The 69,746-nt window shown below is 42.9% G+C and overlaps 3 protein-coding genes across 8 annotated transcripts; 2 read left to right on the forward strand and 1 right to left on the reverse strand.

The window, feature by feature from the left end:
- The first annotated feature begins 1,248 nt into the window (after positions 1–1,248).
- LOC119654877 lies at positions 1,249–9,704 on the forward strand. Of its 4 annotated transcripts, none has more exons than XM_038060481.1 (4): positions 1,249–1,355; positions 1,387–1,534; positions 1,658–1,699; positions 7,481–9,704. In XM_038060481.1, exon 4 carries the CDS (start codon positions 7,534–7,536, stop codon positions 9,616–9,618), a length of 2,085 nt encoding a protein of 694 aa, XP_037916409.1. In that variant the 5' UTR covers positions 1,249–1,355; positions 1,387–1,534; positions 1,658–1,699; positions 7,481–7,533; the 3' UTR covers positions 9,619–9,704. The 4 variants fall into 4 exon arrangements, with proteins under 4 accessions (XP_037916409.1, XP_037916410.1, XP_037916411.1 ...); XM_038060482.1 differs by lacking the exon at positions 1,658–1,699 and having other exon boundaries at positions 7,481–8,812; positions 8,843–9,704; XM_038060483.1 differs by lacking the exon at positions 1,658–1,699 and having other exon boundaries at positions 7,481–8,338; positions 8,411–9,704.
- A 15,089-nt stretch (positions 9,705–24,793) lies between these two features.
- Positions 24,794–29,895, forward strand: LOC119655004. Its single transcript, XM_038060672.1, has 2 exons — positions 24,794–24,895; positions 29,400–29,895. Exons 1-2 carry the CDS (start codon positions 24,836–24,838, stop codon positions 29,838–29,840), a joined length of 501 nt encoding a protein of 166 aa, XP_037916600.1. The 5' UTR covers positions 24,794–24,835; the 3' UTR covers positions 29,841–29,895.
- A 15,587-nt stretch (positions 29,896–45,482) lies between these two features.
- On the reverse strand, positions 45,483–59,003 carry LOC119654591 (procathepsin L-like). Of its 3 annotated transcripts, none has more exons than XM_038060053.1 (5): positions 58,829–59,003; positions 52,042–52,263; positions 51,755–51,963; positions 51,379–51,491; positions 45,483–46,169 (listed from the first exon to the last, which is right to left on the reverse strand). In XM_038060053.1, exons 2-5 carry the CDS (start codon positions 52,249–52,251, stop codon positions 45,571–45,573), a joined length of 1,131 nt encoding a protein of 376 aa, XP_037915981.1. In that variant the 5' UTR covers positions 52,252–52,263; positions 58,829–59,003; the 3' UTR covers positions 45,483–45,570. The 3 variants fall into 3 exon arrangements, with proteins under 3 accessions (XP_037915981.1, XP_037915982.1, XP_037915980.1); XM_038060054.1 differs by lacking the exon at positions 58,829–59,003 and adding an exon at positions 58,545–58,723; XM_038060052.1 differs by lacking the exon at positions 58,829–59,003 and adding an exon at positions 52,386–52,834.
- Between the last annotated feature and the right edge of the window lie 10,743 nt (positions 59,004–69,746).

The following is a 69,746-nucleotide window of genomic DNA, read 5'->3' on the forward strand; positions in this document are numbered from 1 at the left end:
TTTAGAGTTTACTAAATGAGACGATCGGGGGCGCGGAGGAATGTATTTTGCTAGGGAGTGACTTCAATACTAGCGCCCTGAATGGAGGAGACTACAGAAGGAAACGGATCCTGGAAATGGCGGGGAGAACCGGCATGGTAGTTTTAAACACAGAATCCACGCCAACATAGATCAGAATCTGTGGCGTTGTTGATTGAAGGGTGGCGACTTTTGGAAAAATTCTTGGAAAGTGACCGCAAATACATTGCATTCGAAGTGGTTAACGCTATTCGCTGACATGCGCTAACCCGCCGCTCCCCAGCGCGTAGAACGTCACAAGGGCCAACACCGAGAGGTTTGTCGAAGCTCTTGGAACAGGCAGAGTGACGCTGGAGCGAACTTCGAGGGCATTGCAAATGATACTGTCGTAAATATAGTGATGAATTTGATAACGACTGCTTGAGAAGCTTCGATGTATCTAAGAAGCCTGACTCGGGATAAGCAATTTCCGGCGGAAATGGAGGATTTACGAAAGATATGTCATAAGCTCCACCGTTTGGCGCAACTTTTACAGCCCCGGAATGCATGCGCCACAATGACAAAATACAGATCAGCTGCAAAGAGACTCTGTTGTGCGATAAACGAACGCATACGTCGTAATTGCCAGAATCTACTCAACGAGGTAAATCCGTGGGGAAACGGCTATAAGCTGGTCACTCAGAATCGGGGTAATGCGGCAACCCTACATACTTAGTACCGACTAAATGGATCGTATTGTACGAGCGAGATTCCCCCAGATATCTGGAACGGGTTGATGGCAACAGCACTGAAGGCGTTGATGGCCCATTTCTCACCATGAAAGGCGTTCGAAGAGGCAGTTCTCACTCTGAAAAATGAGAAGATGCCAGCTGGTATCCCGACAGAAGTACATAAGCAGGTCTTCCACCAGCGGCCAGACTTGCTGCTCAGCGTGTGCAATGCTTGCCTAAAGGAGGGCATTTGTCCAGGCCGTTCATGTGACCGGCGTGAGACCCGTGATTTTTTGTAGAATGTGCCTTCCGTAGGAGCTGCAAATAGATATCGGCTGACGTAAACCCCGATTGCCGTCAATTTGCTCAAGGAAAGGTACAGATCAGTCCTTGTCAATAGCCAACTAGGATAGCCGTTTCGCCACCCCGATATTATTTATTATTATTCCAGCGGAAGTTTTACTCAAAAAAAATATATTCTGTTTAGGTTTTATCAAATCACTTGTTGAGACCTGGGAACGTGCGGTTTAGTTTGCCATGGGTTTATACGACGGATAAGGGTGGACAGAATATTCCGTTGAATAGTTTCTAATTTTTCTCCATTTTAGACTTAGAAATTATTTTATGGTAAAACGATGCGGCTTATTTTTCATTGCAGGTTTTAATACCGGACAGTTTCAAAATTATTTGCCAAGCTTCACTCTTGCGGCTGCTCCTGTGTTTATGAAGAATGTTGATTTTTACTACTTCAAGGCAGGGTAGTAGCGGATAGAGTAAAAGCTGGGAATTCTTTCATTATTTTACAGGTAAGCAATCAGAACCAACGCGTGGATTTCCGAGTCATAATACTGCTCTCCGAGAGTGAAAGAATCTATGTACATATTTGCGTTTATTTTGGAAAAGCAAGAAGTTGAAATTGTTTCTTCCAGTCAAGATGCTGCCATTATCCAGCGGATGAAGTGAGCGGCAAGGTATTTCTGTTGTCCACTGGATTTCCTATCTGAAAATTTTTCGGCAATCTTTCTATATCGGTTAACTATTTGAATGTTGTGTCTAACATGCGTGGTCGTATCTAGCACAAAACTCTATTGTCTGTTGGACGGGGTCTCCTACTCTCTTTTCTGTAAAGGAATGGAAACTTTCAGTAGGAACTGCCAAAGCATGATCTTCGCCATGAAACCGCATTACATCATGGGGAGGATTTTATTTACTCTGGCTAGTTTTCTACCTTCATGGACTCCTTCGCTTCTTGCACCTGACGGCGCACCTGACTTTCAGTTCATCTAAGGTTACCTCGAAGATACCCCTTTCGTCGACGAACCTTTGTCAGGGGAAGAATATGTGAGTCCTCCGCGACTTGTGTCTTGAACAATCACCTGAACTGTTCAATTTAAGCTTGAAGTTTCCTGCACTATCGTCCATGCCTTGCGAAACAGCTTGGCTCCTCCTTGCGCTCTTCAGCAATCGCTTCACTGTCAAATTTCTTTGTGGTTGATATGGCGTACTCACTGGATTGGATTACAATTTGTTCTTCGCTCCTTCTGTGGAGAGCAAGTATATCTAGTAAATAAAACCCTGTGCGCATAGCATGTCAACCACATGAATGCGTGCGATTGTTGCCGACTCCTGGTAATTTAGTTTGGGTCCGAATGTTTTCTCCAGCCAAGGCTGCGTGAATAACGTCATTGATAATGCGAAAATAAATTCGTGACAAGACGCAGCCTTGGAGACGCCGCGTCAGTCCTCAAATGACCCTGAGGCAGAAAATCGCTAACGTGGCCGTTTTTGGAGGATGCAGAGCGGAAACCGGCCCCTTTCTGTCGATTAAGGGCTTCATACATCCCAGGATGATTCTAGCTAATATCTTGGTGACAGCAAGAAGCACGAAAATGCCTACCCAAGTGAACTTCATCGGAACTTAGCGAACATACCGCTCTTTCATTCGCTGAGAAATACATAAGATATTCTGGGTTTACGACTGAGGTAATTACGGAGATAGGGATTGCGCAGAAAAGCTCCACAGGGATCCCGCCAAGACTGATTGCATTGATATTTACGGTTGCCATTCTCTGTTAATGGGGCATACCGCGTTAATCACGCCTACGCTGAAATGCAACTCCAACGCGACTTGCCTAAAACTCAAAAATCTTCCTCAACCGTTCTCCACAAAGTGCTATTCGTCTGCCATCATTCCACTGCATGGGGTAGTCAGCGACGGAATTGTCGTGTGTGCTTCATGTGTGACCAATCCACTGCCACTTCCGTCTTCTCATCATATGCGCTTTCTCAACACATGCGCCGATGAAGTAGTATCAGGCCAGTTTACCATGGGACTCGTCTTCTTTTTCTACCATGGATATTGCCCTTATAGACTTTCTGGGCTGGATCATCCTCGTCCATACGGATTAAGTGACCCGCCCACCGTAACCTATTGAGCAGGATTTTATCCACAACTTGACGGTCATGGTGTCGCTCATCGATTTCGTCGTTATGTAGGCTACGGAATAGTCCATCCTCAAGTAGGGGTCCAAAAATTCTTCGGAAGGATCTTCACTCCAACGCGGCCAAGAGTTCGCAATTTTTCTGGCTAAGAACCCAAGTTTCCAAGGAATACATGAGGACTGGCAAGACCATTGTCTTGTACAGTAAGGGCTTTGACCCTATGGTGACACGTTTCGAGCGAATCAGTTTTTGTAAGCTGAAATAGGCTCTGTTGGCTGACAACAACCGTGCGCGGATTTCATCATCGTAGCTGTTATCGGTTGTGATTTTCGACCCTAGACAGGAGAAATTGTCAACGGTCTCAAAGTTGTATTCTCCTATCTTTATTCTTCCCGTTTGACCAATGCGGTTTGATGTTGTTGGTTGGTTGGGTTTTGGTGCTGACGTTGCCATCATTATTTTGCCTTGCCTTCATTGATATGCAGCCCAAGATCTCGCGCCACCTGCTCGATCTGCATAGATCTATCTCAGCATAGTTCCCTTTCAGCGCTTTGACATCAGCACGTAAGCCTTATGGAATCGAAAAAGATCCCAGCCGGGTCCACTGGCTCTTGTACCGGAAAAATATAACGGACGCCCTGCCGCTTTGTCACCCTCACTGCCAGCGGTTGGTTTTGGCATGTTTCTGGTAAATTTGACCAACTTTTATATTTTTCGATATTAGCTCAGTATAGTATGTAATAAAAGATATCTAGCAGCGAATGTCACACGTGTAACCACGTTTCTCATGCACCGTACCGCCAAAGACTCGATCCCTTCATGTTTGACAGGTAGGTAGGTATCAGTGGCGAGCCCACCAACCAATTTGTGGAGGGTCACAAACTCCTTAGACCATGACTGCTTATTCAGATCTTCAGAGTTAGCCCTTTGCATTCACGGATGATAGCAGCTTTCCTTCTCTGCAGCTAATGATTTGTCGGAGATGTCTCAAAGGTTGCTTTACTTAGTGTCCGTAGCTTGGCTCTAGCTAGATAGTCTCACACGACTGGGGGTACCTAGCCCCCAAGAAAGGCTCCGACTCGCAATCCTTTTCGCTAGGGGGAAGTGCACCTCAATTAACAACCCTAGTATTTCAACACAAGATTCCTGCCTGCTCCAGTTTGACCACTGCTAGGTCACTGAAACTCAGGTCCGGTCAAAGAAAAGCGTACAGGCTCATATGTAGTGAAATAAATTATAATTTTTCTTTTGGACCCCCCGATCCTGGGCTCGTGTATTAGTACAGCATCGATGTCTGTTTCTAGGAAGAAGACTAGCAGATAAGCTGAGATGCACTTTTAGTAATAATAATAATAATCGCTAGCGCGACAATCCAATTCTATTAAGGCCTTAAAGTGTGGTATCAAGAGCGTAATGGTACACTATAGGATTACGGTACCCGGTAGGAAGCAATGTGGTCAGCATTTCGCTGATTTGACTCAAGTACTCATTCATAGCTGAGTCGACTGATATCCGATGGCAAATCACCATATAAATCCCACAGCCGTAGTGAGATTTGAATCGCAACCTCCCATACGACAGCCTTGTGCTTTAACAACAGAGCTATCCGGAATGCCACTTTGGAGCAGCTTGAGTGGCGCGGTTTTACCTGCGCTACCCTCAGCATGATCTACTTGTGTAGGGGGTACTTCCAATAGTTCGTTAGCGGTATCGACTGGATCCAGGTCGTCGTCCGGTTTCGCGGAGTGAAACACTTTCACCTTTGTGTTCCATTAAATCCCACCTTGTAATCCGCTCCATTTACAAGAAGCAGGAAAAGTTGTCTTTCCGTCTAAGTTCCCTTCTCCTTCACGGGAAGTCTGGGGTTTAGATTTGTGCAGAGGAATTGGACAAGCTTGGCTTTATCCATGCGGATCTTCGGGAACAAGATACAAGCGACCGGTCTCCAGAGGATTTTGTCAGATAGGATTAACTTGAGTTTTACATTCTCCCAGATGTCTCTGATCTTAGCGACAATATTGGCCTATTTATCCTTTGCAATCTTGCTCAGAATGTGTATGTGGCATTCTTGTAAGCCGTTGATTTTAAGGGACCCCCGACGTCGAGCTTTTCTAGTTAGAAGTGCTATGACTGGTAATCGTTACACCCAGCTCGAAGACACCAGTTTCGCTCCTGGAAGTCTTTGTTGTTGGTTTCAGCGCAACGGGACTACGGCTGGCATGGTTGTACTGTCCTCGACAGCTACTGTCTCCTGGCTGGATGCCAGCAGTTCATCCGTGATGATGCGCCTGGCATCATGTTTTTTATTTTACTTCGTTGAGTCCATGTCTTGATCCCACGAGTAGTCCGGGGAAAATGTCCACCTCGCTAGCCCCGCTATAATGATAAGGGCCTTATTTGAATCTGAAGGTGTCCAAAGTATTCAGAGTCCGCATACTAACGAAGCTCTCCATTGACTACGCAGCTCCCGACGTATGCTGCACCAACTTGCCTTGGTGTCCTTTTAGGACCTTTCCCAGTGCAAGGAGGATGATCCCCGGGTTGTTGCTTCAGCCCATCCCCCCGCTAGATCCCCTTGCCTCTACCATAGAACCAGCAGATCCTCATCAGTTAGATGAGTCTACTCCCAACCTGGCTCGACACACTCTTGACCCGCCCGAAGACGGTTTACAGCGGCCACCGAGAGAACGTCGTGTGGGGACTTTCCCTTGTTTGATTTTTTTGAGAATTACCTGGTTTGGAGGCGCAGCGTTTCATATGTCCTCCCTCATAAAGGGTTTCATTTCTTCAGGCAGAGTGCTTTCCACTTAACATTTTTGCTGGTTTCCGGTGTCCGATCCCATAACCTTATATCAAGTCAGTTCCGTTCACGGTTTCGGCTTCCCTTTCTTCCGTTTGCTCTGTAGAGTGTGTAGGAGAAGTTACTAACCAGTAGGATTTACTCGGTAGTCTCTCCGCTCGCAGCTCCATTGTAGAGAAACGCACCGAAGATGCTGCAATTTAATCTATTTTGTATGAGTCGGAGACCGTCATTGCTTTTTCGTTCTCAAAGTGGAGATGCGGTTTCCTGATACGATTGAATTTGAATCTATCAAGGGAAAAGTGAAGCACTCTATGGCGGTTATCTCTGAGCACCTTCAGACTCTTTAGTTTCAGTTTTCATCAAGTTGAAACCCTTAACTTTTGCAGGTTTGGCCCATCATTCTAGTCTCCTAACACTTTCTTTTGTCCCTCTGATATTGCGATTCTTGGAGGAAATTCCAACGGCAGTGGTTAGAAATGAGGCTACAGTTTGCTTAGATGTCCATTGGAGGGACCAGCTCCTGTTCTCTTTCGCTGACTGTATCACTTCCCGGCGAACTGGAAGCGTTGATGTAGACCCTAGCACGGAGCACAGTAAAGCATTGCTCACCACAGATGTGTGCGTTCTATGCTTCTTTTGCGAATTTTTACGGACAGTAGAGTCTGGTGCGTCCAGTGTTGGTTACCAGTTAGTCTTCATCTTCCTCCAAAGATTTCGCTTCCTTGCGTCCAATTTCTATAGAAATTACCGCTTCCATGTTCTCATTCCTAAGGAGCTGTCGTCGACTGTGAGCCTATCCAGATTTATGGGTCCGGATCGCTCACCTTCATTTTCACATACCGACGTTTGACCAGTACCATCCACGTCACCTTCTTCTACTGTTCCTGGTAAGGGTGAAGCAGAAAGCAGGATTCAGTATGTAGTCCCATTTCCTTAGTGGGTGAAGTTTTCTTCTGCCGAGCCCTCCTATTCCGCTTAGGGGTAGATAAGGCAGTAGTACCGCCGACGGTTCGACTGTGGTCGGATTTGCAGTTTCCATCCAGGTGAAATTTTCCGTACTTGTTTAATGTACCGTAGGCACTAAATGCAAACTTTGGGTTTGAGGGGCTCTCCTTGTTCCGCGTCTCGGCCACGACCTGGTTCCTCATAATCGTGGTTGGTTTCGAAGTCTACGACTTCTTACCACTTCGGGAGCTCAAATCAGAAGATTACGTAATGTTGTGGACACCCAAACTATAATGCACGCTCCACCAGGTATGTTACACTTAAGGTTCGCGTCGCCCCAACAAAATTCTATGTTTTGATCATGCATTGCTTGAATATAGCAACTCATTGGCGGCGATTGGGGCTCAACTATAAGATACAAGTTGGCTACGGATCGGGCACATGACCGCTACCGCATTCAATATAGGCTTTAGCAGCGTTTGCCGTGCATGGTTGTCGGTACTTTTTTTATGGTTTTTAGTCCTTGCCAACCTGTATTCATGAATAATTGATTTGATTACAGTTTTTGCGGACGACTATTCTGCAGTTGGTACAGAATACAAGTTTCCCTTCGAAATGGACCAAGATAAAGTCATTGAAGAACTTACCGCAGAATTAAAAAAACTGACAGAGGAGTCAATTCGATTGGAAAAGCAATTACAGCACTGTGAAAGAGAGTTAGCCCAACAAGACCGAGACGAAGTTGACTTCTATGAAACGCTTCACAAAATGCAGTTGGAGGCAGCCAGGGCGCGTAATTATGCCATTCAACAAAGACTAGATCAAGCAACGGCAGAATATAATGAAATGAGGAAGCAGCTTAAAATCTTCTGCAATGAGGCAGGCTTCAACAAAGGTCCAAAACCTCCAAGGCAGGAAGAAGTTGATTATAACTTTTGTAAAGCTAACCGTGAAGATGAGAGGTGCAAAACACCTGAGCACGTAACCCCATCTTACTGCAAATTACGCCCAGATAAAAGATGCGAAAAAACTATTTCTTTCTGTAAAAGAGCATTTGATGATGACAGTAGATGTCAGCTGCTTGACTATGTATTCTGTAAAATAAAGCCAGAGCATGAGAAATGCATCGCAGGTGAAAATATAACTAAAAGTTTCTGCAAACTGCGCGAACATCCCCTATGCAAAGCGACCGATTCTTATTGCAAAAGATTCAAAGGATATGATCCCAGGTGTGCATCTGACGCACATCTGGTCAATCATCTATTTTGCAGAACCAATAAAACTCATCCACTATGCAAAACACCGGAGATAGTCACTTCCAGTTATTGTAAAAGGCGTGAAAACGCAAAGTGCAAGATAACAAAATCGTATTGTGAAAGATTCGTCGGGTATGATGAAAGGTGCAAACGAGAACCAGATGGTCCTCCTAAACCAGATGGTCCTCCTAAACCAGATGGTCCTCCTAAACCAGATGGTCCTCCTAAACCAGATGGTCCTCCTAAACCAGATGGCCCTCCCAAACCAGATGGTCCTCCTAAACCAGATGGTCCTCCTAAACCAGATGGTCCTCCTAAACCAGATGGTCCTCCTAAACCAGATGGCCCTCCCAAACCAGATGGCCCTCCCAAACCAGATGGCCCTCCCAAACCAGATGGCCCTCCCAAACCAGATGGTCCTCAAATATACGATGGATCTGGCGGACCTAGCAATCAATTTAACATTCACTATTTTCTGCAAACATCAGAAAATGGCTCTTCTTGCCAAGGGTGCAAGGAAAAGGAAAATGGAGTGACTGAATCTTATCAAATAAAATTACGAGCAAGGACAGGTCAAAAGGTTTCCCCTTTCTACGCAGAATCCAAACATCCTCCCTCCTCCTATGCAGAATCTGAACATCTTCTCTCCTCCTATGCAGAATCTGAACATTCTGACCTTTCGTACGAAGAATCTGGAAAACCAGGGTATCCTACAGATCGGAAAAGATATCAAAAGTTGAATTTTGAGTTGTGTCGAAAATATGCAGATCCCAGGTGTGCGTACAATCGTGATTGGTGGTCGCTTGACAGTTATTGTAAAATAGCATACCATCCCGACTGCAAGAAGACAGTTTCGTTTTGTGCTAAATTCGAAAAAAAGGACGAGAGGTGTCGCGTGATAGACCACATATATTGCAAAAATCATAGGAACGATCCTCGATGCGCCTCAGCGGAAGTAACCGATAGCTACTGCAAACGTCGTGCTGACAAAAAATGCAGAAGAACAACCTCCTATTGCCAAAGGTTTGCAGGAGACGACGAAAGATGTCCAAATATTGATCACGGATGGTGTGCGAAATATCCTGAACATGAAAAGTGCCAAGTTAGGTATCCTCCTACTCACAGTGGTTGCAGACTTTTTCCTAATCAAACTGCATGCAAGCCCACCCTCTCTTATTGCAGGAGATTCTTTGCAATTGACCAAAGGTGTCGTAAAGTTAATCACACTTACTGCCTACTCAAGCCTAGTGACGAGCGCTGTAGGACACGAACGGAGGTGACAAAAAGTTATTGTAGACTTCGACCCGATTGCAGATGCCCTTTGAACGAATCTTACTGCAAAAAGTTTTGGTTTTTCGATATCAACTGTTACGTTTACCCTAAACCTCCGAAAGAGTTCCTTAATGAACCCAGTGAGCGTAGTGAATATAGGAAGAAGATTTAAGCAAAATGATTTTTGTACTGAATTTTATTTGAAACGTTATGGGATAAAATCTAAATTTTTTGAAATAAAGTAGATAACATTCGAGATTCTGATTTGATGATTTCCAGTTTGGGCGACGTACCTTTGGAAAACGGAACTATATTACAAAAACCTACGGGGGCGAAACTAAAAACTACCAAAAATACTGGCTCAACCGTGGACGTGTAGTCACAAAACTCAAGATGCAAGTTGCCCGATCCAGAAGCCCCACGTTCCCTATCACCTGCCTTGGTTGGTGCTTATGAATATAGACGGTGGTGTCCCTGGAATACTCGACGAGTACGTTAGTTGCGGTATAATATATATATGGTTGTCATTCAGCCCTTGGTAGAGCGCGTCAACCACAGTCACCAGTCACCTTGGAAGAGCGGGTTACATTACATGGCTAGCCCACAATACAATAGTCACCCCTCTATAACTTGTGACCTACCTCCTGCCACGTCCGCTTTCCGATCACAACGTATACGGGTGCTGGGCATGTGCATCTGAGTTCCTCGTTTGTAGAAGCATCAGTCCAGCGTACCCCGATTGAATAACGCAAACAGGTGTTGACGAAGGTGTGGAGCTGTGGGTTTCACTTTCCATGTGCATATATACATGTGCATGTCCATACAGCAACGCAGAAAGAACATTAGCTTAGCAGTCTCAACTTGATTCTGGTGTTGATATAACTGTATTTCCAGATTTTAGACAGGTCAGCGGAAGCGGATCTCACGCTGTTAATGCCTTGGGCAACATCCAGTTCAGTGGCACCGTCAGAAGAAAACAACGCTTCCTGGACATATAAATTGATCGATGAAGATGCTCTCTCATTAATATAGATAGGGAGAGTACCATGAGCCATCAGACTGAAAAAATTGGTTTCCCAATCTAGGGCCATTAGGCCTAGGTTCATGACCCGGGAGGGAGCAAACAGCTAGCATCAGCGTGGTTGAGGCCTAGGTTCATGACCCACGAGGGAGCAAACAGATGTCATCAGCCTGGTTGAGGCGTTTGAGGACTGAACTGAAATCCCCCCTTCTCCCCCGAACAAAGCAGCATGAATAATGTTATCGATACCAGGAAGAAATAATATCGATGACAACATGCAACCCCGTCGGACCTCGGTGCAGCACGTGAGATTTACCGCCATCATACATCACTCTGATGATAGCTAGCTAGTTTCAACACCATGCCCCTCCTGTGTAGAGCACTCCAGATGTATTCCTTTTTTACACTATCGAATGCTTTTTCGAAATAGATTGGTGTGTGGTGTGGTCAACGCTGGAGAATCAGGAGCGGAGACCAGCCTGCTCTTTGTCGATTAGGCTGTCGATATGTTCTTTGATGCACTCCAGAATTATCTTAGGTATTATTTATGTGACGGGAGATAGCACGCAGATACCATACAATTATCATCCATTTGAATGCCTTGATGACCGAAATGATTTCTCTTCTATTTAGAGGAACAGTGCCCATCTGCGTGTTACAGTGACTGGCCATTTCATCCACAAGAGAAAAAGTGAGGTTCAGATGTTGGCCGTTAACTTTCTTTACATCATTATCATCAACGGCCCAACAACCGGTATTCGTCTAGGCTTGCCTTCTTTTTTTACCATAGATATTTCCCTTATCAACTTTTCGGGCTGAATCATCCTCATCCATACGGATTAGATAACCCACCCACCGCAACCCGTTGTGCTGGGGTTTATCCACAACCAGATGGTCATGGTATCGCTCATAGATTTCGTTGTTATGTAGGCTACGGAATCGTCCATCCTAATGTAGGGGGCAAAAAATTCTTCAAAGGACTCTTCTCTCGAACACGGCCGAGAGTTCGCAGTTTTTCTTTGCTAAGAACCCAGGTCTCCGGAGAATACATTAGGATTGACAAGATCATAGTCTTATGCAGTAAGAGCTTTGGCATTTTGATGAGACGTTTCGAGCGATACAGTGTTTCTAAGTTGAAAAAGGTCCTGTTGCAGCCAACAACCATGCCCCGATTTCATCTTCATAGCAGTTATCGGTTGTGATTTTCTACCCTACACACACGTTGCCTTGAAAACCGTTGTTGATGTTCAGTGGTCTCGAGGGTAATCCTGCGGCTTTTATCTGACCTCACCCACTGGTCAAGGTCAACCTAGTTGGCCTTATTAATTTCGTTGGGATACCGAATTCTCTCATGGCCGTGTTCAGATTTACCCTGACATTGTTATCATAGGCGGCTTTAAAGTCGATGAAAAAATGGTGCAACTGGCATGGTCATATTCCAACAGTTTTTCCATCACTTTCCGGATCATCGGCCCATCAATATGATCAGGTGCTGATTTCTTGGAGTGAAGCTGCTTTGGCAAGGGACTATTCGGTCAAGCAAGTGCGGTCTATAGAATATCTCATGGTTGGTACCTGTCTTTTTTATGAGTCATCAGGGATTAGTTCGCTGTAATACCTAGAGCATAAGATCATAAACCGTTAGTATTAGGTTGTTGCACATCAAATGGCCGATTTGGTACTAAAATTTGAAACGACGAAACGAAAATTTATTCAATTAATCAAAATCTCAGTCTATTCAAAACACTTCTCCCAGCGAGATACAAGAGCACGTTTGCTCGTCGAAAACAATTTTGATGACCTCTTCATTCCTCAATTGTTATTCCGCCCAAAAATGATCCAAATGCTTAAAAAAGTGGTAGTCGGTTGGTGAAAGGTCCGGTGAATATGGTGGATGAGGCAGAGTCTCATACTGCAATTCGTTCAACTTGTGAACCGTTGTTCTGGATTTATGAGGTCGTGCATTGTCGTGAAGGAGTATCACATCATCTCTGTTGACTAATCGCGGCCATTGGATACTCACTTTTTGGTGCATTTCCTTGAGTTTGGCACAGTATTTCTGTGGGTTTATCGTTTCTCCAGGTGCTAAGAAAGAATAGTGGATAACTCCAGCTGTAGACTACCAAACAGTCACCATTACCTTCTTCGGATGGCGACTCGGTTTCGGCATATGCTTCGGTGGCTCATCAGCATCTAGCCATTGTGCTGATCGCGTCACTATTCTGTACAAAAAGGGATCGCTTCTGTTGCGCGAGAGTAATGAATTGCAAATTTCCATTCGAAGCGCCATGTTTTGCTCCGTAAGGGCATTCGGAACCCATTTGTCGAGCTTTTTCATCTTTCAAGTTGTCGCAAGTGCCGGGAAACTGTAGAAGAGTGTACGTCCACTTTCTCTGCAATGTCTTTCACAGACTGACGTGTGTCGGATTCGACTAGCAAACGCAGCTCGTCGTTATCAACCGATGGTCCTGGATGTCCACGTGGCTCACTGCGAAGGTTTACGTCGTCTTAACGGAATTTTTCGAACCACCGCCGTGTGTTTCGTTCGGTTACCGTATCAGCTCCAAATGAGCTGTTAATGTTCCTGGTCGCCTCCGCTGCTTTATGACCGAGTTCGAACTTATACAGAAAAAATTATATGTCCTTGACTCTTTTCCATCCTTCTTTCCTTTTTATTCACTGTTATCGCAACGGTGGTCAAAACTGAAATGACTCCTTAATTAAATGTAGGAGTATTTGTACTTCCTTATCCGACACCAACAGCGCCAATTGGTGGTGGTTTGACACAGCAAAATTGCAACTAACTTTATTTAATTGCCAAATCGGCCATTTCATATGCAACAACCTAATATAATCGTTTTACCCGTGAGGGGAGAATAATCAACTACTATAAACTCCGAACCTGCAAATAACAGGTCTGAAAGCAAATCCCTCAGACATTAAACTCTCAGAACACTATCTTTGTTCCTATGACACCAGTGACACCAGATAAGTAAAACTTCATCGTAAGAGTCACTTTCGGATTGGGAAATTCCATATAAATCATAAACACTGTCATATTCTCAGAACGCCAAATTTGAATGGGCGAAACCAGATCCACGTCAAGCCCAACGTTTCTCGTCCAATACCTACTTCATAAGCCCAGCATCTCAGCTATTGGGAAACGCACTTCAAAACACTATTTTCAGGTTCGCTTCAAGATAAAGACGCCTTTACCCTGTCAGTTGGAATTAAGATAGGATTAGAAGTTTGTGGGCTAGAAACCTACAAGTTTCGGAAGTACCTTGCTAACGAAACGTCAACAGCGCTTCGGATGGAAGATCGAGACTGTGATCCGTCGTGGATCTTCCTTCTCGATCCGGCACTCGGGTCCGGAGACTTACGGCTCTACGCGCGCGGTCGAGCCTTTTTTTATTTTGCAGGTTTAGCTCGCATTCTGGTATATTTCGTTAGGCCGTCGCGAATTCCTTTGACCATTTTGCCATTTTTAGACACGTTGATTTTGCACAAATGACACGTGAGGGGATCAAAGCACTCAAAGGACCTCCCCACCCCCCACATTCCCGAGCCTGACTAGCACAGAGGCGTGCAAGAACGTGTCAATCGAGCACTTTGATGGAGCTTCAGTATTTGCGGGCTGACTTTCACGGTCACTTAGCCAATGTCTTTTAGGTTTGGGGATAGCTCTTCCCTCTAGGTCGTCTTCGGCCACTCAGGATCGTCATTTGATCATCCTATTTCCTCTTTTAGTTTCATTATAAATGGCGCCCAATGTGGGGCACGATATTTCCTAGATTCAGGCCCAATATTTCTTATTTTCAGGTTTTCTGAATCAGTGGAAGATAGCCTATTCCGGCTCACAACTTCCTTTGGTGATGTCGGATGGAGGACATTTTCCCGGCTAGGCTCCACGTATACTTCACATTTCTAGTTTTAGGTTTCACGCATTTGCCCCCGGAAACAAGTGTTCCTAAGCCCCAATTTCGTTTCCCACCTTGTAACGTAGAGTTTCCTGCCCTATTCTTGGTAGAATACCACAAGAACTAGTAGTTTGTTTTGTTTGGCTTTAAGACTTAACGTCTCGCAGGTGATTGCCTTTCAGTAGTCTCTGGATCTAGGGGCCTTTGCGGCTATATGCTGAAAAGTGTTGTTGTCTGAGCTTATAAGCAGTGTTCTCCCCTACCTTTATGTGAAACGGCTATCTCCTCGTTTCAGAATTTGATAAACTAAATATTCTTCCTTCTTGGTAGGGATGAAGTGACGGGTGAGATAAATCTTTGTTGAATTACGGAGGTAGTCGGCTTCAAGTTGTGAAGCTCTGTCCACAATGATTCATCCTTACTTTGCTCTCTGATTGCAAACGAAGAAGATTGAATTTTCGCGATCTCTTTTGCTTATTTTATTATCTAGTTTTCTGCAACGGGGAGCAACTCGATTGTTGCTTCTGCCTTAATGTGGACTGTGCACGGAGGTTTCTCTGCACACATGTAAAACACAAGTGCTGAGGTTGGGATGGCATTTCGATCATGAGTGAGGTTTACGGAATTGGTCAAAGGATAGTATAGGTCCCAGGGCGAAACGTGGATTGGTACCCACGATGGAGCTCTTTCTTATCGAAAAGCTGCAGACGGAGAAGGATGACGGCGAGCCTCCCGCGCCCAAAAATGGGACAAATTGTACAAACTGGTCCTCCGGGTTGGTTATAGGGCTGATGTCAGAGCGTTACAGGAGATGCGTTAGACAGGGACCGGTTTCCTGGATAAGAGTCGCTATACCATATATTATAGTGGTCATCCAGTAAACCATGTGCTCGGAGTAGGATTCTTAGTCAGCGAAAAAATGAAATCTGCTGTTATTGACTTTGAAAACATAAGCGAACGGCTATGCTCACTGCGCTTGCGAGGCAAATTTAGAAATATAAGCCTCATTAACCTTCACGCCCCTTCAGAGGAGATTGCGGAGTCGGAGAAGGATACTTTCTATGAAGCAATAGAAGGAACCCTCGAATCCTATCCCAGATATTATGTTAAAATCGTACTTGGGGATTTTAACAGCCAAGTAAAGACGGAGCTCGTATTCAGGCGATACGTTGGCTCCCATAGCTTACATAGGGATACTAATGATAACGGGCTGCGGATTATTCAGTTAGCAGTATCGGACGAAATGGTTGTTGGAAGTACCTGGTTCGCGCGGAAAGCGGTCCACAAACATTCGTGGGCCTCTCCAGACGGGACCACTTTCAACCAATTGGCCACGTGCCGTCACCTCTCAGTCTTGATGAATGACCACTCGGACCACTATTTCGTTGACATGGCGCTCCGAGCTCGAATTACGACACCACCTACAATCCTCTCTGATAATCAGGTGAGAGTGAATACTGAAGCCGTCCACAACACAGCCCTCCGCGACACCTATAAGAGGGGAATGGATGCCGGAATAACCGCAGTCAAGAGAGGCCCTGGAGATGAAGCATCAACAAATGATGTTGACAATCACCTGAAAAACGTTATCCTAAATACTTGGCCCCAGCCGCAAAAAGAGTAGGAACGACTGGTTTGACGATGAATGTAAACTAGCTACGAAACGGAAGAATGCTGCATATCGAGTAATGCTGCATTCTCAAAGAACGCGGGCACGCGCGGAGACTTATCATGAACTCCGGCGAGCGGAGAAGCGACTTCACAGACGTAAAAAGGAAGGCTCGGAGAACCAACAGGTCTGTGAACTGGAGAACTACAGGGAGCAACCGCACTAGGCCCGCAAGCTTTACCAACTAGTCAGCAGGATGAACCCTTCCACACCTCGATGTTCATCCTTCCGAGACAAAGAGGGAAATCTGATTTCGGACGAAATGGGCATATTGGAGCGATGGTTTGAATACTTTGATGAACTACTGAACAACCAGAACATCGTCGAGTTGAAGGTCACGCCAACTGAAGATGACGGGCAAATACTGCCACTACCAAGTATAGAAGAAACAATCCGTGTAGTTTATCGGCTTAAAAATCATAAGTCGCCAGGAGCCGATGGAATTACAGCCAAATTGGTTAAATATGGAGGCGACCAATTACATCAAGTGGTTCATCAACTTGTGCTCAAGGTGTGGGACAGCCAATCGACGCCTGACGATTGGAAAAGAGGAATTATCTGTTTCATACATAAAAAGGGAGATGTCACACAGGCAGGATAGCCCCATACGCTCAGAACATCATTGGCCCATATCAAAGAGACTTCACTCCAGGCAAATCAGCAACAAATTAGATTTTCTTTCAGCAGCGAGCAAAGGAAAAACTGTTGAAATATGGAGATCAGTTGCATCATCTCTTCATCGACTTTAAGACCGCCTATGACAGCAATACGGAAGGCCGCGGTTCAAATTTCGCTGGTGGCAGTGGGATTTGTATCGTGACTTGACGTCGGATACCAGTCGACTCAGCTGTGAATGAGTACCTGAGTCAAATCAGGGTAATAATCTCGGGCGAGCGCAATGCTGACCACATTGCCTTCTACAGTGTACTGTAGTGTACCGTTACGGTCTTAAATGAAGTGCTCTAACACACTTCAAGGCCCTGATCCAATATGGATTGTTGCGCCAACGATTATTATTATGATAGCATAGTCAGAGTAAAAATGTACACGGCGATGAGAGAATTCGGTATCCCGACGAAATTAATAAGACTGACTAGGCTGACCCTGACCAATGTGCGAGGCCAGATAAAAGCAGCAGGAGCACTCTCAAGACCATTCGATATCAACAACGGTCTACGACAAGGGGATGCGGTATCATGCGTCCTCTTTCACCTGACCCTGAAGAAAGTGATCCGTGATGCTGAGGTAAATGCAAGAGGTACGATCATCTTTAAGTCTATCCAACTACTGGCCAATGCTGACGATATCGGCATCATGGGAAGAACGACCCGAGACGTACAAAGTGCCTTCGTCCAGATCTTGCAGGCGGAGCAAGATCTTGGGCTTCACATCAATGAAAGCAAGACAAAGTATATGGTGGCAACGTCAGCACCAAAAACCAACCAATCCAGAACGTGAAACCGCGCTAGTCAATCGGGAAGAATAAAGACAGGAGACTACAACTTTGAGACCGTTGATAATTTCTCCTATCTACGGTCGAAAATCACAACCGATGGCAGCTATGACGATAAAATCCGTGCACGGTTGTTGGCAGCCAACAGAGCCGATTTCAGCTTACAAAACTGTTCCGCTCGAAACGTGTCACCACAGGGTCAAAGCTCTCACTGTACAAGACAATGATCATGCCAGTCCTCATGTATTCCTCGGAAACTTGGGTTCCTAGCAAGAAAAATTGCGAACTCTTGGCCGCGTTGAAGAGAAGAACCTTCGACGACGAAATCTATGAGCGATTCCATGACCGTCAAATTGTGGATATAATCCGGCTCCGATTACGGTGGGCAGATCACTCAATCTCAGTGCGGAAAGTATATAAGGGCAATATCTATGGTATAAAAAGAAGACGAGGCAGACCCTGCCTGAGATGGGGCGATGACGTAGGTCAGGACGCCAGGCAGCTTTTGGGGATATCGAATTGGTGGACCTCGGCTCAAGACCGGGATGCCTGGATTTCCTTATTAAGGCAGGCCTAGACCGTATACTGGTTGTCGCGCCGTTAATGATGATGATGATGATAAGTTTACGGAATTGGTTAAAGGAGTTAAAAATTTAGGGAGGAAGAGTCCTCATAATTCATTAAAGGAACAAAAAATTGTAATGAACCTAAGAGTTTTTCTCTTAGATTGATCAAGCGTCAATCCTGAGTGGCAGAAGACGACCTATTTTCCTTAGGCGCCCAACGTGGACGCGAAGACTACCTATTTCCTAAGGGAAATAGGTAGTCTTCGCCTTCGCAGGATGGTCGTTTGATCATCCTATTTCCCTTAGGTTCATTACGGACGATCTGTATAGCATCCGAGAAAAGAGCATTTTTGATGGCTCTTCGATATTCTAAGGCTTGAGCTTTGTTAAGTCCTAACTCGAGCGTAGACTGAGAGCACACAAACTGAATTGGGGACTCCTCTGACAAGAAATGTGCGTGCTACTTTCTCAATTGTTCAAGAGAAAGCCAAGGAGAAAGCTTTAAGCCTTGGAGCTAAAGATTTCGCTGCATCTAATGGTTGGCTGGAAGGATTTCGCAGTAGACACAACATACTGTTTCGATGTGCGTCTGGTGAAGCCTCTGCTTCCAGCACGTCTAATTGGTTATGGACCTCAGGGTATTCATAATGCCGATGAAACAGGTCTTTTTTTTAGAGTATTATCCAACGAAACGCTTGCTCTCAAATCGAATAAGTGTCATGGTGAAAAATTGGCCAAAGAAAGGTTAATAATTTTAATAATAATAATCGTGTTAGAGCACCTCATTCAAAACCGTAACGGTACACTACAGGATACCCTATAGGATTTTTTTGCTGTGCGCTAATTTAGCGGGAGAAAAAGAAAAGCAACTCGTGATTGGGAAAGCTGCAAGTCCCAGAGCATTTGCCTCCATGGACGTGAAGCGGTTGCCAATAATTTGGCATTTTAATAAAATTGCGTGGATGAAACGCAAGTTAGTGATTCAGTAACTAATGGAATTCGACCGAAAAATTAAGGAGCAAAAAAGGAAAATTCAGCTTTTCCTAGACAATCCCACTTCACATTTTCGCGACTTACAAATTACAAACTGTTTTTCCAACCAACACATCAGCTTGTCAGTCGTTAGATCAGGACGTTATTAAAAATTTCAAAGTTCGCTATCGAAGCACACATGTTAACACATCCTGGCAAGCATTGACACTTCTTTGAAGAATTATAAACTGTTTCAGAAAAGCTGGATTTGACAAAAATAATTTTGAATCACAAGAATTCAACCCTGAGGGTGACTTGCCCTTAGCAACGTTGTCTCCTATTTTTCAGTTGACAGAAAGACTTGAGAAAGCAACAGAATTCCTTGAAATCGATAAAGAATTAGCCACTGAGTCCCCATCAACACTCCTAGAGCTTGAGATTTACTGGTCCAGTAGCGAAATCTGCTTAGATGAAGAGGATTCCAACACTGAACAGCCTGAGGAAGCATTAGAGAGAGACGTATTCAAACACTGTTCTTGGAAGAAAAACAGAAAATGCTAGGTCAGTTCATAATTTCCGAGTTTTTTGAAAAATGTAATATTTACATGGAAATTGAATAAATCTTAAGTTTAGGTTTTGCCTGGTAAAGAATGAAATAAAAATTTTGTCATATCTTTAGAAAGTGTATTCATTTGCTTACAAGGGTGACCTCCCTCGCCAGAATTTTTTATGGACGGACACCCCTCTTGACAAAAAATGCTCAACGGTCGGTGTCCGTCCATACGAGCTTTCACTGTATAACGGTCTTTCAGGTTGAAGTATATGCGATTCTAAGGGCGACAACCTGGGTGATTGACGAGCCGTTGAAGGGCAAGCGCATTGGGATCTGTACTGATGCATTGAGGACGTTGAGGAGCCCTTTGAATACTGCAAAAATCGGTCAGGAATGTAGAAATCGATTGAACTATGTTTCTAGATTCAACACGGTGGAACTACTCCGAGTACCCGGTCATTGTGGTGCTTTAGCAAACAAGTCGGGAAACCGGATGCTAGACGGTTCAGGTATGAAAGGTCTTGTGTATTTCTTTTATAAAGAGATTTGCGCATTTGTCCCATTAGCATGTAGCACGTAAGATATGCATATATTATGTGAAAATTTTCACTTTCAAGTGATATTGACATTCATAGCCTTGAATTTGCAGAGAAGCGACAGTTTTGACCTAGCGTAACTTTGTTAGTAATAGTGCGTTATTCACCGAATTTGGCAGGATCATGCTCTATATTGTAGCCTACATCACTGCACTTGTGATTCTAGGGTGAACTTAAGGTAGGTTTTCCTCTCAATTACTAAAAATTATAGTAATGTACTATTGTTAACTTTATTTGAATAGGTATCGGTATGGAGAGTATTTCGGAGCCTAGGCACCATATAGTGGCAGCCCTCTGATTTTTTTTCAGATTTTTCGGTTTGGTAGTTTCTGAGAATGGGTTTGTTAAAGAAATGACCACTTTCAACCCCCTGCACTCCCCACCTTTTCAACAAATGTCAAAACTAGGACCGGCTTCGAAAAGTACTAATCAAGACCTTTAATTTGATACCTCACATGACTTTATTTTATAAAAAAAAAATTACACCGCCCTTTTGCATGTATGGGGACCCCCCTTAAATTCAACGTAAAATGATGTAACTCACGATATGCGTGAGCGTTCACAGTTTCCACCTTTCTATCAAATTTGGTGCCAATCGCTACAACATTCTCCGAGAAAAATGCGTGTGAAGGACAGACAGACTGACTGACGAACAGACAGATAGACAGACAGTAAACCGATTTTAATAAGGTTTTGTGTTTACAGAGTTCAATTTCCCCCATGCCCTGACCGGAACCAGTAATTAGGATTTCAGTACCAGCGGCTGATGATGCTATCAAACACTGGGAGCAAGCTTCCTATAATGTGAGGTGGCTGAGCCTTAATATTGCTAAGTACACCAAACTTTTCCTGTAAAAATCAAACTAACATACAACAAAGCTGATCCTGTCGAAAAGCAGGAAAACTTGCAGAAGTATTGTGGGCATCCTGACTGGCTATAATTCACTAGCTGAGCATATGTTCAGAATAGGTATATTCCACGGTGATTCGTGTCCATCCTGCAAGGCGGAATCCATGGAAGAGTTTCTATGTGAGTGCCCGCCCATGGACGCATCAGATATCAGATTTTTGATGCTGATGTGCTACAATTGCAACGGGTAGAATCACATCCACTAACGGAAATCCTGGGATAAATAAACGAATCTGCGATATTTGGTTAGACGCGACGAGTAGAATAGACCACTAGGATCTGAGTGCTCAGAAGCCTTGCCTCTCCCCCACCTCAAACACACACAGAAACTCGCGATGTAAGAAGAAGAAGGATACTTATCATGATAAAACCTTGAGGGAGAAATTATATTAGCGTTAACCCTTATGTTAGTAACGATCTTTATCAATGTCTTTTAGCAACCGGGTAAAAATTTTGTTTATTTTATTAAAAAAAAAAAAATCTTTTCTATTGAAATATGAATAGTTAGTGACAATTTAAAAAAAATAATAATAATAACTCCGAAGTTGCCGGTCCCAAAACCCGGTTGTGAAAGGAGGAGGGATGGATAGTTTCAGTCTGAATGTCTACACGCCATCGCAGCGTCTCAGGGGGTAGGTGAGGAAAGTGCAGGAACTGTGCAGTCTTGCAGATTACTCACTGATGAAGCTATCCCCACATCTAGCAGTTAGGTATGCAAATCCATCTATGCAAATCCATCTAATGAGAAGAAGGAGAAATTTGAGATCCGGTACGGATAACCGCGGAGTCGTCTGACTTGGTGACTGGGTCGGGCTCCCGTAATGCACGGCGTGGAAACCGTTAGTCGTGGAGCGGTTCGACGTCTAGGCGCCACGACGACCAGGAGCATTGCTCCGCCTGCTGCTGCTGTTTCACCACAATCTGTGGCGACCACTTCAGCAGGTTCGCGTAGGAAGCGGATGAAATGGACTAAAGAAATGAACCTCTTCATCATCCGCTCCTACTACGAAATAACAGCGGGGGCAGGTACAACATCATACCGCCCCTTGTTGCACCTGAGATTTGTCCAGCATTTCCCGCAATTCGCGCACGTGACTGTGTAGCGAGTCGCAGACCAGTACCGCTTTATAACTCGCAGCGACACAATCCCGCCCATCATCGACGAGCGTGTTCGACTTGAGGTTACCGCCCAAACTAGTGACCAAGAGTCGATGGAGGCAGAGGCGGCGGCATCAACAACAATATGCCGCACTGCAGGCAACAGTTTCAGTACTCGCCGAAGCACTCTTCTTCACTGTCCAGCTGATGTTCAAGACGAATTCCAAAGAGCGTGTATAGAATTCTCGGAAATGGATCCTTTGCATAGACCAGATGTTCCCAGGCTCTATGCATCCCAGCAACTTCGGGAATTCTATCTCAAATCAATGATGAGATTGTATCTCGGCTGTGTGCTGATATGTTGCTGCTTCAACTACAATTACTTGTGTATTGTGGTGCAGTTGCGGCTGTCAGATTGGACGGTCAGAAGATGCGCTTTCGTATTATTGGTTTGAGTGACCAAAGAGATCCACCATGAAAAATTCGTCCGGAACGTCCGCGGGACTCTCTATGGCAGGGCATTGCTGGACTGATTCAGATCAGCCCTAGAAATATCAGCAGACGAGTGAAAAATCAAGTGCAGAGGGTTTACAGAAACTATGCCATCCCCAGTGAAACACCCGCAGTTGAAATTCTGGACCCACTAAAACAGAAACTTTCTGTAGTATGCATATGGACCCGCAGATGGATTCCCAGCATCAACTATGATCTCACGCAGTTTTTCAGGGGATATGACAGTTTCCGTAAATACCTCTATAGGTTTAAAGTGGACAGTTCTCCCAGTTGTCCCAACTGTAGCACCGGAAAATATAATTGGGAAACTGGGAACTGGAATACAGTCAACGACACGCTAGGGCGGATTCAGTGCAGTTTGATTGTGAATGCAATCGATGGGCGAAGGAAAGGCTAGAACCATGTCCACTTCGCGACGAAATATATACTTTGCGGTGGTTCCACAGGGGGAGAGGACAGCAATTTGGGGGTGGTTTTAGTGGATCAAAATCTTACACGCTGGCACATATATACCAGTGTCTTTGGAAGATTTAAACCTCCAGAAAAAAAGACGGACAAACAGACATTTAATCGATTCTAGCAAGGATCTGTTTCACATAAAACCACATTAAAGGGTGTTTGCAGTTAATTTTCAAAATATGACAATATACCCTTATTAGCTTTATTTGATCGGATATCGTGACGCAGGTTGTTTTGACAAACATCATTTTTTTCAGATTTTCCGTAGTTTCTGAGAACGAGTTCTTGAAGAAATGAACCCCTTTCTGGGACTCCCGGACTCGTCCACTTTGCAGCCAATGTCAAAACTAATATCCGTTTTAAATCATGACGCTTCATTTGATGTGCTGAAATTGAATCGCTGGCCGATCAAGATGGTTTCGACATCCACTACTTTTGTCTAAGAAGGACAACCGCTGGAAATACTCCAAGATTAAGTAATTGATCTATTCAGGAGAAGCTCTCCACTCATGCCAAATACGGCAAAACATGAAAGTCTGGAAAATATGTTAAATGCTAAAGGTGAGGCAGTGCTTAAAAGGATTAATTTGTCCAAGGACCATAAAGAACACTCCCTGGCATGGAGAACTATTCGCCATGCAGCTTGGAGCAAAAATCATTGAACTGTCCGAGGTTATCAAGGATAAGGACAAGGACGACGGGCGAATCTATTAAATCATAGTGAGAACCATTAGGGTCTTTTATAATCGGTCGTAGGAGGAAGAAAGAGCACCCAAGCAAAAGATGAAACCTGCTAACAACAGTGTCACAGGTGGCCCGGGTGACTCTCTAACTCTAACTCTAGTACCATCGACTTGCCTTCAAATAAAAGAGTCCAGGAGAAAAATGGTGATCCTCTAGGGAATCCGCAGGCATCTAAGGGCAGAAAATGTACCCTAGAAATTCCGAAGAACGGAATCAAAAGTGTGGAAGGGAGGAAGCCTGTACCCCAAGCTCAATCGTGGGTTATCAAGGCGAAGCCTAGAAGAAGTGAAAATGACGGATAGACCAAGGTCATCCACAAAAAGGCTAAGAAGAAATTGAAGGTTCGAATTCGCCCAGAGGTAATCGTTATCTAAAGGAACAACAATTTGTGAAGTGGAGTGAAAAGCGCCGAAAGATGTTATACCAATGGGAGAAGAAAGAAAATGCTCGATTGATTCACTACAAGTCACGGTGAAATAAGCAACTACTTTATGCAATTTTTTAGTGGACATGGCGGATACCAAAGATATCTGGATAGATTTCATTCTTGCTTACGTGGATTCTTGCAAGTTGCCAACCGCATGTCTTTTTCTGTGAACCACATTTTTTCATACTGAAGACACCCAGCTGCAGGTCTCCCAATTGTTTGTCATCTAACTCGAAAGAGGAATGTGACTTTTTTTCTAATCTTAAAACAAGCTATCTTCCGTGCATTTATAAAAAATATCAACAAAAAATTAGTGTCAGGCATGTGAAATTTTTCAGCAAAATCAAACAGGTGAGTTAATATTTTCTTTTAACATTTGCATCCGCTTTCGTTGCAACTATTGGAGGAAAAGTATAAAAGTCGATCTCTCTCCATTGAATGGGAAAATTATCGTCGGAATTATTAAACCTGAAAAGCAAGGTCTGACAATGCGGGCGGTGAGAGTTTTTGCATTAATTTTATCGGTAGTCCTGTCGGTGTGTTCTCAGGTGAGACCATTAATAATTACGAATAATAATATTAAATAAACAAAAACAATAGTGAAGTGACGAAAATATGAAAAATTCATTAGTTTCGAATAATTTTGAAGTAACGTTTAGTGCATTTTGAGTGTGGGTGATGAACATAGTCACAAATGATCCGCAACCAGTTGTTGTCCTTAACGGGTTGTTCACAATACGGGGAGTGGTGATCTCAAGGTGCCTGAGCAAGTAGTTCTAAATCTCTGTGTCCTACTACTAGTTTTGGGACATTTTTTCGATGAGGAGCGAACCACGAGTGACCAATCAATACACGTCACACATAGAGTCCGCTGGACAATTCTCTGTCGACATCAATAAGATAATGTGAGCCTGGCTCTACCAAGGTGGTCGATCGCCCTTATCAGAGCTGAATAGAAAAGGCTTATTGGGAAAAGCACGGCATTTTGAGGTTCATACGGTCCACAACTTTCCTGCTCATGCAACTAAAATCAAATCATACATCATCATCAATATGGCAACATCCGGTATCCGATCTAGGCTTGTCTTATAGGGAACTCCAGACATCCCAGGTGTGCGCTGGCGTTTTGTCCAGCGCTCCATCTCAGACGGAGTCTGCCCCCACTTCTTTGCCTACCATACTACCATAGATATTTTCCTTTTCAGGGCTTTATTATCCTCAACCATATGGATTAAATGACAACCCGAAGGCCGCGGTATCCCTCATAAATTTCGACATTATATAGGCTGCGAAATCGTTGATCCTCCTATAGGGATCAAACATTCTTCGAAGGATTCTTCTCTCGAACGTGGACAAAAGTTGGCAATATTTCTTGCTAAGATCATGGTCCTGTACAATAAGAGCTTTAACCCTATGGTGATATCTTCGATTCGAAACAATTTTATTGGCCGAAAGAGAAGAGTTATTGGACCTTATTTATTTCTAAGGATTGATGTCGATTGCAGAAAAAGACGAGCAAAAAGTAGAAGCAGTTCACCTCTGTAATTTCCGCTGACGGCATTGTAGTCTCCAAACAGATCGCTGATTGCCTGTTGTATAGCAAAAGGAGTAAGACTCAGTTGAAGGAGACTTCACCCAGGTAGTATCCAACCATAAAGAAGGCGAAGGACAGCGCGCTTATAGAAAGGCTAATGGAGGAGCAACAAAGGAAAAAACAAAGTGACGAAGAAGGACTAGACTCTGTTCATTATACAAATGGGAGGCAACACTTTTGCGGACGGTTCTATGGTTACCCGTTATGAGATCAAGCCCAAAGCTACTATAGAATGGTCTTTCAGACGGAAAACAAAGAGTGGCGGAGACCGCGTCTAATTGGGCATGAAGGTAGCCGACAAGGGTACCGTCCACCGGCTACTGGTAGAGAAGGCTCTTGTTTTTAGTCTAGAGCCTATGTGCTCTATAAAAATCGGATCTCTTGACTACCGTACAGAAAAGACTTAAGCGGAGGAGACCATCAAGCGTGAATGCCCCAACCAATAGCCGCATAGGCACCACCTCTGCCAACTCTGGAGGCCAAAGTTCGCTGTGCAGAAAGTTGCAGAACATTACTCGAATAGTGTGAAAATCGAAGTTTTTTTAAGGTAATAGGTAGGAGACAGGTATTTATACTGTAGGTAGATGTCTACAACCTGCTGGGGATCTGAAATGAGGAAAATCTGCCGTAGATGCGGACAAGTAAATCACAGAGCGAAGATTTGCCACGAAAAAAGAGTTGTGTTCTCTACAGGGATTGTAGCACGTTTTATGAGTTCGTTGTGCATACTGCGAGTAAAGGTACTGTCCATGCTTCAGGGCTAAACCAAAAAGGGCTAAGACGAGGCTAACATGATTTGCATTTTATAAATTAACGTGTACCCAGTGCGATCGCTTAAGGACTGCTAGCGCTGATTTAGCATTGGGAACAGTGCCGGGACAAGACCCATTTTCATGGCACCTGTCCTTGTCAGGTACTGCGACCATCTGGATTCAATACGGCGTTTGGCTTCAGTTTCAGTTTCAAGGTCAAATAGATGGCTTTGGGTAGATTCAGCAGCTTTCTAACACCGAATGAGATAAGATCTGGTGGGCACTGCTTTGCACACGGAGAGGTGGATTTTGGTAAGAAGTAACTATAATTACGGGGCACTTGAATGGGGTATACCTTATTCAGAATCCAAAAAGAAACAGATCATGGAAATGGCGGCAGATTCATGTAAACGTTCCAGTGACCAGGCTCCGAAGGAAGTATTCCCGACTTGCCTTCGCATTGGAGTTATTAGTGTTATCGATGGAGAATTTTGAAAGACTTCCCGGCAAGCTGATGCTTGCTGAATCCCGTCCCGAGGTCGACGCTATCTATCAGCATACATCAGCCTTGCACCCACCCTCTACGTGAAACGTTACGAATATTGAGAAATCCGAACCGCTTATGATCTTGATAACTGTAGTCTGCGGGGTTCCCATATGCTGAATTGAAAGTAGCCTTGGCAAGCCTTCTATGTATTGATAAACATCGGAAACTTCCGGGCTGCGAAAGGAATGCCATAAGCTTCAGCGCTTCGCACCACATTTAGACAATCGGGAGAACACTTGTACTAGAATGACAGAGTACAAATCAACTAAGGGAAGACTCCGCAGCACGATAAATAAAGACAAGGTTTTATAGTGACGAGAGTTTAGTTCTGCTTTTGGTCACCCGAATAATTAGAGCTCTACGCGAAACCCCTTCACTTAAAGTTGAATGGACCGTGTCATATCAGCATTATTTCTTATGCATCCCATTGAGGTTGATGCCAGTAACGGGAAAAGTTTTGACGATTGATCACTTTTCACCGTGAAAGAGCTGGATGGGGAAAACTAATCTATGAAAAATAAGAATGGGCCAGGACCTAAGATACCCCAGCAGAGGTACGTAAATTGATGTTCCATCATCGCCCGGACCAGCTACTCGGGAACGTTCAACGCTTATCTGAAGATGGGTATCTTTCCTGGTCGTTGCACAGTGGCAAAACTTACGCTTATCGGCAAAGGCAAAGGAGGCTTTGAGCTGACGTCTGCATACCAGCCTACGGTTGACACATATGGGGAAGGGCTCAAGGAGCCAATCAGGAGAAGACTCGCCGAACCGATACGTGCTGCTATGAACTTCACCACAAGGCAGTATGGATTTTGAGGAAGGAGATTCACAGTGGATGCTGTCATAGAAATCGCCAATTTGGTTCATTAAGCTGAGGGGTTCAACCGTCGATCTCGACGGCAAGTACTCGTTTTGGAAATGCCTTCAATTCTAATAAGGAGGGCAGATATACTAAACACACAACAAAATTATTTCCATATATCAGATAACAGTTTACGGATATAGGGGTATAATCTGAAAGACCTCTCCTTATTCTATGAGACGTCGAGGGACCAGATGAAGATGGAAATCACGTTGAAGGTAGCATAGGAATCCGACATAGGGTCGGATGTCAGGAACGTCCTACAATATCTGCTAAGACTCGACATGTGAGAAGAATCGCACCTGATCGATTATGCAGATAATGTTGTGGGGGTTGCTCACTAACCTACTGATAAATAAGCTCAATATAAACTTGAAATATTAATGCAGCAGATAAGCGAATGGATGACTGCTCATGGTTTCAGCATTGCGTTTGAAAAAAAATCTAAATATTTATGTTCGTCAAGATGGTTATTTAGCGAAAGCCAAACGGTTAAGTGAAGATGTCGAAGATGAGCTTTCTTGAGCAAATAAAAGCACCGGGGGACACGACTACAGATGGACTTTCAGTGTTAATTTGGGTAAGGAAGAGACGCTCTCTTATGAATTAGACCCAATCGGTCACGTCACTTCCTTGTAAATGCAAGGCCATCTAAAAATGAAAGGAGGGGGACTCAAGAGAGGTGGTTGTTTCTGAAGAACGGCAATGTATACTGAAAGAATAGCAGCTCCCTTGGGAAAACGAGCTTAGCTCATCAGAAACTTTGATCCGCGCCTGAACTGAAAACATGGTGAGATTGATAACTTCCTTATCCAGTTTGCATAAGATTGGAAAGGCCCTATGTGTCCCATGACAGTGTGTTCTGGAATGGGACGGTGGGCACCGCTGATTACACTTTAGACAGATTGGACAGGAAAATTTTCTCCGGACAACATCGTCGGAGAAATGCTGAGGAGCGCTGGCAATGGACCCTTTGTGCATGCAGAACATCCGAATTCTTCTTCTTGCCAAGGCGTTTGAGCTTCACCGATGGAGGGATCAGATTGCATAAGGCTCTTTAAAATAACAAATTCGCTTCCTTTTCTTCCCTCCGTTACTGTAATAAATTCCCAGACTTAAAGGTCCCTTAAGGCCTATTGGCCTTGAAGGCTAGACCGAACTATCAAACGGTACCAGGCTAGTTCTCTGATAAAGAGGAGGTATTTAGTCCGCTGGCCAATAAGTTTATTATTTTAAAATCATTATTTTGATACTTCAAAAAAACGTTTCTAGTAAAGTTTCTTATCAATTCCAGGAAGCAGAAAATGAAGAGAATTTGACTCGCATCCGTCGCCAAGCCAGTGGTACCAACGGAAATTCAAAATATACCGTAAATATCAATGGAGGCAAATTAACACTTCAACCGATCAGGAATCGCGCTGATGGAAGCATCACTATTCCGATTGAGTGGTCCAACATAATTCCTCCCCAAACACTAACTTGCAGCAATAACAACAGCACTATGGGAAGTTCTGGGACCGCAACTATCGAACTCACTCCTGCACAGAGAAAAAAGATAACAAATGAACTAAAACGGCTTTTAAACAAACGAAATGGAAATAATGTGGTCTATATGGGGAACCGTGTTAACCTTGGAAGGGGTAGAAATCGGAATAACCGTATTCGGTGGGTAAATAGAGGAATTCGGTTGAACCGCAGAAATAGACGGGCACGCTGGGTTTTGCTAGCTAACTAAGCACGGACTTTTACTAAATTTTGATCTTGAATAAATTGCTTCTAACTGCAAAGAATTCGCTGGTTTTTATTCAAACTAAAGTAATATTCCCTGGCATAAGCCCCTAGCGCGGCAACTACACCTACCTAACAATGACAATAACAACATAACAGCTTCCACGATTTTAACAAAAACTTGTCCTTCTGCTCGACTGCTCTATGCCACGTAGTTTCAGGACGACCAACTCGTTGGCCATTTGGGGAAAGTGGGTTCCGTTGGGAGTTGTCGCCCTTTCTTAATGGATGATCTACTCATTGCTATTTCCGCTTTGTAATCAACATACCTACGGGTGTCTGATGGCGGCCAATATTTCATTCGCTAGTGTCTTAGAATATGGCAACAGAACGACACAAACGTGAATTGATGAAAACTTCCAGCTTTGACAGTATCGGTCACCTCCCGTGTACTACCCCACAGGCACTGATCCGGAACAGCCTCGCTTTGAGGTTAATATAGAGATAGCTACATTTGCAGATTTTGGACGAAACGCTAAAGGCGGCTGCTTGCTGAAGCAACACTTGTTAAATATACCAATTGATCAATGCCGTCGGTGGTCTGCCCATTAATGCAAGTGAGAAAAATGCGAACACTCGTCAGACAAAGAAGTTTGATTTTGTTGGTCTTTATCTTTAATGTAGCTCTGCTTCCTTCCCTCTCCAGAACCAGAGTTCCTTGGCCAAGATTTATGACTCGATGAGAGAGCAAGCAGACGCCATTGGCCTAGTCGACCACTTGGACCCGCCCCCGACATCAAACTTGTAGAACTGTAGGCCTTCATCGAGGAGGATTGCAACCACGACGGATCATCGTGAGTTATTAGGGCGGCCTCCAGCGTCCGGTGCCAACGTTCCAGCCGGTATGTCTTCGGGAGCTAGAAGCTACAATTTGATGATACGCCTTGGCTAGATCCAAGGTCATAAAAACACGGCAGTTGGTGAGGTATTGCGCAAAGTTGTGGCTGAGTGGAATAGGGTTTCGGTCGGGAATTGTCTAAACATTCAAAAGCCTCCAATGTTTGCAAGGTCTCCATTCGCCATTAGACTTAAGAGCCATATGCAATGGTTAGGACCAGCAACTATTGAAAAGCCTACATATACCCAGTTTCATGAGATCATCGATTTTTTTTGCAATAGCTGGCTTCTGGGCCATAGCGGTCGCACGTTGATGTGGTTCTGCACATCGTGCTTAACTGACTGGGAGAATTGAGTTCCAATAGTGGTGTTGTAGTAATTTCGGAAAAGTGTACGAATGTGATGGTCGGGAATGTAGTTGAAAACGATTGAAAGAGTATTGTTTGCGCAGGTGGAAACTTTCTCTGGCAATTTCAACGAGGTTTAACTTTATTAAGGTTTTTTTAAGGTCCACAGAAAGTTAGCGCGGTTGCGCAGCGTCGTTCGAATGTGTATTGCTGCCTTCCAAAGTATAGAAAGATATTCTGACAGGCAGTGCAGCTTGACCTTACCAGCTATTATCAGAACATTTGGCGCCAAATGTTACGAGCTGCATCGAGGTAAATTTTCAGAGGAATTTGAAGTTGAATGCGGAGACCGCCAGGGTTGCATTGCGTCACCGAATTTTTTTTTTTTTTTCATTGTTTTTCATGCTGTTTTGTCTGGAGGAAGTAGAGGAGTTCAATGGACTATGGCATCTTTCCTCAAACACTTTTGTTTGCAATTGTTTGCTCTCTCACCGGGTCACGGACCAATTTTGAAAGAAAGTTGAAATAAAGATAAACTTCAATAATACCAAGGTTCTAAGTCTGATGGATCATTTATACTCTCCCTATCTGCATTAATGGGCAGAGCATCGAAGACATCGACCAGTTTGTGTATCTAATACACTGTATGGCTTCTGCCGACGACGTCACCGAACTGGATGTCGCTCGCGACAACAGTATTGGATCCGCTTTCGCAGGCTTGTCCACAATCTGGAAATGAAGTTATCTCTATGCCGAAATCAAGTTGTGACTGTTCTGCTCTAGTGTTCTTTCTGTGTTGTTATATGGGAGTACCACATGAAAAGTGATCCTATAGTCACTCCGAAGGTTTAAGCATTCGTCTCGTACTATTACCAATGAAGAACTCGGTCGGTCGCACAGACCTGTCACTTGTACACGATGTGGTCGGAAGAGGCAATGGAGAGGTGACAATCGCATTTCTAGCTACACCCTGTAGTGGAACCCACTCTCTTGAAATAGCCGACAAGTATGTTGCCCCAAAAATACTTGAACAGTCTAGAAGGAGCGCAGGCATCCCGGGAGGTCCTGGGGTGAGCTGCAGAATATTTCAGCAAACAGTGAATGATGGCATATATGTGCGGCTGACGCGCTATACCCGACCAAATTGTAAGTGGCAATTTTCAAAATAAAAGAAATTTAAACTGCAGTTAGCTGCCTACCTGTTTAGTGTTTTTGCATGAACCATTTGTTGATCAAATCCTTGCTTAGTTGAGTAGTGAATACTAGACAATTTTGCCTTACAGAACGAAACAACTGAGTTCCCAACAAAAAGCTCGCATTGACCAATGAAAATGGAGATTACTGGGATATTGTATGTGCTCCACTCTCCCTTGACAATTGAAAGATTGCTGGGCGCAAAACATATTGGGCGGGACTAGAAGAACTTCGTAAAGAGAAGTTCGAATGCTTCAACGGTTGTCGCGTCGAGATCGTTTTAAAAGATTGGCTGATTTGAAAAAAAGAGTCGGTTTCGCCTGAAAATGTTTGTGCATTGGCGATAATTACGAGAGTGTGGATTTCATAGTCTCAGATCTGTCAAAAAATGTTAATTTTCGAGCCGGGTTAAGGGTGCTTTCCTACAATGGGCTCGCGGGCATGTGGAGACTGTCACACAACTCAAAATAGTTATAAACTGATTCTGGAAGAACATCCTTTCCGTTCAATTGTTAATATGTTTGCAGAAAACTAAGAGTTCACTTTTCAACACGATAAGGCCCCGCCCACACAGTTATTACCAGCAGTTTATAGATTTAAGAAAATAAGTTACCCTCGTCGAGTACATGAAGAATGTAGAATGTCAAGATCTTTTAAATAACAACGTTTTCATAAAGCTAAAAAACTTATATTTTGGAGTCCTGATGTCAATCCAATCTAATTTGAAGTACCACGTACGCAAAATACAGCTGAAAACCATTCAAGGAGTTTAGAACGCGATGCTTCCCACGTGATGCAAAGTGCCCGTGGAATACCAGAAAATATTAACTAGTTCTATGCCAACATGATGCATAGTACTTACACTCATGCAGTGAGTTACATCTTTCTACGTTAAGTTTAAAACGCCTCCATATATGCGAAAGGGAGCGTCTGTTGTTTTTTTTCATATGGGGTATCAAATGAAAGGTATCCTCGTCCTAGTTTTGACATTTGTGTGAAAGGCGGGGAGTATAGGTCTGGAAATTGATCACCTCTTTAACAGACCCATTCTCAGAAACTACACAACCGCAAAAAAATCATGAAGCTGCCCTTACCTTATATAGTGCTCAAGGTTCAAAATGCCCTCCGGTAAGGACTGGTCGGTTTTGACATATCTAAAATGTCATGAACCAAGATGGCGGAGACGCGAAACTGGAGCAATTGCGCGATAAGGATCCGAGCCGAACGCAGTAACAGCTTCTTTCGGTATTGAGAGTTACCCATCAAAGCATTTTCAAGCGATTGCAAGCATTGGGAATAATTCAAAAGCAATGGGGTTTCTTCTGATTTGAAGCCAATTGACGTTGAGCGTGATTTTCCTGCCTGTAAACAACTGCTTCAGCGTCAAAAAAGAAAGGAGTTTCTTCATCGCATAGTGACGGATGATTAAAAATAGATCCATTGCAGTGAACTAAAGAAAATAAAGTTATGAGGGTTGCCCGGTTATTCTTCTACGTGCGTCATTGGCTCGGACGAATAATTCGCTAACTCAAGAGACGAACACTTTTATCGTAATGGTATTCAAGCTCTGCCAGGAAGACTAGAAAAAGTTGAATACTTTGAATGATTTATATGTAACCGTTTTTTCACAATAAAGTGGCATTTTAAAAAAAAACAGCGAGAACTTAGACGCATACCTAATAGTATATTACAATATCCTCTGGAAACCGACTAGAAATCCCCTTAAGTTCTTAAGGCCGGCATTTTGGTCGCTTACCATTGACTTCAGAACAATCTTGGTTAGTGAAGTCTCCTTAGCTCAAATTACGAGACCATACCATGGAATACGCTTCTATCTCAGTTTTTCCACGATCGGTGCAACTTCATATCGACCGCGGATATCCTCATTTTAAATGTAAGCGTGCCACGTCATTATTCCAAAGCAACATCTTCATCTCCATTACCGCAAGACGCCGTTCATTGTCTTTTATAGTCGGCCAACACTCAGAACCATAGGGGGCGACTGGGCGGACGACATTGCTGTAAATTTTAGATTTGAGACGTTTGTTGATACGTCGATCACAAAGAATACCAGTTAGAGAACGCCACTTGTTGCGCTAATGAGTGAAACAATTTCATAGCGCAATTTTTCATTGACTGATAGAGAGAGAGACAGGAAGCGGTTTTGGTAAACCCACCAAACTTCGAATTTTGCTTTTCGAATCGTGGTAGAGCAATTGAACCGAGTTCTTCTGGCACTAAGTACTATCGTAGAGCATACCAAATGAGTTCGTGCGGCACACGATCAAACGCCTTCTCTAGATCTAGATGTGAAAGGGGTGATGCTCCTCGCGGTGTTGATTCACGGTTGGTTCAACGATTTTGCTAATATGGTTCTCAAAAATGCTTTGAAAAATCTTCATGGTATGGGAAAGTAACCGGATCGGACGGTAATTTGAACATTCTGCTGGACTATTGTTTTTTTCCATATTGGAAGTCAGATGATGTTCTACCCTCTTCAGTTACCCGATTGGATCCCAGCACTTCGTTTTTCAGAGCTCGGAATCGATGTCGGTCTTGTGACTTTCCCCAATTTCATTTGTTTTATTGCTTCCTCAACTTAAGTTGCACTGACGGCTCGACGGTCGGTAAGCAAAGTACGGTTCTTGTCATTAACGCAACAGATATGTTCGATATCCTGTGTGCGTTCATGTCGGCTTTCGGTAAGTCGATACAGATCTCTCTCACCACCCCAAGTCTCTAGTTTATCGTAAAAATGTTTGTAATGGGCTACTCGGATGACAGCGATCGCCTTTTTCCTTTCTGGGTGGCATTCTTCTAAATTTGCCAATTTCTAAAGAAATCGCCACCATTTAATGTGCCAGTGCGTTCCTCACGCTGTTTTATTGGTCGCTTGATTCGCAAGGCGATATAAAGGTGAGCTTCATCGCCGGTCATTAAATCGTTCGACTTCTTTAATGGCGTTACGGAAACTCTCTGAGGTGGCAATGCCACCACCGTATTGAGTGCGTAAGCTACCAAAGTAGAGAAGTTTATAGCTATTTTTACCGCGATCGTTTTCTATGTTGTATCTTTTTGAAGCAAACCGTTGTATTTCTTGTAGAACGCAGATGTCAGTGCGCCTTTTCCAAAGGACTCTTGCTAATTCCTCCGTTTTTCCAGTCGGGGTGGCTATGTTTAGCGTGCAGACACGTATTTGCTTTGCTCGGACTAACTTCCTCCTGACGTCGTTCATGCGTCAAGAATTGAGTGTCATGTCATGATTTCCAAGTCGGCAATCAAATGCTTGATAGTGAAGATGGATGCAAAACTAAATTGTACACTGCACATAGGTTTTACTGGCGAAAAAGCATTTAAGCATTTAAGCACCTAAGAAGTATCATGTCAAATGTAGGAGGATTACAGTAAATTTCTAGAATGCTTATAGCGAGGGTGGTGTCATACTGTATGCGCTCCCAGTTTAGGAAATAGCGCTGCATATTATATCTGGCACACATAAACTGAGCGCGGTCTACAGAAGAACCGCTCTAAGGGTTCTGCTTTCAGGACTGTCTCAGATGATGCGGCATTCGTCATCTCAGGAATGTTGCCGATTGCATTTTTTTTTGGGAGGGGGGGAGGGGGGGAATTAGGGTAGGTGAATTGTTTGACACATTACTTCGTGCTAGCTCTTCCGCTCTCTCGGTTTTTGGAGCCTTCAAGTCAGGGAATTCCTTTCACCAACGAGAAGAAAGGGATTTGTTAGTTCAGGGTGTCCTTTGCCATCCGTTCCCTCTGACATTTGGCTCCATCTGCCAGCGCTCCTCAGTATCACTCTAACAATGTTGCCTGGAGAGGGCTCCCCAGTGCTTGTGCAAAGCTGCTGACGAAAGCCGTCCCTTTTACAACAGAAAAAGGGATGTTCGGCTTTGTCCGTCACTCGATTGGAAAACACAAAGTCAGGAGATCGCGCCTTCCCAATCCTATGCCCACTTAGAAGTTGGGTAAGGAAGTAATCAATCTCACCATGCATTCAATCAATCTCACCATGCATTCGGTTTAGCAACGCATCTAACATTGATGAGCCGCGCAATCCATCTGGCTCTTGACCCATTTTCTCAAAAGGTTTGCCCCTCGGTAAGGGTGCGTTGACATTCTTCACGGGCAATCACCTCTCTTAAATTTTCGCCCTTGCGGCTGTAGATAGCTTTACGCTCCTTAGCAAGGGGGGCAACAATCACGGCCTGTGGTGAGACAGTGAGACAGATAAGCAGACACCACTTGGAAAGTTCCGTTTCGGCACTTGAGCAAGGCGCTTACGATGCACCCCTAGTCAAGGGCATCAGCTCATAACTCCGTTCCATAGAGCAGAACGGACTGCATTCCTCCCATTAGAATACGTCTCCTAGTAGTCGAATCAAAGCCGAGACTCTAGATGCAGTCGTGACCGCTGCTGCTTTGATTTTCTCGAAAAAACTCATCTTCCAGGTGAGCACTAAACCACGGTATTTACATAACGTGTATGTGTCCGGATAGCTGAGTGGTTAGAGCGTAAGGCTATCGTACGGAAGGTCGCGGTTCAAATCTCACTGGTGGCAGTGGAATTTGTATCGTGATTTGACGTCGGATACCAGTCGACTCAGCTGTGAATGAGTACCTGAGTCAAATCAGGGTAATAATCTCGGGCGAGCGCAATGCTGACTACATTGCCTCCTAGTGTACCGTTACGGTCTTGAATGAAGTGCTCTAACACACTTCAAGGCCCTGATCCAATATGGATTATTGCGCCAACGATTATTATTATTATTTACATAACCGCTGGTTTTGACTCTATAGTCAACTCGCTGATCGATATGGAACGTAGGGTCGAGATTCTCTTTCTAGTTAAGATGACTACTTCGGTTTTTTTTCAGCGTAAGGCTGGAACCTTGGCAGTGATCCATCCGCTTACTCGTCGCATCAATATGCCAAGTGTGCTTTGCGTTTATTCGACAGTGCGCCCAGCAAAAGTGCCGCAATGTGTCGTCTACATAACCGACCAGGCGCGACTCTTCTGACATGTCGAGTCTTAGCAGACTATCATAGGAAGCGTTCCAAAGGTCCGGCACTAGGATGGATCGCTGTGCTACCTCAGACATGATCTCCATCCTCCTCTGGATTTCTAGCGTCTCAAAGAGCAGGAGGCCGTCAGTCAGATAATCCCTCAAAATCCGCAAGAGATAGCTTAACACCTGGAAGAGTTTTCTTGTTGAATAACAATCTGTCCATTTTATGAAATTGAATGCATTTTTAGCACTTTTCTGGCCGTGTCAAGCATGCACAACGATCGGTATGTAGACGGCAGCTCAGAGTCTCGTTTTCCTTTCCTGACTCTTCTAGCAGACGTTGGGCGCGCCGAATAGCAAGTTTGACTGTTGGCAGAACACCATTTTGTAAACTTCCGCCGAGATACTATCAGGACCTTCTTATTTTTCATGGTGAGAACTGATTGTTCGAGCTTTCTCATTGAGAAAAGGAGGCAGCCTTCGACGCTTTCCGTGCTATTGACATCAACCCGTACGATATGTTTGGGGAATAATGCCTGTACAATGCGGTCCATCTGGTCGGTACTTAGTATGCAGGATTTTCACAGTGCCCCAATTTTTTGGATGGTAAGTTTAGTCTTTACGGGTCACCATTTACATTGCTGACTAGGTTCAGCCGCGAGCTTTGCTTTTGTTTATCGTGCCGTGGAGTCTTATTTTAGCTGATCTATAGACTGCCACCTCGGGGGTCTGTAAAGGTTGTCTCAAACGGCGGGGCTTATGAGATTCCTTCCGTAGGTCGGTAATTTTTGCCGTCCACCAGTACATAGAAACCTTGTCATGGGTGGGGTCCTTCCGGGACATGGAAGCCTCACACGCTGTCATTACAAGGTTTATCACTGACCTTACTTCCCGATATTCAAATTGAAGGAAGATCGACATTCTTTTCAGGTTGTATTCCAACCAATTTGGAATTGTATTTTAGTTGGTTTCCTTTTTAATAGGGTGAAGAAAAACAAGTAAAGGTGTCCTTACAAGATTACATACTGATACAGTGGGATAGGATGACAACGAATTTTTTTTATTTCGATTGAAAAATCGATGGGTCCACCTGTTAAGATTGGGAGGAGGTGGAAGTGGCTTATGGCTTAAACCAGCAACTGATTACCTGGGACGCGGGTTCCTTAAAGCAAAGGGAGCTAGTGCAGACATTTTTGGTCCAACGAAACTGTACGTTTAATCAGTGAGTAACCATACTATTACGCGGCATAAGATATACGCCCTAGGTAAGTGTTCCTGCTGTAACTTCTAGAAGAACTATAGGTGGTAGAATATTGCGATCCTCACCGACAGTGCTATCGGGTGCTATCGAGATGTTTAAGTTCAACAGGCGAATTCTAGAATAGAATGAGAAAATGAGAATGCGTTGATAAATTGAGTATGCTTGGTTCGCACAATAGGAAATGGATACTTTGAGCTCCGGACCATATTGGGATAGATGGCAATAAGGCAGAAAGGAGCAGAAACACCACTTCACAGAACAGAATTCTTCTGTTGAATTGGGATGGGCCATGACATCAAGGAAGAAAAAGAAGCGGTTGAGAGGACTATAGACAGCGAACTTAACAGAGGTAGAACAGTACACCGTTAAATGTGAAACAAAAGCGTTTGCAGGATTGCTTAAGCCATACCAAGAGGAACCTTATTAAGAATATTCACGGATCACTCCGGGCTAAACTATTTCCTGGGGAATATCTGCGCACACTATCTGCATTCCGCATCTGATTCCCCATGCATATTTCGGGACAATGTCCAGCACTTTCATAAAGTGGGATAATGCACCTGGGAGAATACTTAATACCAGATGCTAGGTTTAAGTACCTAGAAGTAGGAAATACCGGATTTAATAAATGGTTTAAATCGTTTAAATAATTTATTAAATTACACATTTAATTTATACTTTTGCTGATAAGTTATTTTCCACTGGGTTTGAGAGCAACTGTTACTCTATTACGATTGCTGCCGTTGCTGCCATTGCTGGTGCCACCGTTGTTCATAACCAGCCTCAATGAACCACCACGTGAGTTAGAACTCGAGGTTGCACTTACTGGCCTCAGAATAAATCGTGTATTACCAAAATTCAACCTTGTCGCACGCCGAACTCTTTCATTTTCATTGTCCTGTAATGTGGCCTGAAAATTTATGCAGGATTTTATGAGGGAAACCATCTAATTTTTTTTTCTTAAATTACAGATTGATTTTGAAATGCTTTCAGGTGTAGGGTAGAAGTGAGTATTCTGTTTAGCAAACTTTCAGGTTATTTGCAAGATGGGGTCTGTTTGTTTTTAGTCAAGGCAAATGTATGCACTTACTCCGTGAATTAAAGGAAGTAAAAATACACACACTAAGAACAAAACTGTGCAAAGTTTCATCTTCAAAGTGAAGTTAATTCTGAAGTCTGCGAGGAAGGATGCTCTTTCAAAAACTGATAATCATCAACTCTCCCGCTCCACTTTTATAGGCTAAACAGCTGAACAGGATGCTTCTCCATTTCTTTATTCAATTGTTTCAGTTAATGCGAGTACATCTCTTGAACTTCCGCAAGTGGCAACAAGGTGATCCAAAGGTTCCTTTCACCTAAAGTTACAAAGCAAATAGCATTCCAACTGTTCAGCTCGCGTGTGCAGATCTTGAAAATGTGAATTATTATTTTAGCAGGTGTGACAAGCAACCATTGCCAGACAAATTGGTGGTTTTATGGCAAACATCGCTCATTATTTTTGTACATTGCAAGGTCATTTCAACGTTGTTGATGTCAAATTTGTTTAGAATAGCTTTCAGTGTTCCGTATGTTAGTAGAAAGTGAACACACGATCCGATATTTCAGTGCTCTTAACAATTTGTCAAGATTCATAGCAGCTTCCATTTTTTCATTGAGTTTCAGTTGATATATTATTTTATCCAATTCCGCCAGGAAGCAATAAAACGAACTTAACGCCTATCAAAATTATCTGCATTTCAATTAAGCAAGTCACGGGGGGGTCGAGGGGGGGGCGTCCATGTGTTCGGAAAATGGTTGAAAGGTGGAGGAATCTTTTGAAAAACTTTAAACGCTCCGGTAATATTGAGAATTTCGGGAAAAGGAGCTTAATTCATGATCACTAGTATAGCTAGTATTTAGACCTTGAAAATAGTATATGGGTTGATGGGTCTATGTTTTCCACTGGGTTCCTCCAATACTCCATCTGTTTGCAGGATTCATGGCGATCCGACGGATCAATTTAACCACACGCGAAATTTTGTCTGATGCTACGTAAGGACCGGAATCAACCGAAATGGCCCCTAGCAATCAGAGTCCAAATAGTACAGAGACTCTACCCTCTTGATCTGCTTCGGCAAATTAGGATGATCCTTGGCTATGGTTTATCACATAAGTCATTGCTGGTTGTTAGTATGTTGTTCTATCCAAGACCCCCTTTGGATTTTTTCGTTGTTTCCTCAAGTGATGCTGCACTGCTCAACTCCAATTGTGGTATTGATAATATTTTCGGTGGTGCAACTCTAGTTTTAGATTTCAAAAGGATTGACTAACCTTTTCCATTATTGTTTTGAATCCGAAGGTATATAATAACAACATATCCCTGGTTTGATGCTTCGTAGAATCCATACCACTCAATCAACTGTTGGTCATCACATATGGATCTTTTCAACAGGGATAGTTGCTCTTAAGTTAGGATCCACTGTTAAATTGCGTCAAAGTTTTTGGATAGCTAGTTATGGAACCGTCCGCACCGTCGACATCTTTTAACGACCAGCATAAATCCTGGTTCTAAATAATAATAAACGAAGATGCATCTGCGCATCTTCTTTCCTCCATATGACCCTTATAAATATTTCGGTCTTTATCATTTGCCATATCTCGTCATACCCGACTCAGGTCAAATGTTTTCTTCCACAACATGTCCTGTTGTTGAATAATAAACGAAGATGCATTTGCGCATCTTCGCTGCTCAGAATGACCCTAATAAAAGGATAGGATTTTACGTAGATAAGGAGGATTTTACGTAGATAAGAACCATATGTTAATATGTGTTATGTATTAGATAATTTCATAGAAGATAAGGAACATATGTATATTATGTAAATAATTTAAAGGAAATATAAATACGAGGTGACCGAGAAGGAACCTCAGTCTTGTTTCGATATTACAATAGTCTTGTTTCTATATCGCAGTACGGAAGTACTAAAAGAAACAAATGTGTAACAAATACACACTAAGTGTTGTTACTTAACTTAGCTGTCTTTCTAGTAATGACACAAAACTGCTGCCAAGCTAGTGAGTAGTATAACTTGGCTATATCTAACAAAACTCTATGTTTTGTGATAATTTTTCTCATCTTAAATAAGAATCCAAATTAACTTGAATGTATTGAGTTCGTAGGGTCTGTACTTCCTCAACTAATGTGATATTCAACGGTTATTGTATCTTACTTATCTCCGGGTGGTATTGAATTGATTTGCTATTCAGTGTCGTAGGTGAAAGCATGCTCAACCGTGTATGCTTCTGCTTGAAAATGTATCAATTTTTCAAGGTCATCTGCTCCGGTTTACATATGTATGTCTAAGAATTGGGGGCACGTCATTCCATATGGCACGATGATAAGTCTAAAATGTCGAATAGGTTCATTGGCCTTCACGAAATGCTTTGGAAGTATCTGTCTGGTTTCTGTACCTTGACTTGCTGGCACATCTAATTTCTGCAGCTATTACCTATCTGTGTTTTCGTTAACGCAAGATAATGTGTACTTTGTTGGCTTGGAACTGATGCCCAGCATATAGCATGTAAACCATTCAATGATTCTCTTCCAAGTGGTTTGTGAGATGCATTAAAAATCGTACGAAGTTTGGTAGTTGAGCTGCTATCCTTGATGACTTCATGACGAGGCAAGTAATAGCAGGCCTGGTATGTATTAGCTGATATGGTTCTCTCACAATGTTGTCTGTGGAATGTCAAATACTCTACTATAAAAACATGGTACACTTTTCACAGTTTTCTAATTTTCACTCCAGCTTATGGAAACCGAGTCCCTTAAATCTATGGTAATATTAATAACTTCACAGAATACCTTCCTGTAGGCGTACATTTGGTTTATTGCAGGTAATGTCTTTCGGGTTATTTCATCCTCTTGCTGGTGGTTCCCGGTGAAGAGGGTCCTAGGGTTCTTCAATCTCTCAGAAACGGTCTTTTACCAAGCTCGTCTGCTGCAGTGAGAGCTAAACTTTGGTAAGCCGTGGCGCGCCGTGTCCGAATAGTACCCTTGCGCGCGTTTTTTTTGGCACATGGTTGACCGTGAATTGGTCCATTTTCCACTATATTTTCGTAAACATCTGTTCCCAACAGTACGTCGATGCGAGAGGGAGGATTCAAATGAGGGTCTGCCAAACGAAGGTCAGACAAGTGATTAAAAGAGCTTTATTTCAATTTTATTGCTAGTAATATTAGGCAGTATTAATGGTGAGAGTGACAGTGTTTCGATATCCAAATTATCCTTGGCAATTACTGCTTCGCGAGACAGTAGGCCTTTTGTTGTTAACGATTCATTAGCTTCGACACTGTCCACTTAGCCCTTTGAAAATTTGCGAGGTATTTCTAAATACTTCTAAATTTCAGACGGAAAAAGGAAGCCTGGGAGAACCAACAAGTCTGTGAACTAGAAAAGTACAGGGAGCAACGGCACCAGGCGCGCAAGTTTTACCAACTAGTCAGCAGGATGAAGCCTTATACACTTCGATGCTCATCCTGCCGAGACAAAGAGGGAAGTCTGATTTCCGACAGAATGGGCATATTAGAGCGATGGGTTGAGTACTTTGATGAACTACTGAACAACCAGAACATCGTCGAGTTGGAGGTCCCGCCAACTGAAGACGACGGACAAATACTGCCACCACCAAGTTTAGGAGAAACATTCCGTGCAATTCATCGGCTAAAAATCATAAGTCGCCTGAAGCCGATGGAATTACAGCAGAATTGGTTAAATATGGAAGCGACCAGTTACACCAAGTGGTTCATCAACTTGTGCTCAAGGTATGGGACAGCGAATCAATGCCTGACGATTGGCAACGAGGTATTATCTGTCTCATACATAAAAAAGGAGATATCACGCAGTGCAGCAATTATAGAAGTATTACGTTGCTGAGTACCATCTATAAGATATTCTCCACTATCTTGAAAGGCCGGATAGCTCCATATGCCGAGAACATCATTGGCCCATACCAAAGAGGCTTCACCCCAGGCAAATCAGCAACAGATCAAATTTTCTCTGTGCGGCAAGCGATGGAAAAACTGTTGGAATATGGGCAACAGTTGCACCATCTATTCATCGACTTTAAAACCGCCTATGATAGCATAGCGAAGGTAAAACTGTGCATGGCCCTGAGAGAATTCGGTATCCCGACGAAATTAATAAGACTGACTAGGCTGACCCTGACCAATGTGCGAGGCCCGATAAAAGCAGCAGGATCACTCTCAAGACCATTCCACATCAACAACGGTCTACAACAAGGGGATGCCCTATCATGCGTCCTCTTTAACCTGCCCCTCGAGAAAGTGCTCCGTGATGCTGACGTAGATGCAAAAGGTACGATCCTCTTTAAGTCCATCCAACTACTGGCCTATGCTGACGATATCGACATCATGGGTCCCGAGACGTACAAACTACCTTCATCCAGATAGATCAGGCCGTGCGAGATCTTGGGCTGCACATCAATGAAGCTAAGATAAAATATATGGTGGCAACGTCAGCACCGAAGACGAATCAACTAACAACATCAAACCGCGCTGATCAAACAGGAAGAATAAGGATAGGAGAATACAACTTTGAGACCGTTGATAATTTCTCCTATCTAGGGTCGAAAAACACAACCGATAACAGCTACAACAGACTACAGCTACAGCTACAACAGAGTCTATTTCAGCTTACAAAGACTGTTCTGCTCGAAACGTCTCACCATAGGGTCAAAGCTCTTACTGTACAAGACAATGATCTTGCCAGTCCTCATGTATTCCTGGGAAACTTGGGTTCTTAGCAAAAAAAAAAGAAATGCGAACTCTTGACCGCGTTCGGGAGAAGAATCCTCCGAAGAATTTTTGGCGATACCATGATAAAATCCGGCTCAATAGGTTACGGTGGGCGGGTCACTTAATCCGTATGAATGAGGATGATCCCACCCGGAAAGTCAATAACGGCAATATCTATGGTAGAAAAAGAAGACGAGGCAGACCCTGCCTGAGATGGAGCGATGGCGTAGGTCAGAACGCCAGACAGCTTTTCGGGATATCGAATTGGTGGACCTCCGCGCAAAACCGGGATGCCTGGAGTTCCTTATTAAGGCAGGACTAGACCAGATACCGGTTGTTGAGCCGTTGATGATGATGGTGATGATTTCTAAATATTGTACCGCAGATTCTCATGTAAATGTCTTCTGGGATCCCGAATCTAAAAGTACTTAGAAGGTAGTATCCCCTTCAAACTTAGTCCTCAGGTTTAATGCCTATTCTGCTAAAAAATTGCTTAATATTTTAGTTATGGTGTCCATCCTGTTGCACGTTCCAACTACACAAAACGTATGTAAATTTCCTTGTAGCTGACACTTGGGGAACCGGATTCTTAAAGGCTTCACTCAGTTTCTAGAACTGGGTAGAAACCTAAAATTTTCGAGCTCCGCTTTATTTCAAGTGAAAGTGGACCTGAACGGCCAATATTTGCAAATTTTCCAAATCTAAAGCTTTGTTTTCCTAACTTTCAATAATTTACTCGGAAGGCCACTCCAAGCGGCGCCCGCCACACTTTTTTCAGCCAGCAAATAAGTTAATTTTCGAATAGGATTCATGATGTTTGCTTGTTCTAAATGGTAAATGAAGGAATTCAAATGTTTGCTAGGGGAAAATATAGATATTGAGCAAACCCGTCAACAATGCCTATGAGCCACCGCTTCATTGCCAATATGGTCTTGCTACACTAAACTGTCAAAGCATCAATTTTCGCTGTAATCGTATCAATTTAATTTGTATATTCATTTCCTGTGTTGTAAATACTGAAAATTAATACTAACTCTAACTCCAGCCACTCTAGCATCCATCCCGTCATCATCTATAAATTTTACAACTCCCATTTATTGAAAGTAGTAGTCATTAGATTAAAACATTCATTAAATTTATTAATTTTAACTTCATTTTCTTTCTATCTTTAGAAAAATAAATAACTATTTACAATACGAAAATACGATACGTTTGTTCTCAAACAATAGGATAACTTGCTTCAGAAGCAATACCACAGAAACTATTAGCATTTCGTGGTAACCTCATATAACCCTTTTCGCCCCATTTATCTGTCCATGAGTTCTTAATAATCCAATAATCTTTGCCCTTTTCCGAACCATATCCAACAATCAGGATCTCATGATTCACTTCATCTTTGTTACACTCCTCGTCATCATAAATTCCTCCCTTATACAACTGGAAGGAATCTGGTCCAGCATTCACTGAAGCGGCTACTGGTCCTAATGTTGCGACGACTTCCTTGATTAAAGTCTCATTGCCTGGTGGAATCGTAACGTAACCTTTGATCGTGGTTGCTCGTTGGGCTGGTCTGTAGTGACATTGTTCCTGCTTCTCGATGTAAGGATAAGGCTCAGCTTTACTGATACCATGATTGTCAATAATATATTCATAGCCATAGTCGTGGTAACCACCATCACAACCAGTATTTCCATAATTGGTCGAACAGTCAATTAAATTCTGTTCTGATAAGTTAATCAGTTGTCCGGTTTTGCGGAAAACGTGTCCTTCGATGGAACCAGTAACTGCAAAAGCCCAACAAGCGCCGCACTCAAGCCCTGTAATGTAAAAAATATTTTTAGTTTTTCAAGTTGTTATTTTTAATTTACTTTAAATTAGGTCCAACGTGCAACTCATCTGTATAATAATTTTCTGCAGAAACATGTTCATGTAGGCGGATTATTGAATTTTTCAAAAACAGCTAGGTATGAAAATTGTTCGCCGTCAAAATTCATTTTCTCTGAGTTTTCCTAAAAGGCGAAACATTAGCATTTGAATTATTAATTAACGGTCACCTCTTGGGGCATTGTGGTTAATCACCCTCACTCTGGACCACAACAAAGAATATCAAAACGAATTTAAATTTTCGGAACAATAATGAATAAACTTCCTTCAGCCGGGATTCAGTCTAATAAACAATACATAAGCACTTGATTTGCTTCCACAGGAAAAAGTGCAAGCTTCAAGTTTGAGTTGTTTTGTTGTTTAACTTTAGTAAGGACAGGAGCTATCTTTCCCTCCAATTGATTGAGCCGTAACATATGAAAATTTTCAATGCCAGTTAACTATTCATCTAGGTCGTAGTTTTAGGCAATTCTGCTCCTTCTAGAGTGATCAGTGATGAAACTCCTTTTGCTGGGAAGAAAAGATGGAGATGTCCAGTTTAGTCTAAGTGAGGCTCCAGACGATTGGATTCCCTCAGAATTACACCGAGAGTTTTCAATCACATGTTTGGTATCGCCGATACGGGTTAGTATAGCTTCGATCATCACCCCTATTATCATTTTTTACCAACCCGCATTTTTAGGTTTTTGTGTGAAACAAATCGATTCAATGTCCGTCTGTCTGTCTATCTGCCTGTCTATCTACCCAATTTACTCGGAAAAGGCTGAACCGATTGTCACGAACTTTGGTGAGCACCTGTGATCTTTGTCTCCTTTTACATGCAGCGAAGGGCACCACTTCGCGCTGAGTTTGAGGGGGGCTCCCCATACATGCGAAAAGGGAAGTGTGCAATTTTTTGTTTCACAGAATATAGTCATGTGGGGTATCAAATGAAGGGTTCGATTAGAACTTTTTGAAACTGCTCTCAGAAATATTGATTGGAATATATTGGAGTGAGGACTCGAAATATGTTTCCCAAAAAGTGAAACAGGCCTCGATCTCAGAACCCATTCAACCGAAAAATCTGAAAAATAATGATGGTGATGCATATATATGAAATCTAAGCCTCAAAATACATCCCGTATTATATAAAGTGAACATATATAGACGGCGGGGTCCATGGAGACATTTGGGTTTTCCTTTTTTGCTGTTTTTAGTTATTGGCATATTAGTATGTATTATTTGAGACAGATGTGTGCATGTATATGTAGCTGCAAATTATATTTGGGGGTAGTGTCCAATAGGATAGACATGTGTATACTTTATTACCGTTAGTATTTACTTTATGTATATACATGTCTGCTTTTGTACGTCTTTGATATGCATACCTGGAGTTTAGCAATTATTGAATGAATATTTTGCATTTTCAGTTATGTACGAATGGGAAACCGTGCTAAGGGAGTCCCCCACATAAGAACAAAACACAAAACTTTTATACCGTAAGCACCCAGCTTCCGGTATCCCGACTTGTCTTTCCTGCAACTAGCAATAAGGACCATTTCTCTCTTTTCGCCCGCCAGATCTAATTTGATCATCTGTACATATAATTTTATGGCTATTACTTTCACTTCGAGTGGGTTCACAACAAGTTGATAGTTCGTTTTAGGAATGATGGGGTCCTAAGTCCGCATCAACTTAATGCAGGACCGGACCAAATGGGAAGCAACTTACTCCCTCTTTCCTGGGCCACGGACCCCTCGCTTAGGGCTTGCATTTTCGTATTCGTAGTCATGTCGTGTTCTACGAATTATATAAAGGAGCACGCAACATCTGCGAGCCGCTACGGTCACGCTGCTCCCAGGGCAGAGGTGAGGCAGCGTCTGACGATTTGCCTCTGCCCTGGTAAGAAACCGTAAAGCCGTCGTCGCTTCACTTTTTTTAAGTTGATAGTTACCGGGCAGGTCTTCTGCAAAATCAATGAACGATGCCTTTCCGGAATGCGTACATAACAGGGATCGCAGACCTAGAAGAAGACCTTCTCTCACAATTTATTCTATTAGTTTATTCGTCTTGCACCACGGACCTACTTCCCAGAGGTAGCTCCCGAATAACTGAACTAAGTAGTCTTAAACATATAATTTAGTTAGGAAGCCCTTAATTCAACCACAGTCCACCGAATTAAGAGCATTTCCAACATTTAGCGTTACGGCAATTGAGCATTGTTTGCGTTACGACAATTGAGTTATCGGCTCCCAAGCGAGGATCACGGTCATTGAAAGTGCTAGAATGGGGTCACTAAAATTGCTGACTGCTGAAATTTCGACGGTCTAACCATCCGTTAATTCGATTAACGATATCATCGATTTGAATACTCGCTTTGATGCTTCGCTAGCAATACTGCGCAATTGGGGACTGATCGTAGGAGCCGAATTGAGCATTACTTTGGAGTTGTTATCTTCAATTCGCACGCAGATCTGCAGTAGTTCCGATCTGGAGGGTCAGGTGAGTCCCATTCTCTTTTTTCGCGCCCAGTTTCTAGCAGTTTCAAGATTCAGCTTCAGATAGCAGTTTGATCTACTTTGTTTGGTCCGGCTCCCATTATTCCCGCTTTGACAATGTCTACTGAAGTAATGGATGCTTGTAAATTCTTAAACACATCAGTACCAGGTGAACACAACTTGCGGACCTATTAGGTTTTTGATAATAAATATCCAAAATATCAATATGCCATTAAAAAACCTTCAGTTCAAGCAGCATGGAGTACTGTAGATTATAACGCTCGAGCAGCCGAGATACTGGTCGTTAAGTACGTGGAAATACTGAAAAACACTTAGTTCCCAAATAGAAGTACGGGCGAATCCGATTGTTGTGAAGCAATGACCCGAATTTGTGAGCTAGCAATTTGTAATTCTTGAATTTCCTTATGCCTTATGCCGTATCGAAGCTCCTAAGGTTGCTCGTTAGCTCTAAGTACAGCGTGTATTTTAACTATGTAGGATTCTCAGATTAACCGATAATGGAATGCTGGAGATCACTGTGCTATTATAATCTGCAAAGCCTGCCGGGAGTAAGCGTGAAGTTCGTTTCGAACTAATGCTCATCCCATTCGCTAGGAACGCCCTCATGTGTTGGAAACCGATATCAGACAGAATATTGACTACGAGATTTTGGTCTAGGATGTGGAGCATCTCAATAGTGCAATGTTCTGCAACGGAGTCTTCTGCTGCAGAGGAGGTTCTTTACGAATAACTTAACGGAATCAAGGAAAATCTTTCTAAAGGGAGCATTATGATTATGATCAGTAATCTGTATATCAAAGCAGGCTGTGTAACACCCTGCTGGAACATTTACTAGGAAAATACAGTCTTGCAATGATGAGAGGCTTGTGGCTTTCTGCCGCCCCGTCCTAGCTAGAGCACTTTTCAAGCACAGAGTCTGTCATAATATCGGCAGAGTTTCAAATGTCGGTGGTATCATAGTCAGCAGCATATTTAACGGTTGTTTTCTGGAAAGGCGCTGACATCGACCTTAACCGATAATTCCAACATGGTTCCCTTTCAGAACCAAGTTGCCCTTTGGAAAACTATCGGCCTGAATAGACGAAGGAAAGCTCGCTGTAAAATATTTACGAACATCGTCCCCCAACAAAAGTGATCTTTATTTTGTCGTAAATTAAGTTGCTGGTGACCTCCCGAAGACGAGCCAATCGAAATAGGATTTGCCTAACTTACCCATGCCAAACCGTATGCATAGTATCTAACGCGATGCTTATAGAACACTCATTATCACTCGCACAAGTAATTCGTAAATAAAGTAAGGAACAAAATTTAGGAGGTACTAGCGTTTAGCTGCTCCCTATTCGGATTGTCTGGAGTTTTGCTAACTCCGACTTTCCTTCCCTTCCTACAGTGGCGCTAAAGTACTTAGATGCTCCCTTTTTGGACAAGCCTGGAGTTGAACTCTATAGCTGTTTCGACTTGTTTATCAATCTACGCAAGTTTTGCTTTCTAAAGTACCTTGTTTCTAGGTAGGTTGAAACTAAGGCATCTAGCTGGTTCGCCCCCAGAACTATTTCCAACATACATCGGCTAAATCAATTACTTGTTAGTACATTACATATCGGGGCGTTTTCAGGTAATAAGAAACGTCGAACTACATCGGCATACGGACCCGGTCCCGGTAGATGTTTTGCTTTGAATTCGGAAGTGTCAGTAGATAGATCACACTTTATGAAAACGTTGAAACGTCGTTGATTTATCCTAGAAAAACAACACTGAAGCATAGAGGACGAATACGTGTCTATGGAGGACTTGGTGGCAGTTTAGACGCATTGTCGCATGCCTTAGCTCCACAGCTGACTCACCATTTCTATTGCTGCTTTTTCTAGCCGCGCCTTCGTACAACCTCGTCTCGCTATGATTATAGTGGTCGCTCACTCGCCAAACTATCCTCCGAATGGGTACTAGGCTATATTGAATCAGCGATCAAGTCTAGCCCCCTACAATGTAACTATTTCGGAAGAAAAACCGTTTTAGGACCAACTTCCCTTCCAGTATTCACTCTTCGTGTAAAACAAAACCTTATTAAAGTCGGTTTACTGTCTGTCTGTCTATCTGTCGGTCTGTCCGTCTGTCTGTCTATCTATCCGTCACACGTATTTTTCTCGGAGACTGTAGCACCGATTGACCCCAAATTTGGCGAAAAGATGGGAACTGCGAACTCTCATGGTAGCAATGAGTTACATTTACGTCTTTTACGTCGAATTTAAGGGGAGGTCTCTATACATGCAAAAGAGGGGGGGGGGGTGATTTTTGTTCACCAAATATAGTCGTGCATTTGCATGCAGCAATGTAGGCTATGATATAGAGCATGATTTTACCAAGTTTGGTGGGAATCGCACTTTTACTAACAAAGTTATAATAGGTCAAAGTTGTCACTTCTATGGAAATTCAAAATTTTGAATGTCAATATCACCTGAAAGTGGATATTCTCACGTATATTACGTGTTACGTACTATTGGGACAAATTCACACTCAAATGTCTTTATAAAAGAAATGCACAAAACCTTTCATACCTGAAGCGTCTAGCTTCCGGGTTCCCGACTTGTTTAAGTATGAGCCTACCATAGCAAACTATATTCGTAATTGAAGCTGCCGCAATTACCTTGAAATTTGACTGGAGTTACTCCGCCCTGTTCCCGCCAATCGAATGAATCTGGAATTGCCACCTTTTGGCACGCTTCAGGTTTCCTGTAGTCTATCCTTAACCTATTATAGCTAAAGAAAATTATCAATGTAAACATATACTGTTTATCCATTAATCATCTTAGAAACTAAAACTTTGTTTGTTTGTATGTTTAGAGGAAACCTGGTACTATGATAATAAGTCTAAATTACTATGCGAGACAATTTAGAATCCAGGTATAATTATTCGATATAATTATGACCTCAGTCAAAAGAGATATGATTAAAGAGTAAATTAAAAAACGTTTTAAATTTATGGGATATCCTATCCTATCCTAAAATTGAACAGTACTTACTCTCTATAAGCATTCTTCCTGCGACCTGTCAAACCTGCCAAAAATTCTTCCGTTTTCAGATCCGAAAAGAAATTCAACCCCATTTCGTAAGCGCTTATGCCACTCATGAACAATTCATTATGTTTATCAGCTAAAGCTTGACGTGCATTAAAAATGCTTTCACGCAGTTTAAATTCGGCATACGATACATATCTTTTGCCAGTTTTGGTCTAAGGGGAAAACGAAAGATGAAAGGAAAGTATCTTTTGAAATCGTTAAACATTTTAAAAACCTAAGCTCTTACTTACAAGAAAATCAAAAAAATTGCTGAACCTGCCCGGATGTGGAAGGTTGGCAAAGTTTGGTAATCTCCCGGAAACTGGCAAACGATCTAAACTTTGGCTGAAACGGCCTGCTACCCTACCAACCACGTCATCAGTCAGGCCTTCACGACCTCCGAAAAAGCCTTGGCTAGCTGCAGTAGCAAAAGCGAAGGACAAAATGATGAGTATCTTCATGGCACCTGAAATCTAAAACAAAATGATTAAATTTATATTAAATTGAAGAAAGTAAAATAGGCAATAAATCGTTTATTTCCAGAAAGACTACTTGAGCCAACCAAGTCTGAGTATATTTGATCTTATTAGCTTACTTGGGCAAGCATCTATGACCCATAAATATATAATTCCGGCATAATTAGACCATGTTCGAGGCAGCAGACTTCATCAGCAGTTAGACTGCTCAAGCTCGAATAAAGAGGGAATTCTCCTTGCGATTACCAGCTGCTAGGCAATCGCTGACCCGAAAAGCCAGCTGCCTAGAGACATTTGCCCAATTTCTCTCGGAAATAGTGTGACCTTCTTTGAAAGTGGTTGCGCATGGACGAATGGCACAGAAAGCAGTAATAGGCTTCCAACAGTCTGCATAATCGGCAAATAACCATAACCCCCTCGCAAGCTGTGTAGGGCGGGACTGTGGACAAGCTTCTCCAACTGACGGTGTGCCGCTTATATTTTAGGGACAAGTGAAAATCGGCTGAAAAGAGCCAACCCGCCTGGTACCGTGAAAAGTGTTAAAGTCGCACCAAGTCAAAGGTGGAAAAGCGTAACAAACGTATACTTGCCCATTGGTATGCGAAGTCCCTATATTCGCAGCATTCTAAATGGAAGCTGCTAAAGAACACAAAATTCAGCAAAGTTCAAGCGATTATGCACAGTTTCCAAGGGAGTAATAAAAGCGCAAAGTCAAGCATATTGCACTGGCACCTAAAGCCTTTAGAGTGCAGAAAGAACCTATTAAGAGAAATGGAAGAAATGTCTAAACACCAAAAACCAAAAGTACGCTACGGCCCTTGTGAAGAATCAATACCAAAACCCATCCATTGGCAAGAGTGTAAAGAACCCAGAAGTAGGAATCACTGACAAGGCAAACTGGTCCTCCAAGATCGAGTGGATAAATAGAAGAACCGTAAACTACAACGGCAGCTAAGCGCAACGAATAACGGAAGGAGACCATCCCTGTAAGTAAAAGGAGCAAGGCCAAAGGGGATACCCATCGTAGCAACCGACACATCAACGTTAGGAAACCTTCAAGGTGGTAATCAAGCGCCACCTGCAGATAGCTCTGGCGAATAGGAAATCTGCCGCCGAAAGACAAATTCTAGAAACCTGCAACAACATTTAACTACCTTCTCGGAGAAGATAGTTCATCACCGGTTCGATCTTGCATAAGAAAAACTACAAGTCCTCTTTCGCGATTTATAATCTCATCACCAGCAAAAGCCAAATTCTGCGGGATTTCCTGACGTCGTGCAAAGCTAAGATCAGCGACACCTAGGATAGTTTGAAGCTTGAACTGGTCAGTAGCCAGGAAATCCTCAGAAAACTTATCGCGAAAATTTGACCATAAAAGGCTGATATTACAAGAGCTAAGCATTATCAATGTCTGCGCATTCAAAATGATTTTACTCCCTGGAAAGACTGGAAGATCATCAAGGAAAAATTAGTCCCAGAAAAATAGTCTACCTCCCTCATTCGTATTAATAAGGTGTGCCTGCGAGCACTGGAAAAAGCGGATTGTAAATTGAAGATCGGAATTAAGAGTGCCGTCGGCAAGGTATTTTGCAAAGCAAGACGATAATCATCGATCGATAATCATCGACGACACAAAAGACTTTCGGCGAGAATGTCAGCCCTCCGCGCCACCCCGAAATCGGCAGTGTTGAAGGCCGTGCAGGTTGACCTCCAGTACTTGACTCATACTTTAGCGAACCCGCTGATCTTTCTGACGGAAGAAAACCGCGGCTCATCTTTCGTTAAGTAGCTCCTGCATTAAAAACAACGGCAGATGTTAGTCTCTTTTAAACTTTATTAGTACTATTAATACTCTAGTCTGTAATAGAGGCAAAACCTAAACTATCACTTTTCCATGTTCCGAGTTGTAACGATTGGAAGATGTTATTTTTGCAACAGACTGTTAAGTTTTTGGAGTGAACAACTGGAGAATTTCCAAGAAAAGATCATTTTTGATCCCCCTGCATCTGAAGACGGAGGTTCCAATGCTGAAACTCCAGGCGAATCGATTGAACTATATTTGGTCAGGTCTTTAGATATAAATTCCCCCATAGACGGGCTCAACCCATTTGAGAAAGTAAGTCAGAATGAACTATATTTAGAATGACCGTGTAACATATAGACACCCCAAGGTTTAAGTCGAGTAAACCCTACTAGGAAGTTGACGTTCCGCTGAGATTGTAAATCCGCTGCCAGTAGAAATTGGAACGTACCAGTGTTTTCTCTGTGTGGCTACATGGGGGCAATACAGGGAAAGTGCCGGCCATTCTAACCCAAAAATCCCAGCATCTACTTCGGCCTTGTCATGCTGTCCTGCCAATGAGTGGCCTTGCCCAAAAATAGATGGCACAGAACAGTGGAGGAGCAGTGCAAGCTTCTCGGGAAGTTTTGAAGGGAATTGCATTATGCTTTATGGCATGTAGGTGTAGTTGATCTGGAATGCCCCATTGAAGCGGAAAATTTGATCTCCGATCGAATGCATGAAATTTATAAAATTGTCTTAACTGATAATGACCAATATATGAAGCCAGATGAAAGCAGCCAGATTACCGACGGCATCATTCACCACCCTCAACGGGTTGCTGGCGGGTGCGCACATCACTTGCCCCAAAAAGGACTGCGACGCGGGTATTTGGTATTGCTCCGCCACACCAGAACTCTTATTAATGTTTCTTGTTCACATGTATTCTTCGTAAATCTTTGAACGATATCATGACTGTACAGTCAGGACCAACAGGGTGCAGTAAGTGGGTGACATGATTTCCATGGACATGGAGGATGCCAACTGGAATGTTCATAAATGCAATACCTGTGGTATGAGACGACAAGATAAACCCTACCTTCTGTCGAGCGGTGGCGTATGATATTAGTGAACAGCTTATTTATAGTGATCACTCAGCATTTCTAGAACAGCACGTACGAAATTCGATGGATTGCCAAAGCCCCTAAAACATCATGACCATAAAATTGATCATTGGGTTCCGATGTTTCGACAAATTGCTTTTTTATTTGGATATTTTAACTTTAATGTTATCAGAAATACGTCATGCGAAACACTTGCTATCGGGTTGCACCTTTTTGAATGCTTTAGTGGAAGGACTCTCCGTCCATTGAAGTCTTTTTTCAGGTATGACTTCTTTTCCAGAATGAGACCGTCAATATTTAGATGAAACGGCGACAATTTGCTCAACTTTGAAGGGCATTCCCACTGAAATTTTGAAGTTGACAATAAATACTACAAACAACATATTCGCCAAAACCATCCAGGTCGGTGTGGAACAAAGTAATATTCAATGTTCAGTGGAGAAGACCAAACCGCTTGTTGCCTCCCAAGGTTAATTAACAAGGAAAGGAGTTACCACCATATCTAATAATAAAAAGCAAAACCTTCCTAAAATCGGTTGCTCCTCTATCGTTTACAAGCATTTTTCTTGAACATGGCTTCAATAAATTTAAAAATAGTATATTGCCGTAATTTTTGAAATTACATACAAAGCGATCAACGCCCTTGATGCTCTGCCTATTACTGGAAATGGGAAGATGGCATTGATCAGCCAAAAAGAGAACCTTGATGTTATCGGTGTTTCTTTTCAATCCGACCCTATTTGCTTGTTCTTCTAATCCACAGTCATTTGGTCAAGGTCCATTACTTGGTGAGAGAACAAGCAGATGTCATAAGCTCGGTTGAGATGAACGGGCAAAGTTTCGATAGTCTATTAAAGTCCTTCGCGTCTGTTAGACAAGGCAGTATGGGAAATGCCACCCATAACGACAACGACTAAGGCGGACCACGTTTTGAACTTTGGAATTTTCCAGAGATTTTACTTAAATGATACAGGTAAGATTTTGCGTGTGCATGTGACAGTGCGCCAAACTTTCGATCTGTTCTTTGATACGTTCCTTTATCGTTTGACTCACTATTTTGCGGGCGTAGGGAGCACACAAATGTTTGTTCAGCTGTCACACTTAGGACAGGTGAACTTCTCTAGGATTTTAAAGATCATCCGGCAACTTCTGATTCTCTAGCCAAAACAATGGAATAATTCATTTTGGAAAGGTATACGCCACGCAATACGTTTCGTGTTATTTCACAATAACAACGGTATAGCACGTCGTGCACGCCTCACTGACATTCATCAATAGAGTTCTCAGCTCCTCACTTTTATTGATCTGCCTTTACGTTTCCGGGCCTTGTTACGCCCTTTGAGGTGTTCCAACAACTTCCACTTAGTTAGAGATTAGGGTGCTTTTAATAATGGTGAAGTTCTCATAAATATTCCGAAGCGGGTTTGTTTTTTCTTGCGGCTGTATGACAACCGGATTGTTGGACTGCTACATTGAATTTGGGGTCCAATGATTTGTGCTCTTCTGGCAGATGTAGTAGCGACACCCAAACGATGGTGAGAGACCACCAATTGTTAATTCTTTTGAGGCCAACTGACAGACAAACCCTTAATCTACTACTGACAGCCATATGGTGATTAGGTGTTCGTTGCTTGGTTGAAACCTCCTTGCGTGCAGTTGCACTTAGAAAGGCTCCTTTCTCTCTATGTCTCCATTGATATGTAGACAATTTGAATGTTCCTTACCCTGAAGCATAATCTTGCAATTTAGATCCTGTCAGAAGCCGGTTCCCGGGTCATTAGATTCCACCTTGCGGTAACCGTCAATAATAGTCTGGATTCGCTTCGGCTACCACTAGACTTTTCCGAGTTCCTTCATCTCATTTCACTTAGGTCTACAAAGTACAGCTTGTACCACCAGAATTCCCACTCAAGTTGAAGAGAGCCAGGGTCCTGAAAACCACTATCGAGGAGTGTATGGTAGGTAGGTAGGTATCAGTGGCCGCTCCGAGGAGCCCAATTGGCGCTTTGCTGCGCCGTTTTGATGCCACAAACTCCTAAGACCGTGACTGTTGTTATAGGAACAGGGAAGCAGAGTCCAGCCTGCTCGGATCTTCAGAGCGAGCGCGTAGCATTCACGAAAGAAAGCAGCTCTCCGACCCTGCAGCTGGAAATCTCACTCAGGTCCCCAAAGAATGGTTTACCCAGTGTCCGCAGCCTGACTCCCAGACAGCCAGAGGTGGGCAATCGCAGAGAAAGTGCATGAGGGTTTCCCTTCCTTCTCCGCAGCTTTGGCAATGCGAGTTGTAGGGTAAGCCGAGCCTAGCGGCATGGTCCCCTATGGACCAGTGCCCCGTGCAGACCGCCGTAATCTTGAATGCATTTGCACGCGTCTGGCACAGGAGCTCTCGTGATCGGGCTATGTTATAAGCGGGCCAAATTCTCCTTGATTTGGCACAGCTTGTAAGCCTTCGCCATCTCAGGCCCGCGGCTGCTAGGTAGTGCGAGTAGACTCGGCCCCCGACAGCCGCCAGCGGAACACCGACGGTATTCGCCGAGGGACTGCCACGAGCAGAGCCTTGCCTGGCCAATCCGTCAGCCCGCTCATTCCCCTCTATGTTCCTATGCCTGGGAACACCAAGGAGAGTGACCTTGAGCATGCCACACAGATGGTTGAGCGCGTCTCTGCACTGCCCCACCAGCCGGGAAGATGTCGTCGTTGATTACAAAGCCTTGATGGCCGCTTGGCTGTCGGTCAGAATGGCTATGTTACGCTTGGGGCTCGAATCACGCTCCAGCCATCGACAGACTTTCAATATCGCCAGTACTTCCGCCTGGAATACACTGGTGAAACCTGGGAGACCATGAGACTTGGATACACTGTGTGTATTCGAAAAAACCGCCGCGCCGAATCCGCAGGCCATCTTTGATCCGTCCGTCAAGAATACTGAGTCATAACCTTGCAACACGCCGCCCTGGTTGGAAGGTCCACAGCAAAGTTTCTCGTGAAGTTCAGCTTGCGTGTGACATAGTCCGTGGGGGATGCCCAGATTTCTCGAGGTATTTCATTTGGGATGTTGCTGTGGCCGTAGGACTTCGCTGCCCAGCATCCGGACTCACGCAGTCTGACAGCATTGCACGCTGCAACATATTTGTACGTACATTTCAAATAGTAAATTTCAGATTTCACTGACCTTTCTAGGTAATAACGCAGATACCAGAAAATGGAATAAAAAATAAAAAATATAAATTGGAGATGTTCCTAATAACCCTAGTTTTTTTCTTTCCCGATCCTCGCAAAAATTTAAAATATTTTTTACGAAAATTTTCCAAAAACTTGTTCGGTTCAAAGGATCAAATGTAGTATATCCATAGTTCCTAGAGTTCCATACAAACCAATGTTCCTGAGTCAATGGGAAATAGAAAAGGGTTGTCTGGATCAGCAACTGAAGATAGACTTCAACCGAAAACAAACACCAATCACTATACCACTCAAAACCCTTGTTGGAGTACACATCATAATATAATATAATATTATATATGTAAAATTTCAACGAGTAAAACAAATCAGATAAATCTCATAAACACTATCTGAATTCGGGAACTTAGACACAGATTAACACTCCACAATCTCCAACGAACCACATGTAACCGAGTTATCAGGACAGATTTTCACTTACTTTATGACTTTTTGCGTTTACTCTTTAATATCTCGACCAACTATGTATGTCTGCAAGATAAAACTTCCATTTGCGCTGGTGATCAGTTTGAACCTATTATTTATAGATGGTCAGTTTAACACCTCATGCACGATGATGAATTAGGTGATTTACCATCTACCACGACCGAACGACATGTTCACTACTACGATTTTCTTACAAGCATTTGAATTGACCAACGTTCTAGAAACCAATACCGGTTTGTCAGCAGTGACGGACGCTAGTAAACTCAAAATTTCCTATTTTTTTATGCAGAATAAATGAATAGTAATTAGTGATTTGGAACTATTATGTCTGTAAAAATAAAATTTCACTCGATCAGGGGACTGGAAAATTTCTATAATTGGAGTAACGAATATTTAAGATGAATGGATGAGAAATGCAGATAAACGCAACTATGGGGTCAAAAATTTAAACTGTGTATCTTTTTACAATTTTTCCAAAATACTTTTCAAATTCAAAACATTACTCATTAAAGGCAAGATGGCTATTCATTTTAGAGCACATTTTAGCACCTCAAAAATTACCCCCGTCTCTTTGCTCATACTCCATGGGACTACCTTTCAAACTTTTTTCAACAGGATTGCAATTGGGCCTGTGATGTGAATACACTTGCACCCCCCCCCCCCCCTCCCCCCCCCGCTAGATTGAATGAAACTTACTTGTTTGTTTTGCATTTCTGGGAAGCTCCTTATCTCCCACATGCAACCTCACAGGGATCAACGACCTGCTATAGTACCTTTTGGAAATCTCCTTGACTCGTCCCAGATTCTGCCTTGCTATCTTAAACAACACCTATAACTTTTTGGGCAACCAGTGAGCTGGTCATTGTAAACCGATTCAGGTTCCCTTCTCAGACTACCACGTGTTCCTGACATGAAAGTTTGCCATAGGCGTAAGCTCACCAGCGGCATTTTGATTTGCCGATGGTTTTTATTTTGTTGACACTTTCCCCACTTTCCCTTCGGTTTCGTAGCTATCGAGCGATACTAAATCAATCCTCTGCTGGATGGGACTGATCTGCCCGGATTATTCCAAACTAGTACTGCTTTAGCGGGGTAATCTGCAGCCCCGATGAATCCTCTTGCCCTAGGGGTTGCTCGTTGCGTTAAAACACCAACGCTTGTAATCTGCCCCGGTGTCATGGCATTTTAAAAAACTCTCCCGTGCTCGACCGATGTTCTATTCGACTCTACTGCTTCCCTCAGTCTCCTACAATCCTCTTCAAAAACCGCAGCTTCCAAGTCCACCGTACTCAATAAAAGTAAATTCGTTTCAATTAGGTGTAACCTCGTTTTGTCACTAGGTACTCTCAACTTCCCGAACTCTTCTTTTAACCCTTCACTTTGCTCTACTACATACATTCGGTTGGTCGACTCTCTATTAAGAAAGAAGCAAAGCTTTCACCCGAGAAAAACGGAAAACAATTTTGGCACCTATCACCCTGTCGTCTACCTTGTTTCATAAGCTAGCTGGCTATTTGTAACCAGCTCAAGCGCATTTCTGCGCCTTAGTTGACAACTTTTGGACTTTTGATGCACTTGCCCGCATGTGTATATCCTAATTACTCTACTTCCCCTCCAACTCCCTGTTGAGTACCTCAACCTCCGTATACTAGTCCCCTGCGATATATATTTTGAATGTTGTTAATTCGACTGACAGATGCCACCACCGGTGTTCTCCGTGGCATATTCGAACTCGCCAAAAAAAGAGTAGTAGGCCTTTGCTAACTATTTTGACATAGTATTAAATAATTGAAGTTAGTTGCTAGCGTTTCACCAAACTGGCCGCATTCATTTACGTGTCATTTTACAGTTGAATTATAACCAACCTTATCATTTTGAGAAAACTGAAATATAATTCGAAATACAAGAAAGAGATTTCATTTGTCATTCATTAGAGGCAAATTCGTGCAGATCTGAAAATCCTTAAAACCAAACTAATTTCGTGCATCAGTAAAAAACTGCCCTCTTTTCCTTCTCTAACTTTAACAATGGGGTCAATTCTTCCTTTGTCATAATATTGGCCATGTACGTCCACGGAATTTCTTAATTATTAAGTAACTGCTATTTCGCCAAGTCCTCCTACTAGACTTAGCTTAGCAGCTAGGGCCAGCTGGTGATATAACCCATTTGCACATATCGTACCGGCCAGTTGCAAGTTAGCATTTTGTTTAGCATGTTGAAGACGAGTACGGACTTTGATTGGTAGCAACGGTCGATCATCAGATGAATAACCGAGTTCTCACAGCTTATCTTCGATGGTTCTCGTTGCTCTGTATAGGACAACAGACGTATTCCTCACATAAGCAAGTTTAATAACATCACGCCTGCTACAACTAACATTGCATCCTCTGCTGTTGCCCTAAAAGTGCTGTAAACCACTGAATTATCAGGCGGTGAGCTGAATTTATTTTCTCCTCCGTCTTATGAGTTTGTCAGCCTCTCTCCTTATCCACATACAGCAGTATCATTCCAGCGACACCTAACCCCTGATGACTTTAGTCCATTCACTGGTTAGATTCCTTCATTTTGCAAACTACGACACTCCCATCTTTTCATGCTCAAACCTGTACCAGAGAAACCTCCCTGCAAGGTCACTCTTGGCAGCTAACGTACATTTGATTTGTTGCCAATTTAAAGAGTTGAACATATTTTTCAGTCCAACTGAAACACAGGGAACCACTGGCTGCACTTCTTGGCAGTTCCACAACCGTTAGCATTGAATCAACCCTGCAGTGGGAACGCTGGAATCGTTTTAGATGGCCCTCTGTAACCTTGTCCCCATCAGCTCCAGCAAGCAGATAGGACGCCACAAGAGGAATCATTCCTACCCACTCTATCAAGCAGGGAATCTCTTGTAAGCCCTTCGGACACAACTAATGGGGATATCAGTGGATATACTGCAGACTCAGCTCGTAGAGCAATATGACTCAAATTATTGCTCACTGAGGTTGGTGGTATTCAGCATACAGTTATTGAAACATAGTAAATTTTACAAACAATTAAACAGAAAATAAAAAATGCCATTTACAATTAAGTGCTTTAAACACATAATCTAACCTATAAATTTTGAAAAAACCGCATCCCGTTCCCTAATCTACCGCAACCAAATTAGTGATATGATTGAGGATATCAAATATAATAAGGCGGACACTATTTAGAAATAGATAATCTTCGCAATCCTCTCCTTTCCGTGACTAAAAACCATATCCGTGACAGGTCAATCAGCGAAAGAATCTTAACTCTTTAAATCAATTACCTTCACAAACGCCCCTCCAACATGTAACTGAACTCTGAAACCTTCAGGGAACTCAGAGAAACTTGCCCTCTTCTAGGCAAAAGAACCCAACGAACCACTATCCTTCCGCAAAATATTTCCCCTCCCGAAAAGGTGAACATCCTTGCAAATCACTTCCTTCGAGCGCACTACTGCACCCGCCATATTCGTAATCAAACTTTCGAAAGCGTTGTTGACAAATCCATAGATCAGCTCCAATTCTTACCAACTTTTCACCGTCCTAACGAAAACCAAAATATTTTTGCCCAACCTCTTATCTATCCGATGAACATTATAATGTTCTTCCTATACACTTTGTCAGTCCAACTACAGTGGAGCCTCCAAAAACAAAACATCAGTGGGTCTTGATAAAATCCCTGCCATAGTTTTAAGAAACCAGACTTTCCTCAATCATTATTCACTGCCTCCTCAACTTCCGCTTCCCCATCGATTGGGAGAGTACTCGCATTACTCCCATCCCAGAAAAGCACCTTAATTCATTTAATCCTGATAGCTACAAGCCAATCTCAATCCTATCTTCCTCCGCCAAAATTTTCAAGTGGACCATTCAATCCATCATCGAATAGTACCATAATTTCAACAACACTCTTCCCGAGTTCCTATTCGCCAACCGAACCGAAAACTCAATTGAGCACGCACCCTTATCTTCAAGACTGATATCATTCCCAGTATCAATCAGATGACATCCACCATAGCCTATCTTCAATACTTAAGGGAACCGCATGTGGCAAAACGGACTCCCATTTAAGCTTTCCGAGATCCACAATTTCCATTCGTACTTCTGTATGCTAATTCTTTGGTTTTTAGACGGGCGGAAATATATAGTCAAAATTCAACTGAATCTTCTTTCCTCTTCCTATACTTGCCACGCCGGCATGCCTCAGGGTTCAGTCCTTTCTGCAGCCCTTTCCTCCCTGTTCATCGCTGACATCCCCAAACCAACTCCACACTCGTGTCCTATCCGAATCGTTCAACACGCAGATGACTTCATCCTTTATACTTCCACGAAAGACCTTTCCCGTGGTGAAACTCGTCTGAATTTTTATTGAGATGAGTTTTACCGACATTTGCGAAACCATCGTACTCCATGGAAACATGTGAATAACGCCGAAAATGTGTAGTGACATCGGAATTATGTCACCTAAAGTCCACAACGATCTCATACCACCTGTGAAAGAAGCCGCATATCTCGGTGTGACAATGAATTTGCCCTCCCCCCCTCCACGTCCCCCAAGTCGCTGTATCCTGAAATACAATGTCCCTACACCCAAAAAAAAATTAAGTTGTCTTGTTATAAGCTCCATTTTTTGGTTCGATAGGTCCCCAACCCAAATTGAACAACTCGACTTAAAAGAGCGCAGAATCCTTCACCACTGCGCCAACATTTTCAGAAACGAAGACCGCTCCAAATACATCACCAACCTGATCCTTTACGAATAATGCCAAATCCCACGTATGGGGATGCCAGCCATGACCTCAAATTCTTGATCAAATATCAATCCCATCCCAATCCTCTTGTGTCCAAGACCATGCTGATCGAAATCGTTTAAGATAATCTCTTTCGGACTCATCTGTTTCCCCAGATCCTCTTGTCTCTCCAATCACAAAACCGTCTGTTCGATTCCCAAGGTAGAGTGATCTTCTACACCGATGATTACTCTGATTCCAATTTTGTAAACCTATCCATCTTGAGCGCCCATCCTAGCTTCTGATCCCCATCCATCCCTCTCATGTATTTTTTCACCAAATATAGTCATGTGGAGTATCAAATCAAAGGTCTAGGTCTAGGATTAGTACTTTCCGAAGCCGATCGTAGTTTTGACATTTGCTGGACATGTGAGGAGTCCAGGGAATCGAAACTAATCATCTCTTTAACGGACCCATTCTCAGAAACTATTCTGCCGTAAAATCTGGAAAAAATCAAGAGGCTGCCGCTATATGGTGCCTAGGCTCCGAAATACCCTCCATCCTTTCAAATAAAGTTAATAATAGTAATTGTAGTATATTACTATAATTTTTAGTAATTAACTGCAAAACTCCTTTTAAATTCATCCTAGTTCCACGTGCAGTAATGTAGGGTATAATATAGAGCATTATCCTACCAAGTTTGGTGGAAATCTTACTATTACTAACAAAGTAATAATAGGTCAAAGTTCTCGCTACTCTGCAAATTCAAGGCTTTGAATGTTAATATAATTTGAAAGTGGATATTTTCACATAATGTATGTATATATAACGTGCAACTGACTAATGGGAGAAATGCACACTCAAATGTATTTATAAAAGGAGTACACAAAACCTTTCATACCTGAAGCGTTTTCCTCCAAAATTACATTTAGCTAGGTTTTTTTTATATATTCCTGTAGTGACAATTTAGGCAGTTAAGGTAGTCCCTAAGTCAGTTATAATTTTTCGGACTGCAGTATAGATAACTTGTATAGGTCAGGAGTTTGTGATTCCATTCTGTATCCTGTTGACTTATTGCCTATCTTTTAAAGGTCTTTTAAATGAATAATCCTTTGCAAGATTTATTACTCCCCAAATAGTATGCCTCCATAGCATCAGTCTGCGATAGTCTAGTATGTTATATGATGTGCCAAAAGTCTTTGGAGTCCATCGCATGCGGATGTTTCCGTAGAGTACAGTGAACGGTTATTAGGCCTAGCAGTGTTTCATTTTGATTTTCTCCAGTTCCTGGACTTCATCGATCCTATAGTATGAATTTACTATGTCTGATGACTGATTATTTAATTTCGAAGTCCTTTATGGCTTTTACAGCTAAGAAAGTGTTAATTCCAAGTGAATCTTCTGTTCGTTCTGAAGCTTTCATTGTTATATTTCTTTCAATCCAATGTTCCCGTATTAAATTGATCTCGACGTTTTCCTCCTTGAGAGAAGGTAGAGTAGGTGTCAGTGGCCGCTTTGGGAAGCCTAATAAGGACCGTTTTGATGCCACAGACTCCTGGATGCTGTGGAAATGACGTAGCATTTACGAAACACAGAAACGCGACCAGAGATCTCTCTGACGTCCCCAAAAAATTGTTTACCTCATGTCTACAGCCTAGCTCTACCGACTGCAAAGGAAGTGTTTAAGGCTCCTTTCCTCCTCTCTGCAACTTCGGCAATGTAAATTGTAGGTTGATTGACGAGCCTGTCGTTATTCATAAGGATCCTCGGCAATAAAATCCGAGCTAACCATATAGGACCAGCTTCAGGTTTACAAGATCCCAGACTTCACTGATGTTAGAATCCCAGGAGAGCTCATCGCCACCGCCCCCAGTTATCACAACCATTCAAACCTTACTCATTTTGCTAGAGTGATTATCCACCTCCTGAAATTGATTACATTGAGCTGCGATAGGCTGCGTGATTAACAGCCGGCTCGCATTTAACTTTATCATCCCCGTTTCGTTTATGGATCATACCGGCTTTTTTACTCTTGATTTTCTTGCCCGGAGTATATGCAGATAACCTTTTGGTACTGGTTCTTGAAGGGGATTTCAATTGACCTCCATTTTTCTCAACGTTTCCGATTGTCGTAACACGACTTGTTTCTTTTGTGCAATAGTTAGTGCTGGTTATGTTAATTTTCATAGCAGTGGTTTTCGGATCGAAACCCGACAATGCTTCCTTCGTCTCAATATTCCAGGTACCTACACTCATCGACTTTAAAATGGGGGCACTACGTCTAGTAGCTGTTGCACTGTGATTGACACCGCTGTTTCTGTAGTCTTTATTTTTTTAATAGAGTTTATGTTGAGTCTGTGTGCTACCTACAGAAATGGACAAGGATGAACTTACCAGTAATCGTCTTCGACTGTCATATCAAGACTTGAGTCGGTTTTTGGAATATACGTAGGCTTCTCAGTAAAGGTATCGAGATTGCTTACTTTCTCCAAATTAAGCGTGAGTTCCAATGTTACAGGCTGGACATTCTGGGGTTAAGTGAGGTTAGAAGAAGGGAGTCTGAAGAACAGTTTTCTATCCCAAGCGGTATTGTGATATTTTACTCCGGAAAGGCTGACGGAAATAAATGTGCATCCGGAGTTAGATTAATGCTTACAGCAACCGCAAAGCACACCCTTCTTACTAGGGAGCCGGTCCTGGAAAGAAAGTCTGCAACTGCAAAACTGCAGGTTCCGGTATAGAGTAAGAAACATTTCCAAAGGACAGTGTTATGCACCAGCGAAAACTTGTGATCGCAGTGTATGACCTGAAGAAGGGCTCTGACAGTACCCTGCTAAAACATGTAATGAGGAAAACAGTCTTAGCAACCTTAACGATAATGGTGGGAGGTTTTTAGATTTGCGCAATGCTCACCGCACCGATGGACAACGTACGGGCGATCAAATTGGCCACTTCAGGATCAGCAAAAGATTTTTAAGACATCTTCTGGACAACATTCCCGCGGCGCTGACATTGGCCTTGCAAGTTAGTTCCTGTAGCGGATGCTGGTGCTCTGCGGTGGCGGTGAGGAAGATGGGGCGGCAACCCTATCGGCCAAACCAAAACCAAGTGGCCGAGGAGAACCTCCATAGTGGTGGCACCGGGAGACGCTGTACTCACTTTGGTTTGCCGGCCGTGATGCAGTAGGCGAATGCTCCAAAGGCCTAATTAGGGCGATCAGACCCGAGTCTGCACGGGGATTCATCTGAAGTGGCAAATTGGTCACGAAACCTTACCAGGGGTATACTGGTACCATGGGAACCGGGAAAGCACATACTTCACATACTACTGTTGTATGTGAGGACAGCTCGGTTATTTGCGGTTGGCGCCCCTACTGGGAGTTTCATGGTGGTTGTGGTTGTGGTTGTGCTCAAGCGAGAAGAGACCTTCGGGCCTCGACGTGGTGTTGTGTATCAACACGGGTGCCGTACTCCATAGTTCGGTAGAGATTTAGGTAATTCTTGCATCCACCAGTATGAATGCTAAGCCATGCACTAGGCATAGACTGGTACTGTTGTTGCTTGTCTCAGCGGGGCTCTGATTTTGGTCACAAAATCAATCCGTGTCTTAAGAGGGCCGTAGGATTAAGTCTCACGACAGGTGCCTACGTAAAACACCATGGGCTTCACTCTAGCGGATGCTTCAATCACATTTGATACGCCAAGTCTAACACTGACCCGGTTATTATTCGGCAATGTAAGAGCTACTTTACTATTCGAAGAGTGGATGTCTTGAATAGTCCGGCAATTAATATTTATGAGAAGTGTCTTACCATTAAAAATGATCTTTTCTTGGTCACTCCCAAAATGGCGTCCCAAAACTTGACTAACAGCGGAATCGCGGTTGTCGAACCACCGGACTGAAACGTCTATTGATTGCCGCGAGTGGTGTGCACGTTAGACGGTCCAGCCGTGAAAAATCTTAGGAAATTCAGCGTAGTGTACGCTGTAATGAACGGAACGAAAGCAGTTCGCTGATCAAGAAAACAGAAGTGGCTGATAACGATTTCATAACCGTATACAGTCCTTCATGTCCTCCTCATCCATGTTCTCATGCGGAGTAAAATCATCACAGTTTCCCCGCGGAATTGTTGACAGTAGCCCATGAATTTTCTGTTGGGTTACTACTTTAACTTACACGGAAATCCCGAAAGTCTAATATGTTTCCCAACGAGTGGAAGAAGAGAACGGTCATTTCAATTATGAAAAAATAAAACCTTAAAAAACACCCCGCTTCAATGTGGCAAATGGTGAAGAATTTGCGTGCTTCCTTCCGTCGTAAAAATACCAGCTAAAATACTTCAGGAATGTATCAAGGAACATCTCAAAGGAGATGGACTTGTTCATTAACAGTACTAGATCTGCGTTCACTTCCTAATAAATATGCGGAAGTGCCAGTAGACAGGCACAGAGCAGTGGAGAAAGATTGTAAGTTTCTCCGAAAATCATGGTAGGGTGGCACGGAAACCTGGTTGAAACGCCATGTGAAACCATGGAAATTGGTAAAATCAGCAATTTTTACAAATTAAGTTTGCCTTAATTTTGACATAATAACGAAATTGTGAGATAAATGTCGCGATTTATAACCTTGATACTAATAATCAATTATCATACATTACTTTCAAAAAATCTATAAAAGAAAATTCAATGATTCTCTTATTAACGAACTACTAAACTTAATAGTTCAGCAAGTGCTCAAAGCATCAGATAATTCGGCAACGTTCAACGTTTTCATGAAACTCAACTATGGAACACAAAACGTGCTGTTTCTTCTAGGCGTTGACCTTACTAGTTTGTAGTATTTAAGTTTTTAATTAATGCATCTCTGTTTTGAGATAACCGTACATGGTGAGATTTTTTTTAAAAAATGTTCCCGTTTTGGTGTGCTACCCAAAACATGCTCATTAACGTTAAGTAACAAACATTTTATATCTGATCGAGTTGCCATGAAATTCCGACGGGGATTTCCTCCGCACTCAAAGAATACATATTTGGAAGAGTAAAGATAAATCTGAAAATTACACTAGGTATTTAGAAAATATTCCTATCGGATTTCCCCAGTAGAATCAAATGTAATGTCCAATTATGCTGCTATTTATCTTATGCTTCTGTAAAGCTTACTTTTTTAAAGTTCCGATATACACGGGCTACAGCCAAATCACAGATTTCAAAAACTCCAAACTAAATATTGTTTTTTGCCAATTATACAAGTTATGTGATAAATAGAGGTCATTCGTAAGGCAGATCAAAAAGGTAGACGTTTTCGGTTATCACTTCCGGCTATCGAAATGAAGTAAAGATTTATTCCTAAAGTGTTGGTTTTTCATTTGACACGAGGAGCTCAGAGCTGTTGGCCGTTCTGAGGTTGAGGCAAACATTGCCAGATTGCATAATTCTTGAGTAAACCCGAACTGAGAACTGAGTTGGCTCCACAACCAAAGCTTAGATAGATACAATTTGAAATAATTTAAAAACTCGGTCACTGTCATAGACCCAAGGTTCAGCCCTTTGACGAAATATCTGCGGAATTCTCACTAATTGTCAGTGTCACTTGCTTTGTGGCACTCAATATCATCCTATTCGAATAAATACCCTTCCCGCCCGTATCATCCCATTCCATACTTTTCTATCTTTTATTACATAAATGAAATTCAGCGCCTCTCTTACATTTGGTGGGGAGTCAAGCAGTGCACTGCAGGATAGACTGAAGTGGAATATAGCTCCCTGGGGCCAACCTATCTTTCTCTGAGAGTGAGCTGTCCCTCATCTAGGATTATGTATGGCTTCTAGGGGCCAAGCCTGTCGTCTGATACCTGGTAGTCTCAATAAGTAAGTTTGACCTTACCGTGCTACGGAGGGCTATGCACTGCGGACCTTTTCATCCCCATACTCGTGGGAATCAAATGTGTAACACTACAATAATAAAGAAATCTACAACAAAACAAGCGAGACCCCGTACCTCACACAGACTGGTTAACCAGGCTGAGGCACATTTCTAGTATACTGGGGGATAAGTGATTACACCCAAGAAGAGAGAAGTTGGGACGTCAAGCAGTAGATCCAAGGTCAACATTTATATACTGCGAGGACAACAACCAAACAAGTCGGAATACCAGAAGCGCGCGCTTCGGGTA

This window comes from Hermetia illucens, chromosome 4 (assembly GCF_905115235.1).
Source record: "Hermetia illucens chromosome 4, iHerIll2.2.curated.20191125, whole genome shotgun sequence".
In the NCBI taxonomy this organism is placed as follows: Eukaryota; Metazoa; Arthropoda; class Insecta; order Diptera; family Stratiomyidae; genus Hermetia; species Hermetia illucens.

Bases quoted from the DNA above. Each gene is read 5' to 3' on its own strand.
- LOC119654877 (XM_038060481.1), top strand. From the start codon at position 7,534: ATGGACCAAGATAAAGTCATTGAAGAACTTACCGCAGAATTAAAAAAA.
- LOC119655004 (XM_038060672.1), top strand. From the start codon at position 24,836: ATGCGGGCGGTGAGAGTTTTTGCATTAATTTTATCGGTAGTCCTGTCG. The intron at 24,896-29,399 runs GTGAGACCATTA...TATCAATTCCAG, and splicing joins TCCTGTCGGTGTGTTCTCAG to GAAGCAGAAAATGAAGAGAA.
- LOC119654591 (XM_038060052.1), bottom strand. The intron at 51,492-51,754 runs GTAAGTACTGTT...AATTTTCTTTAG, and splicing joins AGGAAGAATGCTTATAGAGA to CTATAATAGGTTAAGGATAG. The intron at 46,170-51,378 runs GTAATTGCGGCA...TTTACATTACAG, and splicing joins AACTCCAGTCAAATTTCAAG to GGCTTGAGTGCGGCGCTTGT.